Source organism: Anser cygnoides, chromosome 4 (assembly GCF_040182565.1).
Source record: "Anser cygnoides isolate HZ-2024a breed goose chromosome 4, Taihu_goose_T2T_genome, whole genome shotgun sequence".
Classification (NCBI taxonomy): Eukaryota; Metazoa; Chordata; class Aves; order Anseriformes; family Anatidae; genus Anser; species Anser cygnoides.
The window spans coordinates 56697521-56769609 of NC_089876.1; the positions used below are offsets into that span (position 1 = coordinate 56697521).

The 72089-nt window shown below is 35.5% G+C and overlaps 1 long non-coding RNA gene across 1 annotated transcript; it reads right to left on the bottom strand.

Annotated features, from left to right (window-relative positions):
* Nucleotides 1-20650: 20650 nt before the first annotated feature.
* Nucleotides 20651-27203, bottom strand: LOC106041741 (uncharacterized). The gene is made up of 3 exons (XR_001210657.3): nt 26479-27203; nt 22177-22349; nt 20651-21806 (listed from the first exon to the last, which is right to left on the bottom strand). It is a non-coding gene; the product is annotated as an uncharacterized lncRNA (long non-coding RNA).
* Between the last annotated feature and the right edge of the window lie 44886 nt (nt 27204-72089).

Consider the following 72089-nt stretch of genomic DNA (forward strand, 5'->3'; position numbering starts at 1 on the left):
CTTTGTGCTTGTAATACTGAATGAATACATGCTTTCTGCTCATCTTGGATTAGTAAGCGTGCTGTTCTTGCACCATCAAAAATTATGTGATAAAACTATAAAAGACACAGAGGGAGGTGATGAAGATGATGAAAGATATGGAGAGGTTTCTGTAGAGAAATTTTTAGGGATCTTCAGTCTGAAAAATAAATGACTGAAGGGAGGTATGGTTGATAGAAGTCTATAAAACTATAAGCAATATTGAGACAATGATTACAAATATTTGTTTAAATCACCTTCTAATTTGAGGAAGAAGTGTACAAAAATGAAACTATCAGACAGTAGAATCAAAATGAAGAAGTATTCTACACAAGACACAAGTAAGTGGCAGTCACAGCTTATGGCAAATTATCACAACTCTCTCAGGACACTATGGATACTAGAAAAATAAATGTATTTTAAAACAAAAAAAAATAAGCAAACAGGGAGGAGAGGTCATGGAAGGAAAATCATTTAAGACTCTTAAACAACAAGAAAACCACCTCTAGCTCAGGAGATGCAGAGTGCTGAAAGCTGAGAAGACGTGCTGGTGAAATATCCCTGAATGTGTGGCCAGTTTGTGTATTTTCTTAGGTGTCCCTATTGGCCAGCATGAGAGAAAGGATGTTTGATAACCTGAATCCTTCATCTAAATCCAAATATTTGGTTTGATGTTCTCATACTTGCATTAATGTCATTACACGCTGTTATGTGTGACTTTGAGGCTATTTATTATTCTTTCCTCCTTTAAAAATTAAGCAGTTCAAATGAAATACCACAACATTTATTTTTTTCTGAAAAAGAAAGTAATTTCCATTTGTTTTGTCTTGTGTGTTTTTCTTTTTAATATAAAAAAAAAATGTTTTTACTCTAAAATTGTATTTTTCTCTATTAGTATTTTTCAGATAGATGCTAGTTAGCCCTGGCAGAAAAAAAAAATATAATGCATTAAAATATCATCTATTTTGTCTAAAATCTACTAAATTAATTGAGAACTACCACCACTGAAGCAGAAATTAAAGTTGGATTTGAGTAATGAAAGATGCCTGGTTAATGATACTGTAGACCATTAGAACAAAAAAGACACCATTTTCTCCACATAGGCTGGTTGGGGAGGGGGTTAAACTTGGGAGGGGGTTAGACTTGGCAGAAGGCTGTGAGACTAGATGCTGAGTGAGAATAATATGTTATTCATTGCAGAGAGCAAAAAAAAAAAAATGTAAATTTGAGAAAGTAGTTTAAAACCATGAGAATCAAAGAAGGTCAAAGAAGTAGAAAACCATGAACAAGAACAAAACAAGGCAAAAAATGAGAAAGTGACACAAATCATCAGCATACTAAAAAAGGGAAAAGAATGATTATGCTTGCTGTTTTCTGCCTTTAAGTTTGCAGCAGAGTGTTTACAATATATGATCCTGGTTAGAATCCCAGTGTGTTTACAATATATGATCCTGGTTAGAATCCCACTCTTCATATTGGAGCAATATCTGAAAATCTATGCTGTCCTTTTTTTTTTTTCTTTCTTATCATTCACTGGTGGAAAAAAATGCATATAATTCCCATGGAAAATTTTGAAATAAATGGAAAATAAGACTAAATAAAATAAATAAAAAGTAAGGTAAATAACATGGTAACTAAAATAAAATAATAAGATCCATTTTCTTGTTTATCTATAGTAGTCCTTTAGGTTGGAGACAACTTCTCATTTCTCTTATGAGGCATAACCTTTTTTAACTGTCCTGTGGGGTATGACTGAGGTGACAAAAGAAGAGTACTGTAGCTTGATTAACTTCTATACACCTCCCTCTCAATTTTTACATTTTTATGTCACTCATTTCATTGCTTTTCTGAATCTAAAAGGGTGATGAAAAGATCAAGTGCATGTTTGACATTTTAACTCCCTTTGGAATTATTTTTTTTTTTCAATTTTAAGCCTGGACTGTCTAGGGTTTTTTTTTGTTTGTTTGTTTTCTGAAGAGTGTTATGTCTTTAAAAAAAAATCACATACAGAATGAAGTGGTGTGGAAGTCTACATGGAATAAAAAAAAAGGTCTGTCATCCTAATTAATATCAGAAAAATGACCCAATTTTTTAAAAGTCGTGTCAGTTACATATCACTCTATTCCCCCTGACCTTCTTCCTCCAAACAGGGATTGAAAACTGTGTGGGCTCTCAAAATGTAAGACCAATTTATTTTCAGTACTCCGTGCATAATGCAGGTTCATACCTCAGATGTCTTTCATTCCAGAGCTGATGTGATCACAGCAAATAAATCTGAGTATTTGCTCCTTCTTTGGCTTAAAATGATGCAGCTAGTTTTTAGTCTTATTTAGCTAAGCTTTACAGTGTCACAGCAATGCAAAATCCTCCTCAAGAGGCTGTAGCTGTGCTGATTTTGCCTTCAGTCTTGTAGCAGTGCAGCTTCTGGAGGCAGTAGGCAGAGCCTCACAACACCCTTTCCTAGTGAGGTGTCCATTAACTCATCTGTTCTTCTGAGTAGAAAACAGATTATGGGATGGGTTGGGAAACTGCAGATCTGTTATGCCAGGAGCTTATGACATGTTAATTTGAGTTTTAACTTCTTTACACTAATGGGACACATAGCTGTAGCACTATTATGTTAAATCTGGAGCTGTTGTATTTGTGTCAAGGATCTGACTTAACAATAATAATTTTTATTAGCTTTCAAGTATTCCTGCTTTTGGTTAGTTAATTTTAGATATTCAAAATATCCTCAAAGATGTAAAGCTCTTTAACATTAAAGATGTTTATTCTCACTTCTACTACTACTTCTAGTTCTATTTTTTTTTCCTGTATGAGGTTTAATTTTATAATGAACTTCCAACTTTTTTCCTTTCTCTTGCTAATCAATGCCACCAAATGATCAGTTATGCTTCTGTCTATAAATACCTTACTAATTTCATTCTGCACTGGAGGCTGAGAAAGTATCTTTGTGTGTTTCTGAGTATACCTAATCACATTTTATTGTGAACAAGATAGAATATGGTGAAAAACACTGGCTTGGCAACGGTTTATCATTAACAAGACTGTATTACTGGCTTGGGAAAGTAGTCTTGGATGACAGGGTGTCTGTTCTCTTTAAGTCTAAAATTACACTGCTGTTAAAAATGTAAAACAAACAAACAACAAAACAAAATAAAACAAGTATTTGAGATGCAGATTTTTTTATGCTTTCTGAAGTCCTCTTTATAGCAAATGCTTATTAAGCTAAAATGATAGTACCTGTAACTAGCTAAACTTAATTTACATTTTTTACTTAATACATTTCTTGTTTAGTTTGAGTTTTATCCTAATTTAAATGAGGGCCAGTATCTGTGAACATGGGCTAGAAGGCTAGTGATGCAGAGCAATGAGCAGGAGGCCACCGATGCATGGCATGAAGCTGGAGGCACTCGTGTGAGACATAAGGAAGCAGGTTTTATGGAGTAGCCTAAGAGGCTCCAGGGAGCGATGATATGCTTGAAAATGCTACCAAAGTACCATAGTCTGAAAATTACTAGGGGAAGACAGATGGATGGGATGACCGACAAAGGACAGAAATCTGTAAAATGGCTGATTTGACGGAACTGGTAGGCTGAGTCTATCAGAAGAAAAAGCCAAGCACGGAAGCCCATTGGAGCACAAGGCAAATGCTAGGAATCACTGAAGTATAGTACAGGTGAGTTTTCCAAAAGCTTGGTTAGCAGAGCACAGCTATTGCTTTGCCCAAGCGGGTCAGCCAAAGTAAACTTTGAAACCTAAATATCACTCAAGTTAGCCATGAAGTTAAAAATACGTATTCTGTGTCAGGTGAGAAATGACAGACCAGAGAGAAAAAAATTACATTCTATTTTCATAAGCAATTGTAGTGTGCTGAGTCACAGTGATGCTGATCATTCAAGTGGCAGACCTCTCTCAGTCACAGACAAGTCACAGTGAACTATGTGGATTGTGAAAACACTGGAAGACAGAGACTGAAGCTCCGTGCCAGAGTAGATTTGTGTGTTGTGCAGCACCCTACTATTTTGGAGGTCACTGTGATGCAGAGTGTATGGTGCCAAACACCCTTCTGCATTCAGCTCAGCACCCGTGCCAAGTATGGGATAAATTAGCCTGCAAAGAGCTGCCTCCTGCTGCAGCTATTCTGCAGTGAGGGTCTGAACCATCTCATTTACATATAGCCTCACTTATATGTAGTTCAGGTATGTCTACCTTGCACTGAAGGCTATGATGTAAATTTACTTCTGAAAGAGTAGTATTTGCATTTCACTCATATTCCGTATCTTTTCACCAGCCAATGGCTGTATTCAGAAACCAGACAATTGTGAAGTTTTTACTATTCATTGAAGAATATTCCTTCTCAACTAAGTAGCTGGATCAGCTTTTTCTGTTATCCTTCTAATTTTTCCCTGCTTGTCCCATTATTAGATTTTATGTTTGGAATTAGATTGTTATGTCTCAGGAAAATAGCCATTTGCATTTGCAAAGCATTTCTCATTCTTGTGAATGTTTTACTGACAATTTTTCAGTCTTGCAAAATCAGAAAATTGTTATATGAAAAAAGCAGATGACAAACTGGTGAAAATGCATATACTGTACTTACACTGTAATTTTATATTTGGCTTTCATTTCCTGACTTTGTTTTCATAACCACATCCAGGGAAAGATTTTAGAAAGTGTGCCTCATGACAAGTTTTAAATTTTGGGTTTGGATTCTGGTATATATATAAAATTTCTAGTTAGATGGCCAAAATTGCTAAAAGTGCTTTGAAAGTAGAAGGTTCCTTATCTCTAAGAGAATGAATGAAAGTTAGTGGGGGAGGTTAATATTTTTATTTTATATATGACTTCTCTCTCCCTCTAATGTGTGTATGCATGTCTTTTTTAATACTTGTATTTATGGTTATGTTGGGAGATAGACTTGGTCTAGAGAGTCTCCTTGATTAACAGTATTCTAGAAAGGAATTTGAAAGAAGCCAAAATTGAATTAGGATCCAAACTTATAATTCAATGGTATGATAATCTATAACATAAGAAACACTATTAAATCAATAGGAAATGAAAAAGATTGCAGTTAGCCAAGCAACCATCACTCACCACAGATGCTAAGTGATCCTTGAACTGGATGAATCAATCTAGGCTGCCAAGGTCATTGAGTTGCCATGCTGGAGGAAATATGAACATATGCAGTAGGAACCTAGCAATAAAATGAGCCATGCCTGCCATCTTTTGTTAATAGAAGTTTTATCTGATTAAGGGAGGCAGCCCATTTATCAGCAAATTTATACTAACTTTTGGAGCAAATTGGCTGACATGGTTCAAAGAAGAGTTATGAAGTAGCAATGTTGCAGCATAGTTGTACACCACTAAGCTGAGCAGAAAGGTACTGCAGACAACAGATTTTAGTATCTCTATACACCTGAAAGTGTTTTAAATAGGTATGTTTAGTATTAAAAGATCTTGTATGCTACTTTATTTTTGGTCAAGTTAGGCACAAAGCTGAGATTTTTTTTTATCTTTTATTTTTTAAAAAAAACATGAAGTTGGAATCTCAAACACTTTTCCAGAACGTGAATAGAAATATATATGTCTTCACCCTTGTACATTTTTTTCGTACATAACTTAGTGTCTCTTTTGCCTTTCAGTCTCAAATCACTTCTGGTACTCTCATATCTATTTCACAGAATAGGATTTGCATAATGAACAATTTTTAAGAGATTCAAAATATATTTATTTATTTATTTTTCTGACACTGCAATGAAAGAAATTTGAAAAAATGTGATCTTTATTGTTAGCACAGTCAGCAGGGGTGGAAGTTAAGTTGTGTAGAAAGCACAGCAATTATGCTTTTCATTAGAACTTACATTTTCTCACTGACTGTGCTCAGTGCATCATGCAGATGGAAGACCTATCTTAAATATGACCTATTATAGTATTTCCCACATATGAGCATAATAATTCACTGTGTTTTCAGTTACAGTATAAGACCTTAACGCTGGCTACACTCATTTCTGTAGTCAAATAAAGCTAGTTACTAAAACACCTAGTAGTGATAATAAGCACTGAAGGGAATTATATTAGTGCCTTTAACCATTAAGAACTCTTTCCTGCTCTGTTGAGATTCTGGATTAAAATGTGATTATTTGAAAGAGGATAGCAGAGAGACTGCTTTAAGGACAGTGATAAGAAATTGCAAGGCTTGCTGTTATGCGAGAAGCAGCTGAAATGGAAATTGTTCCATCCTGAATGCCAACACCTGTCATTGGTCAAAATAAAAGCACTTGCAGCATACTTCTGAATGCTTTTTCAGAGTGGTTTTCATATGGGAATATGCATTTCTGAATGCCTTAATGAAAAGGCAAGAGTTGCAAGAGATACCAGTGGGTTAAGGGAATCTGTAGTGTGACTCTGTGAGGAGAGAGAATTTTTGAGTTTGATGCTGGATAGAAGGAGTTGAAGCTTCAGAAGAAATATGCTCTTCTGTTGGATTCCTTTTACAATTAGGAAACTGTTTTTTTCAGGTTCTTTGCAAGTAAACAAGTATGTGTACCAGACACATTTAATATTTTTTCCTTCCCAAAGAAACAATTTGCAAGGTCAGAACTTTAGATAACTGCTTATGTAAAACAGGGATATGCTAACCTGTGATCTTTGTGTTGATGAGAAATTTCCCTAAATAGAACCAACAGCATGAAAAATAGTCATGTCTCTTTTGGAGGATTTTTGGTGACCCTAGCTATCATAAGTCCTACAGTCCAATGAATTTTGTATAATCTTTCAAAACTACTACTCTATAACATGCATTATTGAAGTTCTAAATTGATGTGGTCGAGAATTGGCACAGTAAACATCTTCATAGGATTCAGTTATCAAAAAGGACTCATACTTTTTCATATATTTTGGAAAGATGATTTGAAAATTGTAGCCTTTACATGCCATCTTAGTTTATAGTAAACATTACCTCTTCAGAGATAACCAAGGCAGTCTAGGAAAGTATCCCAGAAGAAACACTTGGCTTATCCAAATTCTTTTACCAGACTTAGAGAAGAAAAGGAGTTAATCTGTACATCAACCAGTGGTGTAACTGAAGTATAATTAGGGCTAGCCATTAATCTATCTTGTATGAGCAGTAACGTAAATGAAGATCCAATACATGAGCTCTGGAGCAGGCTGTCACTAGAAAAAAGTTTGTCACTCTGTCATTCATGGTGCCCTTCGCTGCTAGTAAATAAATGATACGTTTCACTTGTTTACATTGAGTGACCACATTGTGGACATTCCCAGGGAGGGTTTTCTCAAGTGTGCTTCAGGATGTGTTGAGACTGCGAGGTCTTGATGAAAAACAATTGTTTCACCCATTATGAAAACAGAAAGGTTCATGAGGTATCCTTCAAACTGCAGTTAGAGCTTTGACATAGGGTGTTTCTTGTTGATGGGACCGAACTTTTTCTAGCTGTGTACTGATTTCTAGGAGATATAATTTATTATGTGACCATTTAAATACACTGTCTCTTCATGTTTTAAGATCTTTCTCTAGATTACGGTCTTCAGTAAGGTACTTTAAAAAATATTGCTTCAGACTAACACTGGTGAGGTTATTTTGAAACTACACTACTTCCCAGTGGTTTGCAGATGGCTGTCAAGGTGATTAAAGTATGTGCTGCCTCTGTAGCTCAAGTACCAGACGGTAGCATTTACTGAGAATATGATAGCTCCAAAGGTTGGTGACAGGCTTCTGCTAGGGCAGCTTGCTTAGTAATGGCTAGGCAAAATGAACAAAATCAACCTCCTCTTTTCACATTTATTATTAAATATCTAATACTAATAGCAGTGATTTATTATTATTATTATTTTAATATTGTCAGAGACTCATCCGAAAATGTGTTTCTGAAAGTCCATGTCTCAGCTCCAACTAGCACTCAAGCATTTTTAAATGATAATAATTTATAGGTGTGGTTGAATGCCCTTCACCAGTGTTATTGGTGGGATTCTAAACACAATCTCAGCTCCAGTGCAAAGCTGAAGCATTACATTTAATCTATTTCAGCTACAATTAAAATAAATTACTTTTGGAAGATTCTTTGAAGCAAGAAATCTTCCCCAGTCAGGTACCTTTATACCTGTGATAGTCCTGGACTGTCTGCCACCTCAATATCAAGCCCCCAGTAGCCAGGAAATAGGACAAGTTAGACATGTTTTTTCAGAACATCTATACCTAGTGTTACTGAAGATAACATCGTTTCAATTGATGTATTGCATAAAATTACTAAGAAGACTCAGCAAAAGTGAGAGGCTGAATTAATCCACTGAAAAATGTTTACATGCAGAAAAGTGGAGTGTCTATGATGCTAGCCAAGTGCTTCCCCAGCCTTCTGCCAGTAGGTTATCTGGGTCTACTGCACTTTCATAATTCCTAAAGACATTGTGAAAGAAGAGGAATCATGTTTATATATGAAATATGTGGAATGTGCTTCTAAAATGATGATCTGTTCCAAATAGCTTTATCACAAGCATCTTTGAAAATGATCAAAACTGAGAGATTTTAGGGACAATGATTGCAAACTTTAGCAATGAAACAAACATAATGATTGAAAAACAATTGTGGAAAAACTGAAACTCACCGTAACCTAGACAAAAAAGCCACACTTGTAGGCAGTAAATCTTTCATGTGAAAGAAGACACAGCACTTCAAAATGAACTAATCATCCCTGTCCCTGGAATGAATTGAGCTAGACTACCAAATATTTTCTGTTATTGAAAGAAATATCAGATATACTGCATTCAAATAAAAAGATCTGTCCACAATCAGCAGAAATTTCCTTTTCACCCTGAAAAGATGGATATGCTCGATTATGAACGGGTATGGTTGATTAAGGTATCAACCAGATATCAACAAAACAGTCAAAAAGCAGTCCATATGATCAATATTTACTTTAATAAAATCTGAAATTGTAAGTACTATATAAAGTTGCTTGGAATAGGAATATCATTACATCAGTTTTAACAGCTGATGTTTAAGATAACCTTATTAAAATGGCATGTACATGATAATTATTTACAACAGACCAACATAACATATTGGAATTTCCTGTGCTCTCTAGAAAGCTAAATATATTAATTGTTGCTCTTTACATTAATAGAAGAAAAAAATAGAAAGGTACACCATTTAATGGTTTTGAACACAGGCCAAGAAAGTTTAAAATTACCCTAAAGAAAACAAGGCTTAACGCAAATTAAATAATTAAGTGTGCTCATTACTGATGTAAGGGCCCATAATTAAGCTTATTAATAACTGACTTAAGGCTTGTAGTTAAGCATACTCATAACTGGCTTTTATTCCAGTAGAAATTGGATCATATTCTTAGAAAACATTAATGGCTCTGTCACACTAGGGTGCTTAAGGACTGGGTCCTAATTAAAAATTACCTGTTTTTAAGAAGGGTTGAGCTATTTTCAACCCTGCTAACCTGCAAGGGGCTGTGATAAACCCTCTGTGATGGCTGAGATGAATCCTACCACAGGGCAGCTGAGGTGCAGGAGCTGCCATCCTGACTTCTCTCCATTTCCTCCTGTCTCATGATTTTCTCATGTCCCATTGGTGAAACCCCCCAAAAAACGGAGTAAGGTACTGCTTCAGGCATGAACTTTGCTATAAAAATAATCATTAGGATGAAAATTTTCAAAGCGGAGTGGCTAAAGGAGCTAACTAGATAGCCTAATCCTTCAAAGCACTGAAACCTCCAACGTATTCAGGTCTTTGACTGAATACCCGGAGTGCTTGCAAATGGGTACTTGCACTGTTTATCAGCATTACTGACATCTCAAGTTTCCCTGAGATTGTTTTTACCACCAGGTCTCTGACACTCTGATGCCCATAGCTGCCACGTTATTAAGTGTAGTGTAAGCATATGTATATAAAAAATTTTCAATTGTACTTCCAGTTGTAAGTCTTGTATTGGCAGTTCTTCCACTTTGCCTCCATGTGATGCTCCACTCTTTTTTTTTTCGTCCTATACATAGTGTAATTGTTATTTGTCTAGTAAAGAAGAACTGTCGTATTTTCAAGAATCTTCCTGAGCATATTTTTGCAAAATATTTATTTCTGAAAAATGTAAATGTATCATTTGTGCTGCTTAGTCCTGTAACTTTACTGCCTGTTTCAATTTGGATATATCCCCACTGATCACTCCTACTACATCTGTTTTAGTGAACTAAGACAATAATAAAAAATATTATCCTAACTATTCATCATCTGGTCTCCTTTTCTTTCCTGCTTTCCTCTTCCGCAGGATTGCTAACTTTAACCAGTAAATTCAAATGTACATTTTATAGCTTATTGCTCTGAGAATAGGGATGATGTTGATAACACTCCAAGGTGTTTAACGTGTCTTGGAATTAAGATTACAGTCGAGGGAGTGTACAAAGAGAAAGGATTTACAAAATGTTAGAGGCCTAATTAAATGAAGGGGTATTGCAAAACTTCTTTTTAGATGCATCAAAATATGAGATCTTCCCTGATGTTTGACAGAGTGGCTTTTATATCACATTTTCTGTGAAAAGTCAAATCCCACTTTCCATACTCAAGAACAGAATCTTCAAATACTAGACACTTTGTGATGAGAAATAAATGTAAATTCTACAGTGCAAGAATTAAGAGTTAAGATCATCCAGGATTGCACTAGGGAGGGCCTTTTCATCACTGCATAGCAAACTTACCTTCTGCTTTATATCCTCAGAAAAGATGTGAAATCCCACTCCTTTTTCCCTCCACCCTATTTCAGGGGGATGTTTCTTTGAAATCTCTGTATGAACAGTGAATTAAAAAAAATAAAAAAAAGAGACAGAGAGAGAGAGACAAGAAAGCTTTATCTTAAGGGGAAGAAAGTTTGTATTGACTTTGAAAATGGAGAAAAGTGTAGTCCACAGGAGTAACCAGCAGACTTGAGAAAATAACAAATGCTCTCAACCCTAATGTGTATACATACAGACATGAAGCAATCAAACAAAAATGAGATTGTGCAGCTAATAAAATAAAGCACACTGGGCTAGCTACAGCCATGTACAAATGGCCATTGAGAGTTCCACATCACTTCTGAATGGCTACTGGCAAATATGTACCAACACTTGATCTCTCTTGGGAAGCTATTTCATTTATCTCCAAATCAACTATCTAAGTCCTGGGTGGGTGTTTATTTTATATCACTATGTTTCTTTTATTGCTAAAGGATTCCTTTCATTTGACTAGTTTTTTCCTATATTCCCTCTTTATTTGCAGATTGTTTATCTTCAATTTTCTTACTCTAGGGAAGTATGTGCATAATTTGTTTGTCAATAATAAATAATGGTCACATTTTTATTATGTGTTGCTAATGGTTCTGTGTAAAAGGACAGAAGGAAAAAATCTTATAAAACTGCAAATGCACTGACTGTGCATAAAAAAATAGTGGTATTCAGCATATATGTTTCTATTTTTTTTCATTTTTTTCTTCCATATTTACATTTTTCTCTTTCTTTACAAGTATATATGCATATACATAACATTCACTTTATTAATGGCATGTTAGGTGATCTGAGCTTTTCCTTTGTAAAGACAAAAAGTTTCTGGTTACTTCAGAAAATAAATAAATGGCTAAAAGTTTTGATATAGTCATTTGATATACTTTATCATTTTTCTCTGTCTATGACTGTCAACCTGAAATTCCTTTCTTCCTAAGTACACTGACTACTGCGAGAAACAACCTGCACCCAAACTCAGGCAAGAATCTCAGTGAAGTTACCTTTTTATTCGCGATTGCAATGGTGAGAGTTCTGCAAGCAGGAGCGCACAGCAGAAGTGTATCGTAACCTTATATCCCGTATTACCTGATGCTTGATTCCTTCCCTGTTTCCTCATTGGCTGATTACTACACGTTCACAACTGATTCTGCAACTGCTTGTCTTGTTTTTCTTAGCCATCCTCCTTATTTTAGGACAGTGGGACCTTCCACTCTCCCTTTATCTGCTTAACATACCACCCACTGTTATGCCTGCACAATCACTTTTGAATATGCAAGGCTAGTGGCATTTTCCACTGCAAAAACATAATCTTAATTCTCATACTACCTTCTGATTTCTTCTTTTTAATGTCTTCAGCAATGACTTGAACTTGCCTGAACTGTCTGTATTAGGTAGTGTTACAGGATCAAATCTTGTTGCCTTTGCTCAGTTTTGGTAGCATCTTGCTTTTCAGTTATGGTTTCCTTGAAGAAAATAATCCCATGAGTTATTGGCTCTTCCTTAGCTGCCAAGGTCCTGTGACACAAACAGACTGGACAAGAGTATACAGGGCTTCAGGATGTTCAGATGGGCAGAATTTAAGACAGAAGCAAAGCTGATATAATGACAAACATAAATAAAGATACCATAGTGTTTAGTGTAATGGCTGTGATGCTGTAAAATACTACAGGCATAAATTATGTGATTCTGCATTTTGGGAAACAAAGCCTACATCTTTCCTCTGTGCGTCTTGCTCCATTCCAGTTCTGTGCTTTGACTGAAGGCATAAAACTTCCAGCCTAGGTGTAGTCCCTGCCAGCGGCAATGAGAATGAACTGCCTTTACAGAGCAGGTTCCTCTCCTCATGGCTTGGAGGGGTCTTTTGGATACTTCAGTCTAAGACACTGTAACGGTAACACCATCACAGGGATTTCTGAAAGCATACCAAGCACTGCTTTTAAATATATTAGCCTTTGATCCTCACAATTGCTTTGAAAATTGCAAACCTGTTCTGATTTATGACATATGTATTCACAGCAGTTTTATCTCCATTTGCTCTTCTTTCAGCACTGTCCTTGTCTTTAATATTTGTGCTTGATGTTCACTTCTTGATGCACTAGGACAAACCAGTCATGTTACTCTTGTTCTCCATTTTAGACTTCTGGGCAGGCTTGTCCATCTGTTCCCTTAATCATTCTTACATGTCTGAACTGATTCCAGACCAAACACGTCTTTTGTAGTGATGGCTCTACACACAGCTCCCCTGAACTCTTACCAGCTTCCTGCACAATAGATTGCCTGAAGATTTGCTAGGTTTACTGGAAAACACCTTGGTGGCTATATTTTAAGCTTCTATTGCCTTTTCACAGGCATAACATTGATGAATTATATATGTAATGAAATCAAAACAAGCACCAATTTATTTCATTCAGTCATCTCAATCTACCATCTCCAGAAATCAGCATTATTTTATTCACCCAGTATGAGGCCTTCTATTTTGTGCTATTTCTGTACCATTCTGTACATTTCTCTCCATTTTCTATTTCAACCCTTATTTCAAGGTGATGCTTATATTCTTTCTATAAGGTCTGTCCTTCATTCAATACCTCTCAGCTTCACTCTGTGAACAGATTTTATTAAGATACATCTATATTTCTCAGGAAAAAAATCTAACTTTGCTCCCATCCATATGATTCCAGTAGGGTCTTTCCAGATTATATCTGTGCATATTTTGACTAGTCTCTGAATTAAGAGCCACAGCCAGTCAATGGCTTTTATGGTAGAAAGCTGTTCTACCACAAAAAACTTTGTATTGATTTCACTGTATAAATACCCTGGGTCTTCTGGCTGGTATAAAATCCATGCCACAAGATTCTTGCATATACACATACAATTATTTATATATATAAAACTGATGCTGAATTTACTTTCAAAATCAGTGGTGAATATAAGGCATGACTGCCACAAAACCAAAACAAAATTCACTATTCAAGATAGATGTATTCCTCACACAACAACTGCAAGAACAGGTTCTGTGCCTTGATCTTTCCCTGGGAATAGAACCAACTCAGCTGTCTGTAACTAAGAAATGTACATCAGTCTCTCAGTGAGGAGCTGGAGTAAATTCAAGCACTGCCCACCAGTGAAAGAAGGGTTGTATTAATGATGCTCCACAGATAAGGGTGGCATAATGAGAAGGAGGAAAAATGATAACTAAGCTCTTCTATTTGTGTTTTGTTGCGACATTCCTGAAGGCAGACCAATATGACAGGTGTTTGTTTCATTCATGTGGCCTTACACTTAAACCTTCAGCTATGATTCAACTGTGTGAGTGGGGAATTATGATCCAATTCAGTCATTTCTTTCTCTCACATAGAGAGCTTTGGCTGGGATATTACCTCACCACGGCTTGTGTTTCTCTGAGTTCTTGCTTATAGTTCTCATATTTATAAAGACATCAATGACTGACAGTGGAACAAAATAGTTATTTTGTTTCCCCACAACTTTCTTGCAATCTTGAAAAATACATAAAGTGGAAATAAAATAATTTTACTTTAGTGTCAGGGATAATGCAACAATTATTGCACTCCCATGAATGTGAAGAGGTGGGAAAAATATAAATGTCACATATTATATAATTTTTAATCTTCAGTCTTTGTGCAATCATAGAGACTGGAAATATATTTTAAATGATTGTTCCCCAAAACAAGCCCAAATTCTGCAGGGCTTCAAGAACGGTGAGCTCTAGTCTTTAGTGGTTTTGTGTGGATATTCCCATGACTGATATCCAAGAGAGTAACATATAAGCAATTATAATAATAAAGACTACAAAGAGTCTGAGGTGAGACATTTTTAAAGCAGAACAGTATGTCAAAGCGATGTTCTTCTGTTTACTTTAGAGAAGGATTGTATGCAGTGAAAGATGCCATGGGTAGCATCTGCTTGTTTGTGACATTAAATAAAAAAAGCTATGTTGGTCCCATTAATACATTTTCCTGCTTGTGGCTATCAATAGAATGTGCAAAGGGTTTAGTTTCCTTTTACAGGCAGCTTGGTTTTGAACAAGTAATCTCTTATTTCTGAGATACTTTATGTTTCTGTCTCTCTTTTGTAGATTTTTTTTTCAAACCAAAGATAAAGTAAATACTCTTAAAAAGAAATCCAGATATTGGTGCAAACAAAATCATACCTCTAACAGTATCAGAAGTCAAACTAATAGCTTAAATATGTACACCAGAGGTGCTACTGTTTAACAAGGCTAGATGACTAATAAGAATTAAAATAATTAATCCACAGATAGGCAATAAAAGTAGCAGGGATTTGACAGATTTTCACAAATATAAAGATAGTTAATATTTAAGTGTTTTCCAAATGACTAGTTTAGAGATTCCTGTTTTCAGGTGCACAAAATTAAGTTCTAAGCTGATTCTCAATCATTAGTACTTTTCCATTCCCTCCTATAGGATATTCACTTGTTGGAGATAAGAGGTGAAATACAGTGTCACTGGACATCATGCATAATAACAAGCAGATCATAGACACAAGTTTTTGCATTTATTAAACTCTTGCATACCTAGATGCATAAATGAAAAAGCATCTTCAGGCATGAATTGTTCTTTGTTCAAAATCCAACACATTACAGTTTCTTCGTAGTGGTTTGTTTTCCTGCTCTGACAGTGTGAGCTCTATTAATAATCTGTGTTCATACAGCCACTGGCAAACCAGGAAAGTAAGTGATGTGGTGGCACAGCAGAAACAAGAGCTTTTAATCACACCAACATTGTTGTCTGGAGGGAAAAAGAGGAAGTCAGTGCTAGATGTGCAGAGGAAGTAGAGAGAGACCGGAGCAAGTCCGTGGAGGGTTTTATAATCAAGAAGTTCATTTTGCACAGGGTTCTGAAATTAATGATGAGCCGGTGGAGTTGTTTGACAATGGGGGTGATATGAGTTAGTGTCCAGGGATCACAGAAGTTATTCTGAGCCAAGACATATTGAATTGTGCATTGTTTTCTCCTAATAAACACTCTTATAATTCAAATACTTCATCATAAAGAATTACCAGGTTCTCTCTCTCTGATTTCAGCTTTCTCACCTTTCTCAGCTGGCTGATCATGCCTCAGATAACCAGACTCATCTCTCAGACATATATATACCTGATGCCTCCCCTGTCCCTCCGTGCCTGTCTTCTCCTTTGTACTGTTGCTCTAGTTACTACTTCATATTTCCTAGCTATTACCTCCAGTCTTCTTGCATCGTTTTGTTGGAGCAATGGCCTGACTTACAGAATTAAAAGCAGGAAGACCGTAACCTAAATTCCATGCCGCCCCTGCTATTTCTTTCTTATATTGTTCTGTCCTCATTCCTTTTTCACTCTGTGGTATGCCGTATCTCACTTGTTAGATAGAAATGCCCTTTTGAAGCTCATATATCAGGATATTACAGATTTCACTAATCACACTTTTGTTTATGACCTCTTGTCTTTTGCAGATTGCATTTCCCAGCCACATCCTTGGTCCTGGGCATCCTACTGACTTAAACAGAATTCTGCCTTATGCAATCAAAGCAGATTTTCCTGCAGGATAATAGCTCAGAGTTTTGAACTCCTTCACTTACTCTGAGTTTTAACATTAAAAAACAGAGTGTATAGTATGTACAGACATACTTATCAGCTGCGAGTGCTGCCTGATTGCAAGGTTCTCTTACGTAAAAGCATTTAGCACTGACTATGGAGAAGCGAGATGTAAGTGGGTAATAGCCACAATGGAGAATAACTGAAAATATCTTGGCAGAAGCAACTTCAAATTTTACTTCTCTGTGTCTAATTATTCTTCAAATAAAACAATCAAATTCAAGATGTTCAGGAATAATTTTTTGGATAATTGTTTGTATACTTTTCTTGAAGACAAAAGAAAAGTGAGATAATCACAGAATTTTCAGAGGACTTAGTAACACACAAGTCAAATGGATTTATCAATAGAAACAGAAGTGCACCTTTTTGGAGTTAAGAGAAAAAAAGTATCCTGGCCCCACTGGGCTTTAAAAATGATAAATCTTTGGCACAAGGAAGGGCTTTTTTAAATTAAATTTTCTTTGCAGCCTAAGGCTTTTTTGATTTATACCATCTAGCCCCAAGCAAGGGTCTTAATTATTTGTGATTTATTTCCTTCGTTCCTGAGAAAGGTCTTTCAGTTTTTCTTTATTATTATTATTATTATTATTTCAGGCTTTCTTCTCCTTCTCTAGGCATATCTATATATTTTTTAGCTCCTTTACTACTAGTTTTTCATGTTTTCTTTCCTTCTGAGGTGAAATAGGCTAAAGCCTTCAGGTCTGACTCAAGCAAGTCTGGGCTTGTTTTTAGAAATGTAATACTAGATTTGAGTCTCTTTTTTCTCTTAATTTCAATTTGTTTTTTTTTTTTTTTCTTTCCATAACTTCTGTTACTTTGCTATAAATGTAGTGTGTTGTGCCATCTTTTCAAGCAAAAAGTTTCCTTTGGTTAATAAGAACTCTTTTTCCTTTCAATTGCTATTTTTAGGTAAAATATGCTGTACAAGCTTTGCAACATTTTCACTTGGAGGTAAAATGGAGCTTTATCACTGTTTTCTATTCTTAATGAGATATAATTCTGCTTTCATTTTATATAAGGAAAGATATAAAAGGCAATATATAAAAAAGCATTTTACTTTTTTTGTATATAAATGGAAAGAGTGTCTCTCTTTTGCCCTAGACACTTTCATAAAAATGGGAGGAAAATACACGTGCACAGCAAGCTCAGAAATTAGAGCAATCTCTACAACTGCAAAACCTTCATTCAGGGAAGGGAATTGAACCTTTCTCTCTTCAGATTCAGCAAGCTGTGGATGTTATATAAAAGGAAGAGCTATTTTTGAGGAGTGTTGATGCTTTTCTAGCCCTGCCATTGCAGGCTGCTGTGAGATATCTTGCCTGAGATGGGTTTGTCCTCTTGGGTTGAGGTGTAAGCAGCACTTGGGGTTGCTCAGCTTGTACAAGACCAGGCAGTTCTGCCAAAATGCAGAACTGTGAAACTGAGTGCCTTGCAGGAAAAAATGAAAACATGGGAATTTAGGTAAACCTCTAGAGTTTACTGAGCGGGAGCTTTTAGTATCCTCATTTTGGACTTCAGTACCTATTTTCTCCCTAAGTCCCGCTGAAAGTGCCCAGGAGCTTTTTTGTATTACACTGCTGTTCCCATACCAGTAAGATAAAGAAAGTGAAACCTTCAAATGACTTTAAATAGGTGGCAAAAGCAAATTTATTAAAGAGTATTTAGACATTAAACAAGAGCTCTCTCTCTATATGTATATATTATATATTAATACCTGGAGATAATTTTTAGATGTGTGCTTTTTGATTTTTCATTTGTCTTTACATTCATATATTTCCTTTATGAGTAACATTTCTATAGAGGTATTTTTATTATGGTGTCAGTGCTACCACCTCATGCTGAAGGTTATTGCAGGTAGAAGGGGTTATACTGCAGCAGAGAAAATCTTGTCAACAAACCCTGTGGTTCTGTTGGAGTTTATGTTGGAAGGAGCACCCAGATAGTTACAAACACAAAAACATCCGTTTGTGCCTGTCATTAGACAGTTGTTAGATTGTATCCCATTCTGTTAAGCTCTGAATTGGTTAGAAGCTTGATTAGGGTCTCTATCCAGAAACGAAGCTACAGAATATCAAAAAAAAAAAAAAAAAAAAGTAATTATTTTGCAGATCTACATTAGAGAGCTGACTCCCTCAGTACACTGGTTTACACTTTGATAAAATGAATGAGTTTTGCTCCCCATCGCACCCCCTCACATTAGCTGCAGCTGAAGTTCAAACACTGAGGAAATACTGAGCAGCTACTTTCCATTTAATCATGAGTTTGTATACAAAAGAAGATGAGAAAGCCAGGTTCCACAGGACTTGGACTTCGAGTGTATAATGTCCTCAGGCCAAAACCAAACATAGAATTCAACATAGCAGTAATAGTAGGAACATACATGTCTAATGACATTTTATTGGTTTAAATAAAAAATATTTTCACTGCATCTATAAAAACCTGTGGCTATAGCCAGTTAAGTACTTTGTGTGTATTGAACACTGTAACCTGACTTTTCGTTTCATGAGAAATTCAATGGTAGCATTTGTCATGGCAACAAGTACAAGATGGAAAATATTGACATTGATATATGCCATAACAGGATCAAGAGAAGCTTTTTCTTTTATACAACTGAATATTTTGTTTCTATATTAACATTTTAAATACCCTAAAATGTATTTTTTTACATAAAAGATCAATTTTATATAAAAAACTAGTCAGAATGGAAAACATAAACCCTTTCTCTGGAAAGAAATATTATTCAGAACTATGACAAATACTAATTATAAATACTTTTTTTCCTATAAAAATGTAAAAAGTCTAAGTCTAAAATTATCTAAATCTGTGATATATTCTAGACAACTTTTTATAGTCATTGTATATTTAATGATTAATAGAAGGATTTTTGAAGCAGAAGACTTGTGAAGCACTGATACTCATTTCAATTCCCACTACATATCAAAGATATCAGTTAAGGCCTGATGCAGAAGGGCAAAACATCCATTGCCTTTGCTGAAAACAATTATAAGCTAAAAGAAGGATTTTGTGTGATCTTACTGAAGATTAGCCCAGCCCCAGACATAAAAAATAACATGATCAGCACCCAGTTACTTGACTTCACAAGAAATCAGAGGCAGCATTTTTGCAGCAGTGTAAGTACCTAAAAAGCAAACCAGCAAAAGCAAAATTAAATGCAGAAGAACAAAGGCGAAGAAACATAACTTTTTGCCATGTCTTCACAATGACTGAAAGTAGATTGACCATTTCAGGCCCAGGGCCTGAAGTTAACTTCGAGCCTTATGAAATTGTGTTTAAACATGTTTTGATGAATGTTGTTCAAGACAACATGTTGTTTTATTAAAAAATATTTAGTGATGTGGGCTTTGTAGTAAGGAAATTACAAGGAGACAAATATATTCTGATACAAAGCATGGAAAACCCAGAGTGGAGGATGGGATCTGCTGTGTAGGACATGTAGACCATGTAGACTGTTGAAGTATATACAAAGTAAAATTCAAGGCAAAGCCTCTGTGATTGCTCATTCATGCAAAGATGGGGTTAATTCAGGAAATTTAATTCAGGAAATACCTTTGCCAGTTATATAGATTTTATTTTGTTTTATTTTTCATTATGATAAATTAGGCTTTAGTGGTCCAAAGAGGAAGAGTAGAAATGTATTGCCAGGATGGCTTTACTTTCTTTTTAGCCTTCTGCGTGTATAGAACATAGCCCTTTGAATTTCCATACAGAGGAAGGGCTAAAACACAGAGATCAGTGATTCCAGGGTAAAAGCCCTCATGTCACTGCCTGTAAAAGAGAGTGTGGATAAGCTGAGAGTTTCAATGCATCTGCACATTAATAAATGTGAAATTGCTGTGAGCAAAAGCTCTGCAGTAAGGTAAAGAAAGACTCTACTTTATGTCAAATTATTTCTGTTCATGTGGGATGGACCTACAAATATTTTAGATATCCCACCAGCCTAGCTACTAGTGCAAAGCTATCTTAATCTGCTTTTAGGATTGAATGACACAAAGGGAACATGGAGTGCTGTTATTTGTCAAAATGTGACATAAATATGGAAGGTAATAAATCAGAGAAGGCAGCTTTGAGTGGTGTAAAAAATGTCCCGTTTTATTTGATGACACCACATAAACAATGCGAATGCAAGCTCCAGAACTATTCTGCAACTGGGGGGTAAAGGGTACAGAGCTCTTTCTAGATCTTAATAAAAATGACACAACGGCAAATAGTATAGTAAATTTGGTTTTAATAATAAAACAGAAATAGGAAGAGAAATATAGACAGTAAACGTTACATCCCTACAGGTGAGGAAATACCAGGTGGACAGTGACAGCATGCTGTGCACATCCCATCCATGGCGAGGTTCACCTTGTCCCCTATACTGTACCTCTTCATATCTAGCGTAACAAACAAAACTATATATCTTGTCTGAAGAGGTAGGAATTTTCTCTCTTTCTTAATGCCCACCAGAGTATATCCATCTATACATCTCTTGGATCTGTATCTAGGAACAACATGTATCCAGGGTATTCCAGCACATTCCCTTACATTGCTATATATATATATGGGGTTATACTGTCATCACTCAGGCTAACATATGGGCTTTTCAAGCCCTGAGTACAGGACCCTGCAGAGCAGACATGGCTTGCTCAGGATCACTGACTCTTTGAATACAACTCCTTCCACAAGACTCCCAATACACAGGATCAGATCTACAAAACAGAAAAAAATCATAGGCAAATAAAATACAGTTGACGGGTATGTAAGTTCACATTATGACTACAGGGTATTGATCTAAATAGAATGGCAATAGCTGGACAGAAATCAAGAAAAAAATAAACAGGATAATCAAAAAAGTAGATGTTTAGAGGATATTCACCCTTAGGTTATGCTGCTAAACATACATGATTCATCCCATGTGGAATGACTTAAAGTAAATAAAGTATCAGAGTAAGATATTAAGGCTAGTGGCTAAAGAAGATAACTAACTATAGCTGAGTAAGCTCATGTTTTATAAGCAAATACATAGACAGAGCCTCTGCTACCTTTCTGCGCTTAAGGTCATTTGCACTACAACCAAAGTTACAGTCCTATTGAACCTGTAGAGTTATCTGTGGTTTATCTTTGGCCTCATCTGATTACAATCCAAAATGTTAAATCTTGCTTTGAAATAACTGGGAGTTGGAATAGGACTCTAAATTTACCTTAGACCAAGACTGCAATATTGGTTCCTGAGGATGTAGTGAAAAGCTTGAACAGTGTTAATAAGATGATTCTTTCTTAATTCAGAAGAACTAAATGGATCCAGAAAATGCAAAAGTATTATCACTACCCTCTCACTATGTAATATCAAGCAGTTAAACATGGATCAACGTTCTTATTGGAGGCATCTCACTGCTTACTCCTGTAGAATACAAAATAAGGGAAAAAATGAGAAATGTAATGCATAACATGAACAAAAGAAGTATATATATATGTATTAAAGAAAAAAAAGAAATTGAAGATTTACAGAAGACAAATGCAATCAAAACCTGTTGGCTATAGAAAGGCTACTAGCTAAAGCTCTAGCTTTGCTAACAAAGCCATGTGAGCAGGGAAGAAGTGGTTAGTGTCAGCCATGAAATTCAGCCTCGGAACACAGTGGTGCCTTTTCTAATTTTGGCGAAATAGATAACCAGAAAGAGATGTGTAGGCAGGATAATAAATTCTGAGTAAAAAGTGTGCTTTTTGTTATGTTCTTTGAATTCAAGATAGTTTATCAGTCACATACTTACACCTAGTGGATACTTCCACCTGACAGGCAGACTCTTGCAGCTATTCTTTCAGGTCATGATGCACTTTTGTCTTATATGTATTCTGATGAGTCTTGTCGGTCCTTCTTCTTCAGCTGGTCTTCTTCATTGTAAAAGTAGATGGTCTATCTATCTGCTCACATGCAGGATTAATTCTGAAGTAAAAAATGGCAGAAAAACGAAAATAGGTACAGAGAGGAGTTACAGGAAAGGAGATGAGGCAGAAAGGGATCTTTGCTAGTAATGGGGAAAAGCACTCTGTTGCTCTATGCATTGTAACAATGAAAGATCACCAGCACGGACAGGTTTTGCAAAACAGCAAAACCATGATGGCTTTTTCCATGAGATTGTCCAGGAGCCCACTTCAATTATTCTGGACAGTGTATCAGAAGAACATAACAACAGGTAGAATAGACTGTTTTCTCATTATCTGCTCACATTAAGTTAGCTTAATGTTTAAAACAACATGTCTGGTCTATTAAAATCACGTCTTACCACTCTTTACTGTACCTGAGATGAATACAGTCTATATGGTAACAGTAAGTTACTCAATTTGCATCTGGTTGTGTTCTACTTTTGGTGTTTCTGACATTATTCATTTTTTACAAGCTACAGTAGCATTTCTGAAAGTTTCATCTGCTTCCTACATTCATGTTCAACATTAGTAACTTAAACCTGATTACTATTTGAGTAGTAAGACGTTGTAGAATCAGTATAGTTACTTGAATTTTATAGTATAAGTACTTGAAATATTTGACCGTGTAGGTTCTGATCTGACTGTGCTGAAGCTTCTTGTGTAAGAACTGGATTAAATGAGGTTGTATTTGCCTTGACAACTTGCATTCTGAATACTGAATTTCATATCCTCAGGTACAGAAGGAGGAAAAAGGGGGAAAACAATTCTGCCAATTCAGTTTCTCCCAACTAACTGTCTTTCCTTATACCCACATTGAGAATCAAACTAAGAATCTCTAGAGAGCCAAGGAAAATGTTATTCATCCTCTTGCTCAAACTGAGCAATTGCTTGTCCTAGTGATTGACATATTATTAGACTTCCCATTAGCATAATGTATAGGTGAGTAGATTTTTCTCCTTTAGTTATTGTATTTTCTGGAAAACAATTGGGGAGCTGCTTCAAGTGTTTCAGTGTATATTTGTCCTTTCTGAAGTCATTTTGCTGGGCTAGCAGACTATTTTTTCCCCTAAAACCTAAGTTCCATTAAATTAGGTTAAATTTATATGCTTTTCAGTGAAAAGTGATTTTAAACTTACAAATGATTTATGCATTAAAAAAATATATATTTTTTTCATATCGTAGAATCATAGAATCATTAAGGTTTGAAAAGACCTCCAAGATCATCTGGTCCAACTATCACCCTGGTACCAATGTCACCCACTAAACCGTGTCCCTGAGCACCACGTCCAATCTTTCCTTGAACACCCCCAGGGTGTTCAAGGGTGTACCACCTCCCTGGGCTACCCATTCCAATGCCTGACTACTGTTTCTGAGAAGAAATGTGAAGGGATGCACGACACGGACTCCTGATGGCTCTTGAACAGGAGAACCTTTATTGCCATTTTTCAGCACTACGTATACTTTCCCCGTAGCCCCCCACTCCTCACAGGACTTGTGTTCCAGGCCCTTCACCAGCTTCATAGCCCATCTCTGGACACGTTCCAGGGCCTTGTTGTCCTTCTTGTACTCAGGGGCCCAAAACTGAACACAGTACTGGAGGTGTGGCCTCACCAGAGCTGAGTACAGGGGAACGATCACCTCCCTGTTCCTGCTGGCTACACTATTCTTGATAGAAGCCAGGATACCTTTGGCCTTCTTGGCCAACTGGGCACACTGTCGGCTCATGTAGCACTGTTGTTGCAGCCAAAGTGCAGGACCTGGCACTTAGCCATGTTGAACCTCATCCCATTGGCCTCCGCCCATTGACCCATCCTCTACAGGTCCCTCTGCAGGGCCTTCCTACCCTCCAGCAGAGTATCGTGGGACAAAATCTTGATTTTTCTTCTGTTGAAGGTTTGTATTCTCCCTTATTTGGAGGGAATGCAAAAGGTTTATATTTTATTATTTTTCCTTTAGCCTTTAGATTTGATATGATTCTTGTCAATATTTATCTTATTTTCCCAAGAGCAGATGAAAAATCTAATTTCTTTATCTACCTTTCTTTTTTTTTTTGTCTTTTTTTCTTTTTTTTCCCTTTTCTTCTTCAGTCATGAGAATTATTCTGCTATTGGGTAGCAGTAGCACAAGTTCTTTTGTTATGGTTATAATTAGCTTTGTAATTATTAACCTTATTTTTGACCTATTTATTCTGCTTAAATTCTGTAAGATGAAACCTGTCTGCCCATGGCTCTTACCAAAGGGGAATTCTGCAGGAGATAGAAGTTAATTGGGCTAAACTATTTGAAGGCAAAAAGAAGAAAGGGAAAAAAGAAAGAAAAAGCAACAATCTTACACTGAAAAGTCTTCTTTATATTGTATTGTATTCTTTGACATTTGTATGGGAGTGTGAGGGCAGATTTCTCATTGCTGTAAAATCCCTACACTTGAAATTTAAAACAGAGAAAGTTGAGAAGACTATCTTCTCAAGTCCCAGACAGGGAGCTAAGAGGATATCAGGAACATGATCCTATGATACATTGTAATATAACATAAATACTTGATTGAGAATAAATATCTCTATGTAAAAAGAGAACTATATTTTCTTTGGATTAAAAATAAATTTTACCAATACCGAAGACAAAATAATTCTTTAGCTCACATATATTATTAATTTCATTTATTACTTGAAAAATTTTATCAGAATTAAACACCGCTTTATATAAAACAATATAGAATTTATTAAGAAAAATATAGGAAGTCACAGAACTGAGAATTCATCATTTCCCAAATAACTTAATCTTAACCTCAATTCAACATGTTTCTTTTAATTATTGATCAACTTGCCTTTTGCACCAAGCTGACATAATGCCTCTCACTGTATGTGATAACTAGAAACTCTCAGTTTACCAAAAATCCATGTACATGATCTGCTAGGCACTAATTTGATAGGCAATAGCAGTAGACACTCTCTGTCAACAACTCCACATCAATCTGTCAAATATTAATCACTAGAAAAATACTGACACCTCATTTTTCTCTTCCCTCCCATCTTCCAAATGCAGCCCCTTCTCTGTTCCACCGTTCAGCTCATTTTTTTCATTCATTCTTCAGTGTTAACAGTGTTTATAATACCTGGCAATACTTACCTGATTCATCTGAACCATTTGACATGGATCAGATAACTTACCAAAGAATTCTGACTGTGACTGGATGAACTCTTGAAGGAATCAGAAACTACACTATACAGATGAGCATTGTATACAAGTACTTGTTGTCATGGTTATACTGATAGGCTCACTTCTGACTTTTCCCTGGTCTTTCTGAATAAGTGATAGAAATCCAGAAAGACTTTCAAGCCTCACTCAATGTACATTGCACATTCCTACAATTTTAAATGTGCACGTATTTGGGGGGGGGGGGGGGGGGGGGGGGGGGGGAAGAAAAAAAAAAGAAAAAAAAAAGAGTAGGTGGTCTCTAATCCACCTACTTCATCTTCTAAAATATTTATAGATAGCAGAGTGTAAGTCAACATAAATAAAAGAAACCTCTACAGGCTGCACTACATTTTTCAGAGCCAAAATACTGTTTTGCTGTCAGAGAAATCAAAATAAAGTAGTTAAACAAAGTACTGTAAAGAGAAAACAGAACTGAGTGCCTGTCAATGCTTTATTTCACCAGACATTTTAAGGAACCTGATCTTTTCAAGAAATCCATCAGAAGAATTGTATGTGCAGCTGTATGCAGCAAATAATAATGAATCAACAAAAGGTGTGTTGCCTGTCCTTGAGAAGACTGTGCTGTGTAAAAAACAAAAACAAACAAACAAAACATAGTCCTAGCTTTTCTGTGTTTTAAGTTTAAGATATGGCACAGAAGTTTAAAAACAAAGTATGTAATTTCGAGTAAGATGTTACACTCTAGAGACGGAGAAGTTAAGCAGATATTTAATGCATGGTTATCTCCTCACCAGACCACCAAGCTCTTTTTTTGTTTGTTTGTTTGTTTGTTTGCTTAGTTTCCTATATAGTTGCTGACCTAAATATTTAACTGATTTTGCTGTTTATGTATTTGCAGGTTATTGATCTTAGGTGGCCTCTAAACTGACCTGCATATCTGGTCCAAGAACTTTTCTAATTCTCCTATCTAGCCAGCATACAATTGTGACTTACTATTTATGGGGTGGATTCCTGCAGTTCTCTTTCAACAGACTGTAGTTACAGCATTCCATTTGTTGATTAGATGTGCACAATCAAGGACACATTGTTTGACATATTTCTTTCCAGGACAGGTAGCTAGAGATGAAAATAATAACCTTCAACTTCATAAACATAGCACTGAAAGTTAAGAAATAAATTGCAAAATCAAACAAATAGAAAGTTAAAAGAATAAGCCTATATGCACAGCTATTTACCTTACAGCACACTAAACACTGCATTTGGAAAGACAGGTTAGTTCAGTTGCTGTAGACCATGCAGGAGAGTGTCTGTTTATTCACTGTTCCTGAAAGAAACTGCCTGATAATGCCCACGTATAGAAAGAGACCTTTGAATATTGGTAATCCTTATGATCTGACTCCCAGTCTTGGCAAACATCTCTTAAAACCTGGAAGTTGCAAACTAATCCCTTCAACATTGTGTCTTTAAAACCTACTGCTACAAAGTTCGTTTCTGGAGCCAAGCTTGGTAGTAGTTTCCCAACCACATTCCTGTAGCCTTGTATAAACTACACAGAAGCTTCTTAAGACATGATTCCTTACAACATTTATTTTTTATTACAGATTAACTCAACAATATTTCTTTGTGACATCACATAAAAACAGTCACAAAACTTTGTTCCCATTAAAGTCAGTGTAGGAACAGCACAGTTTTTGAAGAAGTCCCCAACTTTTTTTTTTTCCCCCCCCCATCAAAATGCTGAGAAATCTAGACGTGCTCCAGGAAACAAGTATGGAATGAAATGTAAGTAAATAAGAAGTCTGCTTAAATCACAAGGCTGCTGTTATGAAGCAATATAGGATCAAAGTTAAAAATATCTGATCAACTATAACATTAATTTACATACATATGGCCTCGTATTTTATAAAGCATACTAATAATTTTTATTTCCTTGTTGCCTAGCAATCTTATAGATTTGCATGCTGTTCAATGACACCATTATGCAAAATATATTTCTTATTAGTATGAATAAAAAGTGCATTTACTCACTGTGTTTCTGAAGTAGTTGCCTGGGACTATATCCCACAATTTTGCAATTTTAAATAATTATTTTTCTTGTCCCTTATTTGTGAAAGACCTTGTTATTTTAATTTATATTTATTCAGCGGAAAAGGTTTTTTCCCAATTTTATGTATATCTATAGTTGCCCACTTTCCTCTCCTTAACAAGATGTTCATTTATTTATTTATGTTAGTGTTCATAGTGTGCAAAGGACTTTACTATTTATTTTATTTTGACTTATTGTCTTTTCTGGATTGTGATGAGTTAGCCTATTCTTTCTGGTCTCTGTTCCTTTGGGTGTGTGTAAAGTAAGCCTATCAAGTACTGAGATATCTTTTGTTATTACAGTAAGGTCTCCTAAACACTTTGAAAAGTGCAAAACCAAAAGAAAACACCTGCACTGAAAAACCCAAGCAGCTAACCAAACAGAATTTTTTAGAGTGAAACATGAATGATTACTTAGCTACCCACGTCAGCATAGATTAAGTAATAATGTGGTATAATTTAAACACTATAATTTCTCTGCAAGACTGAAGAGTATGCTCTGGGTTAAAATATTAGTAGGAATATGATGTTATCTGGTGAACTGAAGTGAGAATATTTTACTTTCACTCCTCTCCTTCAGGCTTTGGGCAACAGATTATTATGGGGATGATATCTGAGTAAAAAATGTAATGCTGGACAATAGAAGGTCACAGTAGTACAGGAAACTTCAGAGCCTGTGCTTTCAAATTCAACTGCTTTTTGGGAGATATGTCTTTTAGTTTACTTTGGATGTTTATAGCAGCTTTTATGCACTGTCTGCAGGCTATTTTAAACTATGTTATTGTGACCTGGCTGACCCTTCAGATGATTATTCTCCTTTGGGTTGTACATTTTTTCCTATGTCTTTTTGAACTCTTCCCTTGTTTGTTTGTTTGTTTGTTTGTTTATTGAAATATTTATGTCATTTTGTCAGTAAAGGGTTTCCAAAGGGTTTCCATCTGATGTGCATTCAAACTGTTCACTGGTGATCTGGTGCCTATAGTCTGGTAGATGATATTTCATCTAAAATTGGTTAGAAATATCATTTATTTTTTTCTCTTATTGAAGATTCTGCATTCTCTGAAACTGAAAATAAATAAATAAATAAATAAATAAATAAATAAATAAAACAGTCTAAATCCTCAGTTAGACATATTCCAAAATTATGCTTATATTCTTTAAGGGATTTATCTTATTTTCTTGATTAGCGTTAGATGACCAAAAAAGGCTGCAGAAGTAGGAGCTGGGATATTCATTTTGGATGGCACTGCTTGGCATTTATTTAAATGATGTGGTGGTTTTACTCAGGTGGACAGCTGAGCTCCACCACAACCACTCTCTCATTCCTCCCCCCCCCCCCAAAGGGAAAGAGGGAGAAAATATGATGAAAAGGGCTGAACGGTTGAGGTAAGGACAGGGAGATCACTCAACAATTATCGTCATGTGCAAAACAGACTCAGTGTAGGGAGATTAGAGAAATTTATTGCCTATTACTAACAAGCTAGAGAAGTGAGAAAAAAGAAAGGAAATTAAAAACGCTTTCTTTCCATCCACCCTCTTCCACCTCCTCACCCCAAGTGGCACAGGTTTGCAGTCAGTCTATAGTGTGTCACCTCTGCCACTCCCTCACCGTCACTCTCTGTCTCTGCTCCACGTGGGGTCCCTCCCACTGGATGCTGTCCTTCCTGAACTGATCCTGCGGGGGCTGCCCACAGGCAGCAGCTCTTCAAGAACTGCTCCCACACGGCTCCGTACCATGGGATCCATCCCGCTGGAGCAAACTGCTCCAGAACGGGTCCCCCACGGGCAGCAGCTCCCCCCCAGTTCCCCTGTGCCTGAGTGGGCTCCTCTCCATGGGCTGCAGCACTGGCCTGGGGCCTGCTCCTGTGGGGGCTCTCCATGGGCCGCAGCCTCTTCCAGGCCACATCCACCTGCTCCACCGGGGGCTTCTCCACGGACTGCAGCATGGAGATCTGCTCCATGTGGGACCCATGAGCTACAGGGGGACAGCCTGCTCCACCAAGGGCCTCTCCACAGGCCTCAGGGGAACTTCTGCACCATGCCTGGAGCACCTCCTGCCCTCCAGCTGCAGTAACCTGGGTGTCTGCAAGGCTGTTTCTCACTCCTCATTCTCCCAGCTGCTGTTGAGCAGCATTTTTTTTTTCCCCCTTTCTTAAATATACTCTCACAAAGGTGGAAACACATCACTTCTTGGCTCGGCTCTGGCCAGCGGTGGGTCCCTTTGGAGCCGGCTGAAACTGGCCCTTACCTAACATGGGGCAGCTTCTGGACTCTTCTCCCAGAGGCCACCTCTGCAGGCCCCTGCTACCAAAACCTTGCCTTGTAAAACCAATATAAATGAAAGCAAAACAATTTAAACAAGAAAAAGTGGGAAACATTTCTTAGTTTCTCTTCAAGAATGATGGTGTAGCAGTTTCCTGGGATATAAGATAGATTCAGATCTTTTGAATATAGATCTTATATCTTGATCATCCATACCCAGTGAATATGGTAACCACAAAAAATTAAAAGTGGTTATCAAGGTTATGATCTTTTCTAGTTCCTTTTGATAAAGAAAGTTTACAAGCTGTTTGGTTCTAAATTAATGGTTAACCAAAATCCAGGAACATTTCTTTGGGACCCTGAATGAGCATGCAGTGTCCATGTAAATTGTTCTTTGTCCTTATTATTTATAATAATACAAAATGAACATACTGGTTTATTAGAATCTGATTTTTGTGTTTGTGTCATCTCTCTGTGTGTGAAAGCATAGCTCTTTAACTTGAGGTTTTATTTTCTGTGAAATTAAAACACCTAAAAATTAGGTACTTAGAAAGTGTGTGGGGTTGTCTTCATGTTTCTTGGGAATCTAGCCTAACTGCTTACCTCCTAGCCTCTAGAACACGTGAATGCAGCATGGTGCTCTGCCCAACCGGCCTATCCAAAACACTAGATTTTTAGCACCAAGTTTCTCTCAGACTGATAGACAACACTTCTGAAAATGGTTAGAAATTAATGAAGTTCTATTTTAAGATAGCTAGCAGTACTCATCCGAAGCCCGCTTTGGCTGCCCTGTAATGGGTGTAGGCATGTCATTATGTTATGCCCAGAACGCTGGGTTCATTTCTGGATATCATTTTACCACCAAAAAGCTGTTGACAAATTAGAGAAAAGAACAATGACATTAACTGAGGTTACAAAACTTGTCAGAACACAATTATTTATACTAGTAAATGGTGCCCTAATTATGAAAAATTGAATGAAATTAAGATACAAAATATTTAAAAAGAATATTAGGAAGTGCTTTCTGACAGTGAGATGTAAGGAGCTGCAGAACAGTTTCCAAAGAGAGGTGGTGGGACTCTCATCACCTGAAGCAATTGAAATACACAGATAAAGAAATGTTAAAAAATCTTGAGAAGTTATATTACATGGATCTAAATGTTGTTTATTTGGATTTAGACCTGCACCTGATTCTTTCTAAAACTTTTCAAAGTTTCTGGTCATTCTCTTGTTCCATTCTTTTTTCCCCAAGACCAAAGTATGGCCTATGTAGACCTCTATACCCTAATTAATGTATAAAAATTGATTAGTTTTTCTTCACTATATTTTTGATGCTTATCACAATTCAAGTAATAAGCTATAGAAACAGCATTTCCGGTACAAACTTGGAAAATGACTACAAATAAGTTCTGTTTTTCTCAGTCCTGATAAAACATCCAGCTCAGCAAATGTATTAGCATTAAACACTCTACTAGAAAGAGATCTATGTTGTAAGTACTCAGTTCAATCACTTGGATCTGCAGATACAGATTTCCTATGCTTCCACCTCCTTCCATCCTACCTCTGGGCTTTTCAATGAGCAGAAAATATCCCTTCTAATTCCTCCAATGACTCGCTCAAGGCTGAGGCACATTAAGGTTCTCTTCAGCCTCTGCAGGTTGGAAGGTTATTCTAGGACTTGTCCAATGGCTGGAAAACAATTTCAGCTCTTTTCTAAACCAGAGTTTCCTTTGCTTGTGAAGCCAACCTCTATTTTTCCTTCACTTTTATTTTTTATTTTTTAATGTTTTTTGACCAGTTTTTCAAAAGCCCAGTGATTCAACACCTTTTTTAGCAGAAAAAAAATATTTTCTTCCTTGCACTGCTCTAAGTTGTATCCTTTCTAACTGTGTTTGTCTACATATTTGTATTTAGCTGACATACTCCACATAAGAGGCTAAGCTGACCTTCACAAGACTACAGTTTCATTTTAGACACTTGCCTTTGCCTTGTTTAGTACTGACAGTATTCTCAGGTCTGTCCTGTGTGAATCTTAAAAAGGTGTGCATCATGTTAAAAAAAAAAAAAAAAAAAAGTTCCCTTTGGAACCCACCTGACGGTCTTGTGAACATTGTTTTTTGAAGTTTTTCCCCGAGCGAGTGGTGCTGGCTGTTTTGTCCTTCTGGCTCTCACAAGTGATTTCATTCAGTACAGTCCTTTCTTTTGCACTCTTCCTCCCATATTCTGGGTCATAACATGGTTTGCCATAAAATGTATAGGTGTTTTTTTTGTTGTTCTTCAATTCAACTCTGAACTCTGCGTGCTTTTCTCACACAAGTGTTCTTTTTGTGTTGGTCATGGCAAGTATCTGTGCATATCATGTTGTCTTCATGGCAACTCACACTAGACTTCTAAAGACTTGTTCTGAGTCTTCCATTAACACCATTCCTCTGGGCTTTTTCCTTATTGGACAAGCACCATCCAATTTCCTAATGAAATATCTGTAACTCCATCATTTATCCTTTGTGCAACTTCAAACTTCATCATCATTAATGTTTTTCTGCAGTAATTTTTTTTTTTTTCAAAATACCACTGACTAAGAAAGCAAATCACCTTTATCACCTTTATACTTCATTTTCACAGGGAGTGAAGCACTTGTCAGACCATTAACACAGAAGTTCATTGTTAATTTCTTCTGCCTGATTTAACTGAAAACTACTAAAACATCAAGTCATTTCAGAAGCATCCTGTCAGAAATATCTTCCTACCTTACTTGTTCTTGGCAATCCATTCACCATAATTGCAGAATAAAGCACAGTTAAACCCCTTTTCCAGTTCTGCATATTTTTGGCTTTTATAGGTGTTTAATGTCAATGAGATTGCTGAGCTGGATATTTAATCAGTTTTCTGCTCATGTACTCCTGATACATGACTTACTGAGAAATCACAAAGTGCTAAGGACTAAGGCAGGAGCCTGCTCCATCAGGGTGCTAAGTTATGTCTGACAGGTCCAAAGCCACATGAACCTTTGCTGAGTGCAGCATCAAGTCCCATATGCATCCTGTGAGGGTACCTTCACATGCACATTCCTCACAGACAGGATTTGCCTCTCTTTTCATGCTGCTCAAGCAGAAATGCAACCAATCAGCCTTTTCTTCCTCACCCTTTCTTGAACTCATCCTCTGCATGGGAATGTGATCCCCATTTTTCCTTATCTGCCTTCATTCCCTTTGGACTTTGTATTTTCTAACACATATCAAGGTTGGATTGACAGATGTGCTATTGATGAGGGGACGCAGTTCTTCTGACATTACAGCCAAATTGATAATGATCTAATGAAAATTTTCACATGCTTATACGCTGAAATTAAAGAGAAGCTGGTCATAGGAATGTGTATGTTACCACTTCAAATTGTTATGAAGTTTGAAAGAAGATCAAAGAGGTTGTTTGTGGGAATAAATGTGATAAAGAATTTCCCAGATGATGGTGATGAATGTTAATGAGAGAAAGAAGTTAAGGCAGTTTGATCCAGGAGTCATGGAAAAGGGACAAGATGGCAGTAGTTGCAGATGTAACTGAACCCCATGGGTAGGTAGACTGAGCGTATGCAATCCAAAGCCCACCCCATGATATGGCTTAGTGTCTACTGCTTTTCCAGTGTTGCATTTTTGCAATTAAATCCTGCTTCTGTTTCACTTCTTCATTTATGTTCATATGTATCTACTGGAAAGAAAATTTACTCTAATGCTTAAGCAGAATACAATTTGAGTCCTGACATAACATTTCATATTTTATTTCTGCAAAGAATTTCATGTTCGACAACAACAATTATATCCTGATCCTGAAAGAAAAACGTTTCAGACTTTTGAGGAGGGAGAGTTCTATATCTTGTGAAACTCAACAAAATTTCACTTGGCTGACTTAGGCGTAAAAATATATCTTTAAGGTAAAGGAAAATGTTTCCTAATTTCACTTCATTTTTCCTTATCTTTCTGGAACAAAGGTTTAACCAATACATGTTTAGCCAAACATACATTAGCATGTATTTAGCATACATTGGTCAGGGACCTATGCATTACATAGAACATTTATTCTTAAATAAGGTAAATATCACACATTATCTTTGGTGGCAGCATTCATTATACGTATAAGACACAAAAGATTAAGCAACAAAAGGAGGTCAGAGTTGTTCTAACTTTTTATTTTATTTTGGTCTTGTCTTACACTAGCTGCAATCATTTCCTAGGAAAAATGGAGGCAGATTCTAAAATTCTCCTAGGCAGCTACAGTATGTATTGTCAGGCAGCATACCAGAAGAAAATGTTGTGGTACTTAAGACGTAACTTTTCCAAATGACCTGTTTAACCTGGAATTCATGCTACACCCCACAAGACAAAGTAAAAACTCTGCGCTGACTCTGGATTGCAAAGTACAAATGAATTTGCCTCTATCAGTTTGGGCTCACCCATGACATATCCACTTCTCTAGGCAAATAAACCTCTTTAAAACATATAGAAATCTAGTGCTGGAGAGTTTTTTTAAGCCTTCAGAGAGGATGTGCATGAACTGAAAATATTATTATTTTTTAACTGAATGCAAAGAAAGATTTGTTATGTATGCTACAAAGCATTTACCTTGTATGCAATTGAAAACCCATAAGGAATCAGTATCGGCAAAACATGTTTTTCAGAAATTAATGGTCTTGTTTTCAAGCACTTGAATTCTGGAAGAACTCTAATTTCAGAAGCATAATCCTGTACGACCTAGGAAAATGATCTGAAAATTCTCAGAGTATAGCAGGGATAAGAGAAGAGTTATTTTTCAGTGAAAAGTTGAGAAAAACACAGAGGAAAGGTTGAAAAGGGCAACAAGATCTGAAGCAGGCACCACTTATCCATTCTGTAGAATAGTAAATAGTATGTTGTCCCTTTTGTCTTTCATATTCTTTGTTATATTCTTGGAGTTTAAGAAGCGTTTGGACTGTGCACTTAGTCACATAGTCTAAAATTTTGGGTAGACCTGTGTGGTGGCAGGAGTTGGACTGGATGATCCTTATGGGTCCCTTCCAACTCAGGATATTCTATGAATCTATGATTCTATGATTCTGACACTATATTTCCTAGAACAGCATTAACTCTTTTTTTTTTTTTTTTCCATGACATAGTAATCTTTTTATCAGTCAGCTACATTATGTTTATGTGATCTATGATGTAGCATACTTTCAACCTGGAGAGATAGATTTACTTTCCTCCTTTGACAAAAAAGCTGGTATGAAGTGTATTTAATATGGTGCTTAAGAAGTATGATCAGTAATGGTCAATTAAAAAGAGTACAGTAAGAAATCTGTATTACAAATGGTGCAACTAATGAAAAAATATTTAAATATTGAACAGAAGTACGGAAAAAGTACTGGAACAGTTTTCTAGAACTTCATTGATCAGCTATTAAATCAGTACTTCTTTCGTGATTAGCCAAGTTATCCAATGAACAGTCAAAAATAAAGTAAATAAAATAAAAACTCTTTTTTTTTAAAAAAAGATTTTTTAAAATGATGTATCACTCAAAAAAAAAAAAAAACACAAATAAGCAAACAAAAGCCAAGAAAAAAACTGTTACTGCTGTTGTACGTAGACCAGTCATGTTCCACCCTGCTCTGATGCTTGCAAATGTTTCAGCAGGGGAAAAAAAATAGCTCACTACCTCTGTCTTTGTCACACTTAACAGTAGTCAGTCAAGAATACAAGCAAGTACACTTAAATATATTGTTTACCAGGCTATCTGTGGGGGGGAAAAAAAAAAGGAATCGGGGGCATTTGAATGCAACTGTATTCTTAAAAAATAAAGGAACAAACAACCAAAAAACTTATCCAACTAGAGAAATGCCTGGTGTTTTAGAAACCAAAAATAGTTAAATCATCACCCCAGAAAAAAAGTCCTTTAAAATGTTCAGCATATGAGCACGATCTACCTCAAATGTGCTGCTAAGAACTGTATCTCTAGAGATACAAAGCTGAAAACAACGATGTTGTATATCAGAGAGAGAAAAGATCACTGTGCCTAAAGTAAACATCAAACTATAACATTTAAAGCCTGAAACTGCATTTTGTTTATAAAGTTTTTACTCTTCCTTCATTTTTTTCCATATATTTTATAAAATAATACCATTTCCTTAGAAGCAATCAAAAGAATCTAAAGAATATAAGGAATATAAGTTTTAAAGAGAACTAAACTCCACTTCCAAGGTTTGTTCATTTAAGGTTAAATTCTCTAAACATATTTTCCTCTCTCTGAAAGATAAAAAGAAAATGTTTTTAATATGCTGACTGTATGAAAAGGCATGCTGGCATTTTAAAGACTGCAGAACACTTTCCCAGACATGCAGTTAGTCCAAATGGAAATGCTAGCTGCTATCTTGATATAAATAAAAGAAAGATACGGTTAATTTGTTGTTCAAATTACTGAAAATGGCCCTGACAGGGGCAGTTTGAATAATTCCAGATTTGACTGGCAAGCCACTAGTGACACTCAGTTATTTAAATCAAAGGATTGTTACTCTTTATTACAGTCTTCCTGAATGGACCTTACTTCCACATCCACTTCTAACCAAGATTTGCTTTTTATTGGCCAACTTTCTACTGATAAAATGTGTTTATCATAACCGTAACTTATAGACTTAAATGATTTATGTAGTAGTGTATCTTGAAGAAGAGCAGCAGAAGAGGAAGTACTTCTAAAAATAATTGTACTGTGATCTGTTTCTGTATATAATATAATATATTTTCTGTAAAGTAAAATAATGATCAGTAGGACTTGGTTTTCACTATGGAATCTAGTAAGAAACATTTCAATGTATTAGCTAACTCTCATGGGTTACTATTGTAGCACGATCTGCTTTAAAAGATTTTTTTGTCTCTAAACCAGCCTTTTCTTGTCCCCATAGTATGCAGTGATTGTAAGGAAATACACCCTCTGCTTGTTTTGTGCTGTGTGGACTTCTCAGCCCCCAGCAATATTTCATATGGGAGAGAACTCTACCAGCAAGCACCTCAATAAATAAAGCCTATCAGTATGGTTCTGTTAGATCAATATGGCTAGCGACTGTGTAGACACAAAATGGGTGCACAAGCATCTTGGCCTATAATGGACTCATCAGTGGTGGATCTTGAACTTTTGGAATCTGAAACCCTTAAAACACAGCTTTGAATCTTTTCCCCATCTTTCATGCCAAATTCTATTTTGTTTTCCATGGGGATGTATAATACAACCAGTGAAAACAGACAGTAAGGCACTCAATCTGAATTTACCGTAGAGGATAGAAGTAATATAAGCCATCGTTACCTTGAGTAACACAGTGACTGCCTTCTGCAAATTATTTTTGCAGAAATAGAACTTTCTGCATGGAAGACTGAAATATGATAGCAGCAATAGAATCAAGAAGTTATACGATTTATTTTTAAAGGTTTTATGATGGCATTATACCATAGTGATTGTTTTCTTAGCACAGGCTGCATTGTGATTCTGTACTGTTTTTCTGAGAACCAGTTGCATTCCTTTTCTTTCTGTTTAGCTCAGCAGCTTAGTAATGTGAGCAATAAGAGAAAAGGATTTCTGAAGAAACTGCATTCCTGTTTTCTATTTATACTTGGTAGAAACACTTATTCCATATTTCTCACAAACTCATTCCTAGCACATCACTGAAGCATGACAGCAACACTTAAGTTTACAACAAACCATTTACCTGGTAGGAGGGAACAAAATTCTCTTCCAAGACTTACAGCACATCCTGGAATATTGCACTGGTTCTTAATACAAAATCAAACTAGGCATTTCCCTAGCATTGATAGTGTATTGACAAGAATCTCTTCATCCGTGCAACCAAGGCTGGGAAAACCATCTAAACATAGTACACAGTTCTTGGATTCTCTGTACAATTAATGACTTTGAAAAATGCTGAGACTGCTGAGGAGAAACAAGGACTCTTGATGTTAGATAGGGCTACTTAAATAATATATTGGGAGGTGGTAAATTTCAGCCTTTCCCCTTTTTACAAATATTCTGTGAATGAATGCAGATTTTTGAGTTAGGCTGCTCTGAAGTTTAAGAGAACATTTTATTTTTTATTTTTTTCCTACAGATTCTTTCAATCAAGAGCTGAGATACCACAATGAAAAGTATATTATGGAATCAGGGAGAAGTTAAATTGTTGCTTGCCTGACTGTTTTCTGTAGCTAGTAGAGCCTAGAATTCATTATTTATGTTGTGTAATTAGTCACACAATATTGGTTCTGCATCTAACCATTTTGTAAATAAATGCAAGGACTGTGTGAAAGAAACCTTGATACTTATACAGCCTAATTGCTAGGAGCATTTTGCTGCTTCAAAGAGAGCAAAAAAGGATTGTTGCTGTCCCCTTTTTACCTTTTCCTCTTTTGCTTTTCACAAGAAAAAAGTAGTACTTGTCTATATATGATGACTCAGGATATAAAGTCCTAATTCCCTTCCCGTTCTGGAGAGAAAGATATATAAACTATCTTGTCTCAGCTGGCTGTTTAAAAAATATATACTCCATTTTGTCTTGTCACAACCAAATACAATAATTGCATTTATATGAATACAACACTAATTGCCAATGGTTTGGTCACTCATCTTTGTCTCTCTTATTGGACTAATTACTTGACTGCCAGGGTTCCTGCTCGAGGGTTTACAGTGCTGCTCTGTCTATATGCTGCGTATTGTTTTATCTGTTTACCAGACATACAAACTGAGTCTGTTGCTCCCTTTTAATGTCACTCTGTTGTAGGTTACTTTTCCCTTCATTATCATGATACTTATTGTAGAGGCACTAATACCATATAGTACAATGCAGCATTCAAAGTTACTTTTACTTTGCCTTACTACTGTATTTTATGTATAAAAGTATGAGAAGTATTTGTATGAACACTCTGCAACTTTTGGACCTTCCTCAAATTTATTGCAGAAAATCAATAGGCATGGGGAAGTCTAAATTCTTCTTGGTTAAAGATTTTGAGATCTGGGAGAAAAAATCAACAACTTAAACTCTCTGAGAGAGAAAAAAAAATAGAATTAGAAAACAGAAGTCTGGTTCATCTGGTTCAACTTTGAGCAGAGCTGCAAATCAATAAAGGTAGAAAAATATGCCTAGATGCTCTTACTGGGACAGAACTCCATCTTCACATGGCTTCATCTATATTTACATTACATGAACATGGTGAGAGCCTTTCCTTAGCCTATGTCAGTAACAACTATTTCAAATATAGCTGAAATAGGAAATTCTGGACATATCATTCCTTCTTAAAAAGAGACAAGAGAAACTAGTACCAAATAGTTTGCATAACTGAAATTAGGCTATGAGCTCTTCGGTTTTGAAATAATAGTAGCTCAGATGACAGCATTCCCAAAAATCAGCAACTCAGTGCAATTTGTCAGAATGTTTTCTGTGCCTTTTACATTGGAGGGTTTATCTGGATTTGGAGTCTACAGGTAGTTTCTGATAGGAGAATAACCCAGTTGTGAAATAGAGTATCTCTAATACCATCCGGATTACTGCCCAGGGATGTACTGTATCCTATTTTCTTGAACACTAAAGATAACCATCAACAAGGAAAACTTAATTTGCCTAAAGTTCCAGACCTCTCTTTCCTCAGTGCTACATACAAAATAAATATTTACCAGTACTCCTGTTATTACTACTACCATTAAGAATTAGATAAATTGAAATTTATGCCACCTTCTGGTTTGATTTTCAAAAATACTGAATAGTCATAGCTTTTTTTGACTTAAGATAAGTGTCTAAACATTTTGGAAAACTAAGATTTATAACCTCACAAGAGTGCAAAAAGCTCATTTTTATTTCCTAAAATTCATAATCATGTCCTTCCAACTCAGTTCTCAAAAATATTATCAACCATTTATTGTGAGTGCAACAAGATGATGTATTACTCCTACAGATATTCAGTCCTACAGACTATGAGTGTCACACAATCTCTTCTTTCAAAATACCATATACATCATGATCCTTGAATTTATCACTGTATGGTATAGTCTGCAATGTTTTTACTAATTTTAAGTCTCTTCTTTGAATATTTAGATTTTTCAACTTTCTCTGGGAAGTACAAATATCAGAAATGGGCATGCTATTCCAAGTATTGTCACAACAAACTAAAAAATCTGTAACTATTTTACTGCTACTCAGAATACATCTTGGTAGACATTAGTCTTTATCATGTAGAATTTACATTCAAGTAATAATTTAGTAATTCTTAAGAACAGTCATCAGCATGGGCCTAGAAGCCCTTTCTATTTTCTTTCTTTCTTTCTTAATTCATGAACAACTGTACCACTGGTGATACTAAATTGTAAGATATTGTCTTTGGTTTTGGGTTATAAGTATGTCGTTATCAGCATATAATACAGATGTTTTATGTGTATTGAGCCTTTTTCCCAAATGCAGAACAGAAATATTTAGTGAATATTTCTTTTATTTTTCATTGTCACTGATATAACCAACATGTTTATCTAGCTCCTGAGCAATATCATTGCTAGGATTCTTTTTTCCATAATTTGCTTGAAAAAGCAAAAACAAAAACAAACAAACAAACAAACAAAAAAAACCACTTTATTTTCAGTCTTAGATGTGCTAATCAGAGATTTTTCCATAGGTATTTTCTTCTTTTTATTCATTATGGATGTTTCCTAGCATTTTGTGTTTATCCATTGTCATTAGCTATTGATTAATAACTTTATTTTTCTTATATTTTGATATTTATTTTAAAAAATCAATTCAAAATTCCTGTTTGCATATAAAAACCATAATCAAATCATAAGCGCATGGTCCTCTGTGGAAATGGAAACTAGCTAGTTACTGCATTTAGTTCAGTAAGTAAAATATATGTATGTTAATAGCATGAGATTTCTGTGATATGTTGTGCATTAAATTGCATTTCTGGCTGTGATAGAGCTTTTTTCTCTACCTCTACTCATATTTTATCTGTATTCACTAATATATACAGACAAGAGACAACCTTTTGGTCTATAGACCTAAATCTGGGAGTAAATGATGACAACTACTGCTATAACCAGAAGAGGCACAAGATAGAACATTGATCCATAAGGATTCAAAGTTAATGGCATCCAACCTATCAGTGATTTAGAAGAAAAAAAGGACTGCATTGGACAAAGAAGGCCTCTTTGTTCTTTGTTATACTACCTTCTGCAATAGTTTATAACCACCAATTTTAATAATCCAGTCATTAATTTTCTTGGTTTCTCTAATGCTAATTAAGACAAATGGTTACTTATAAATGAGCAATTCTGAGTCTTATTTGCTACTTATTCCCAACACTGACATATAAATAGTTAATAAGTATCATTCCCTTTTCTTCCCTTAGCGCCTTGGCTAATTTTGTAATCAATATCTCACATCTGAGCTAATTGCAAGTTTCTTATTCCTCCTTGTGCCCATCCAGTCTGGGAGGTTAGCACTCTGGCACTCTGCTGACTGCCTTCACCACCCCACCCCCCCAACCCCTGTACAATGGCTCCTTTTTTAATCACGTAAAGGCAACCCAAACAATTGTTCTCTCTCCTCAACAAAGATCCCACAAATTTCCAAACTACTACATCACCATCAGTAATTCATTGCCTTTTTTTGTTTTGCTTTGTTTTGTTTTACCATGTTTCCTTCATTTATCCTGATTAAGGGTTTTAGAGAAACATAGCACATAAGCCTTGGAGTAATAGCATATGTACAGAAGACAGTGAATTTCTTATTCATAAACATTCCCTTTACAGGAGTTTGACTCGTGATCAGGTTAAAGAAAATGTATTGCAGCAGAAAAGAAAGGACTGCATATTCCGTGATTGTGTTAGTTAAGTTTAAACATTTTCTTCCTGTTCTCCTAAAGTCATTTCATGGTCTAAATTTTGTTCTGTTTATAAATACAGTGAGCTTCAGGTTTATTCCTTTTTTTTTTTTGGTACTTTTTATATGGAATGTCACAGTGCACAGCTAGAAAATTCAAAAAAAATAAAAGCAAGGGACAAAAAAAAAATAAATCAAAGAACTTTAAGGATGCTTACTCTTTGTTCTATGCATGATGCACTGGTCTCCCTTTCACTACCTTGTGGTTGTATCATTTTCATATATCATTTTCAAAGGTTTGTCTTCTGGGAGTGTCATATTCTCTGTGGTAAAGGAACATGAACATGTAATTTGGGATAAAGCATTTTGTTTACAAATAAATACAATCTTATTTACAAAGGTATACTGCAGACTTATTCAGAATTGGATTAAGAATTTGAGCTTCTAATACTCACTTCCTATGAGCTAATATAATGTATGTTTTCTGCTGATACAATTAATCCGAATGGTAAGCTCTAGAATGAGTGGAGAAGTCTATAAAATGATTCATGTCTCATCAGGTACCGGTGTATTTCTCCTTATTTCAGACTACAGAAACATACACACCAGCATTTCACAGGTGGCTTGCTCTTTTACCTCATCCAGGAGTTATGTGTCAGATTATATTTGCTGTTTATTAATTTACTACTTAATGTGTAATGCTGTTCAATCTTTCTCCAGCCTGAATGTAAAGCCAGCCACTGTTACACTCTCCTACACGATATATATACTCGGTCCTACAGTGCCTTATATTTGACTGTTGTTGAATGGCTTCTGTGGCCTGTAGTAAGATTATGGTAGGTTACAGACCCAAAAATTGCTTTCCCTTCAAGGGTTAAACTATATAATGTAATTGTGCCTTATTCTAAGAAAGCTGCTCTCCCTGGGGTCAGGCAGAGCACTGAGCTGCAATCATTAATAAGCCATTTTGTGTTTGCCTCTGTGATCAAAGAAATCTTGTCCAGAGTGCAGTAGCTTGTTTCCTTTGCATTTCAGCTTCAAATTTAGTTTCCAGAGAGAATAGAGAATAAATCCTGACAATAACAATGGTGAATCTTTAATGGCACTCATTAAAGTCAATGTTTGATTTTTCAACTGTGCTACCTGAAATTCAATTTTCAGACCAAAAATGCATTTAAAAGCTTTGGGGCCTTTTGTAATAAACACCCTTTCACAAGTTATACTGATCTGCTATGTTGGATGGAAGACTACTTTATGTTATTTGTTCCATTAGTTCCTTTAATTTCTTTTATAATAGTTGAACCTTTACAGCAGTTAAAAAAAAATCTAATAGCAGCTTTGATCTTCAGATATCAGCTAGAGGGTACTCCACACTTGGATTTTAAATAATGTACTGTAGAAAGCTACCATCCAATGAAAAATCCTCAATTACTTTAAAAGCTATCCTTCACCATGCTTTTACATTTACAGGCCTTTCTCCTTTTTTGAAATTTCAACCTTCATAATACCGAGGTGCTTTAAGCAATTATTTATGATAGCATTACCTCATACTAATTTTCTACTCAGTGCATATACCAGAGTTGCATCTGCTTTGTTAGAGCAAGGAACATGACCTAGCTGATACTTGTTCTCCCTCTTCTCTGACATAATTGATGAAAAATACTCCCCAGAGGAAGCAGTGCCTTTCTCTCTTTGCATGGGATGCAGTAATCCTTTAACTATAGTTCAGTAAACACATTAATTGCAACAAAAATCCAAAGCAGAACCCTGCATTATAAGATGTTGCAGTACAGTTATTTTTGTGCCTTTAGGTCTAAAAATCTCATAGATAAAACCCCAGGTTTCATATGCTGTATGAGTTAACATGCCTTTCTCTATGTAACTAATACCAATGCTATTAAGACTTGTATGTTTGACTATGTCTACGCATGCTGCACTTATTGCTTGTGTGACTGGATAATGAGTGCTGCACACAGTATACTGTGTATAAACAAATATGCATTTTCTCTTTAGAGCATAACTGATTAAGATAAAAAATATATTTTTAAAATAAAAATTCAGTTATGTTGGAAACAAGGGTGATTGACTTCCAAAAATAACCAGTAGGAAGGCTCTCTAGCTGCAAGGCCTGCCAGTTTCACCTGATTGCATATTATTGAAGATCAGAGGCACTGGAATGGGCATCTCCACGTGATGTGAGTGCAGCCACATGTTGTGCATAAAGTGCATGGGAAACTGTATTAGATTTAGAATGGGAGCCTCAAAAGACAGATCAATGTCTGTGAAATGCAAAGTAAAACAGAGGGTTCTCCATGCTGATTAAATGCCAGCTATTCCTTAGAACTATGAACTTCCTTCTATCATTCAGTATCTGTGCCTACGTATAACCAGATAAATAGGCTTTGTATTAAATGTTGAGTGATGTTAAAGCCCTAGTGTAAGAGACACAAAATCATGTTCCTGCTTGGATGGGAAATGTGGCTTGTCTCATTTGAAACCACCAAACTGCTGGGTAGTTTCACACCATCTCTCTCACAAACATCTTTCTGCCTTGTGTTAATAATGGACCATGTTTGAAACTTGTGCCACAGTCTTGCTATAGACAATGTCAACTAAGTCTGTTCTTCATTCTTCCATTCCTCAAAATATTTATTTTCTGGCACACAGTACTGCAGTCTCCCTCCTCCAAGGTGACTGCTCAAACTTCTTTGCTCTGGGATACACTCACACGTAACTTGCGCTGTCGTCAGAATCCTAAGCCACCTCCCTGCACATTTTAACTCTGCTACTTGTGTGCTAGAGTACTTCTTATCCTGATTCCTGAGATCAGAGTACTTCTGAACCTGCCAGTCCTGTTGAACTCTGTTAGGCAATTAAATTAGAGACATGTCACAGCTGAGAGATGTGTTAAAAGGCATTTTTTGACACTACTTATCAGATCCTGAAACCTGCTTCCAAGAAATGGGAGACAGACAATCCTAGTGAGCTCTGAAGTTTTCCTTCTCAACTCTGTTGCTTACGTTCAGCTGAATTGCGAACCAGGTGAATGGTGACAGGACTGTCACTGTTTTGTTTTGTTTTGAATTATAGTGTTCCTAGTTTTCCAGAAAGAATATGATTTTATTTTTTTTTCATACCCAGGATTAAAAAATATAAGAATACTTAGATAGTTAATAAGAATTATAAGAAGATGAAGAAAAAAAAATCATTTTTTCAGCCAGCTTTATCTATGAGTGTAAAGCTTTTTAAATCTGGGTCTCAAATCTGCAAATGTTTTTTTTTTTTAAAAAAAATTACTTCCAAGGACTACTCAAATGTATCTGTAATTAAAGTTAGAGACACGCATAACTTTCATGTTAGAATCATAATTTACTGAACATAGGGTTATCCTTGAAGATTGCCTGGAAGACAGAATTGGTGCAGACACAGTGTCCATCTGTTTTCTGTCCTAAATCAAAATATCTGTAAAGAAATAGCTTCATACTTTCAAAAGTGATATGGGCTGTAAAGCTCATATATCCTGAAGTCGGTAGTAGAGGAAATCAGATAACTTAGTCTTTCTTCATGGGAATATTATAAAATCCTTAAAGATCTCCAAAGCTCAGACTCACAATAAATCTAATGAAACACATAACAAGCATAGAATGCATCCAAGGAGTCCTTCCCTCAGGTCATTAAAGTACTTTCTGCAAAGTGCTCCTCAAATCCTTGGACTGAAGAAAACAGAGATTTGTACAGTGAGATTTACGATGTGGTCATATGAGATTTGCAATTCCTTCATCAAGCTCCATGGCACTGACACAATGCTCAACAGATTTGCCTTTTTTTTTTTCTTCTTTTTCATTTTCAACTGAACAGTAAATAAAATTACCAAAGTAAATCAACACAATACATTTCCATTTCTCCTCAAGGGATTTATATTGCTTTATATTTGATATTTCTTCCCATCCAGAGAACTAGATTTTACTCCTCCTTGTTTCCTCTGAAACATAGTGAGTAATGGATGCCCAACACTAGGAAAAAAAAAAAAAAAAAAAGAGAGAGAAAGAGAGAGAAAATAGTGTGCTCTTGGCATTGCAATTGTTCACATTACAATAGTATCTTGGGACTTAGTTTGAGATCAAGATCCCATTTTGCTATGTTTCTGAGTATAATAGAAGATAATCTTCACTTCAGAGCAGTTTTAATCTCAGTAGAAATGATAAATAGAAGGTAGTAGAAAGGAAGACTGCTATGTCTCTGTTTTATAGACAGGTTTAAAGCACAGAATTTACTCTTACACTAATTTGTCATGCTGAAGGAAGCCCCAGTGAAGGAGCTGTACCACAGTGTGTCAAAGGCAGACTCCTCATGGACGTGTCAAATATCCCCAAACCACTGTGGCACACACAGAGTAGAGCCTTTCTATGTTTGGCTTGTGCTCCATTTGTTTGCTCTAAAGGCTCACCTATAACCACTCTCATAACCTTAGGAGTGGCTCCCACATGCTACCAGCCTTCTTAACTGCATTCACAGCATCTAAATGCTCTGAAAATTTGCAAGTCCTGTGACTCAGGCAGAGTGAAAGAGTAATTTGCCTACTCCATTGACAGAGAAAGAGGGGGAAAATCATGACTTCCAATAATGCCTAATACATCTCTAGCTTGGAAAAAAAATGCTTTTCACTACGCAGAGAGGAATGAGTCACTGAAAGTGCCATCCTTGAGCTTTAATTCACTGCATTTGTGTTGTCAGCACTCACTTAACAACATGTAGTCCTAAGTGTGTTGGATGATAAACAGTAGGCTTTCAGTATCAGGAAATAAATTGGTATACATATTAGTCAGTCATTACTATGTCACGCAAACATTGTAAAACAGTAAGAAATATACTGGATAGGCTTTTCCAGGTTAAATTTCCATGATACAGGACAGTTTCGCAGCATTCTAGAGTCATGTCATGTCCAGCTGTTCCTCTAGCAAGAGGCATGGGCACACATTTCAAAAAAAAAAAAAAGTGATTATAAGTTGTTTTTTTTTTTTTAAATGATCCTAAGAAGAGTGGCTGTAGGCTTGCTTTTTATGGTCCTAAGGAGAGTCATTCCATTACTTCACGGGTCACCATGGCCATGGCCAAACTAATGTTAAAACACTAGCCGTGTCTTGAAATTCTGAAAAATAACTTGCACACTCTATTCATAACATAACCACAGATGAGTGGCATGAAAGGATCATACCACATCATCTGTACCCTTCTCTACCTTCTCTCAGCAGTGGTGGTTAGCTGCAGTTTCAGCAAGCACCCAGAATTAAGCTTGTTACTGTTTCTGTTGGGTGACCACTGAATTCATCTTTGGGTGATTCTTGTTCCCCTGCAAGTAGGTGCAGGATTGATTTGATGCAAGGAAGGAAAATGTCATGAGTACCCAGGCAAAGTTTTAATGTACAGATGTGATTTGTTGTCCTAGCTCTTCTAAGACAAAATTTGAGGCTGCCCCAAAATGTTCAGAGATATTTCCTATCTAAAAGGCGTGAGAATTTTGGTACTGGCACTCTATGAAGGTTAGCAGTACAGAGAAGAAAGCTAAAATAAAGAAATCAAGTCTAGACTAGTGATGTATGGTATTGTAAAGTGCAAGAATATTATTGAGTACATAGGTGATCTATTCCTTCCTAAATGCTGCCTGACATTTTTTGGCCTTGTATACAAAAATAGGATAATACATTTGCAGGAATTGCTGCCCATTCAAAAATCATGTTAGGGCAAAACGGTCAACTCAGTGTCTCTTGCCTCTTCCTATCATTCAGTTCTGCACACTTATTCTTCTGTAATTTGTGTTCATCTGGAATGATAACTTCACATAACAACATGTTGATGTCTTGAAATGAAAACATTTTTAGGGACGTGTTGTAGGAATGTTGTTTTCATGAGGTGATGGCAGTTCCTGAGAACGCAAATGTTATTAGATATATTTTGACACATCTGTCTCCTTATACACCTGTAAATACCCAGTCAGCTGTTAAAGGAGAAGGATTTTTTGTTTTCAGTGTTCTTTTGAGGAAAATATTGAAGTAATTACAGTTGTTTCAATGTTATTTTTCTACAACTGAATAGTACTAAATACCTGTTTGATATCCTCTTTTAAAAGTTGCTTTATATTTTGTTATTTCCAGCAAAATACAGGGCTGGGATTGGTTGGGCCAAGTGGAAATGTGTCCAAACCTATATTTAGGTGACAAATCATTCCTTTTCCAATTTGAAACATTTTTTTCAAGAGCAGATTTGGTATGTGCAATCACCCATCTAGCCATGGCATTTCTTTACTACAGGAAATAACAACAGTCTATGACAGATAAATATGTGTTGTTTTTTTTCTGAATTTTTGTTTATTTTATTTTATTTTTTTTTCAGGCAACATAAACAAATCTATACATAAGGAAATGATTAATTTATTCTACATTGATAAAAATTACATCCAAACAGCTGTGATTTCTAATTGAATGCATATCCTGTTTTAATCCCTGCTTAAAATAGTCAGTTTGAAAAATTTCCCATGAACTGAGAATCAGCAGCGTTCTTTTATTTCATATTAGATTGGGATCTTCCCTATACCTTCCATTTTTTTTTACTTAATTTCTCCCTCAGTGTTTTCAATTTCCTGCCACTCCATTGAATAGCGTTCTTAAGGGAACTCAAAACAGTTACATTCCAGACAGTCACAGATATAATTTTCCCTGATGTTATTTGAAACTGTACATTCATTAAAAAAATAAAAAATCTTGATCTATACAGTTCCTTAGTAGAGTTCCTCAGAAGTAAGGAGCACATTTCATCCATCTACCTTTGTGTTTGTGTGTTCTTTAAGTATCACTGGCTTGAGTATCTTGGTAACTGATGTAGCAATTTGACATTAATTAATGGTTTGTTTTGTTTTGTTTTTTCCCCCATCGTTTCCCCTTGAATGACATGGTAGTTCCGAAGTGCTGTCCAGTGTTAATATGAAGAATTCCAATGAGCAGATGATGTGTTTTTTTCATCCTATATGTACATCATCTTTTGTTTTTAGCAGCACAGTCCATTTCAGTTCTTGCACCTTTTTCAGAATGCAGACAGTTGTCTTTAGTCAGTTTGTTTGTTACAGGGCCCTTTTCACATTAACCAAGAAAATAACCATGGTGCCCAATTCTTAATGGAATTTTCCATTTTCCTGGCAGATTTTGGAGAAATTATTGTGCTCCTGGACCCTATGTGCTCCAGTTCTTACTCTGATTTCTTAGCATGGACCTTTTTTGTTAACACCTGTTTCATTCTACTCACCATATGTCAAGGTTAGGGGCTTCTGGCCTCCACACATCAGTTTGTAAGCTAGCTGTGAGAGCCTCTGTTGCCTGCAGCTTTGTCCATCCTCCAATTTTGGAAGAAATCTTCCGGCAGAAGACTCACTATTCCTTTCTGCAGAGGACGTGGTTACACATCTCTCTTCTGGGAATGTTCTGAATTCTCTAATACCTCTCTGGGTACAAAACTAGTCACTCTCTTCAGCTTCTTCTAGTGACTTCTGTGCTCAGTCAGTAGTAATTACTCTTATGCAAACTACATTGGCAGCAGTTTCATGCTGTTTTCAAATTGTTGTATTCCAGTTCTTAATCATGGAGACGTGACTTAAAAGGGAAGCACTTCAACATAGGCTTAGGAAGATTTGCAAACTCCCTGAGTTTTCTTTTGTTTTTCAAATCCTCTGATATATATAAACTGCATATATATATATATATAAAGTTTAATTTTTATTTGGAGTAGTGCTTTTCAAATTTCTGCAATACAATTTCATAGTTAACCTCCTGTGCCCTGAGTTAACTGAAAACTGTTGAAACATCAAAGCTTTGAAGCCACCTATTGTTAGAAAGAGTTCCCTGTCTTCCTTTTTGTTAGCACCTATGGCCAAATTGCCTTCCTTTCGTTATCTTTTCAGCTGTTGTGAGGTTTTTAACTGCTTCATTCTTCAAGGTCTCTGCTTAATTTGCAGCAGTTGTGATTTGATTCTCACTCCGAACCAAAAGGTCTGTTTCTCAGTGTGCAAATTTTTGCTAACACATCTGCAGCCTGGGCCCCTGCCCAGAACCCAGGTCCTGCTGCTGCTGGAGTCAGATGTGGATCAGAAGAACATCTCTACACAAAACATTGCAGGGGTAGGCAGTGGATTTGCAAAGGATGAATTTCTAAGATTAAACATTATCTTCGCTATTTGGAAGACATTTAATTACAGTCTTAATCCTGAGAGATCCCAGAGATCCCTTTGATTTTTGAAGTGAGGATCAAGTAACTAATTACACATAACAGAGAAATATTGTACATTTTCATTAATGAGAAAATATTGTTAGATGGTCAATTTTGTCTAATGACTGTATATAACATACATAAAAGAATTCAGGGACTGATGATGGTATGGAACCAGTGCAGGGGAGAGATGTATTAAAGACAGGGAAAGATCTGAAGTGGGAAATACAGGGCAATACTTGTGTTCCCTTATTTGTGTGTGGGGGGGTGTTAAATTACAGTTTTAGCCATTCCTGTAGATTGATTTCAATTATAGTTAGTTCCAATATAAAAAGTATTTCACCAGTTCTTCCTATTGAAAGCCCAATTTCACATGCATTTACACTGAGATTTATTCAACTTAAGCTGGTACTCTTAGTATTCATTGTATTAATCTTGTGTTTTAAAATCAAATTCACTATTCCAGTATCGCCAAAGCAAAAAATCGTAGCAGTCACATTATAGGCAAACACAGGGGGAAAAAAAAAAAAAAAAAAGGAAAAAAAAAAAAGAAATATCAAGAAATAAAGTTCTTTGAATTCCAAGGGGGAAATAAAAATGATTTGTATTAAAGGTTAAATATTCCCTAAACTATAATGTTACCAGTTTTATAGTAATGATGTCTTTATATCCTTGTGCAATGCATCATCAATCCAAAGCCAAATACCACTGACACTGTACATTTTTTATCTCTACAGAACGATATTTGGATACCACTTAGCTCTGAGACAGTTCTTCTGGAAATTATAAATATATTTCTTTCTTGGGATCTAAAGAAACCACATCAAAATGAATGATGGGGCCTACAAACTGAATTTGCAGCTGTTTTATGTAAACTGTGAGAAAGTATAAAATTTCTTGTTTTAATTCACTCTACCCAGAGTCTTAAAGATAGTAATCTGAAAATGTTACTTTTGTAATATTACTTTATAGTTCTTATCTAGTTGTGTGAAAGATCACAAAAAATCACTCTTTCTTATGCATGGTAGGACCATGAGACTATAAGCTTGAAGTAACCCCCATGCAAAATCCTAGAGCTAATTCTAGCTGGACTGGTCAAACACAACCATTTAAAAAAAAAGCATTACTGAAGCAAGAGATCATTCTTAGTTACAAATTTGCACCAGATACTTTTAATAAACCTTTTTTTTTTTTTTTAATTCTTTCTTTTGGTGATCCAGAACACCAATGCTGTCTAAAAAACCCAAAGTTATCACAAGCTTACTTTACTACCACTCTCTACAGAAGTCCTAGGACTTTGGTAAGGAAGAGATCTAAGACAAAGACATCTCCCTTTCACCTACTAAGTGTTGGAGAACTGTAGAAATCAGTGGTCAAAAACAACTGAAAATATTTTAAAAGCTATATATATGCAATGATTCTATGATTCTAATTTTATTCAATTGCAAACTGAATCCAGCAAACATTGGGAGTATATAACATCTCTTGAATCTTCTTCTAAGATTTGTAGATTCAATGTGCAATTTTATCAATAAACCTACTGTAAAATAATCATATTCATTTTATTTTTAAAAGATGCGGCTTTTTTTCCTGTATTCTATTATGTGCATTATTCTTTCATAGTACCACTAGCACAGTATTGTAGAAATGTTGCCGTTGTGGATACAGTCTACTTGGAAGTGAAGACCTAGACAATGGTCTCATATGGCTAATTTGTAGTACTTCTGTCATTGTACTATTGTGTGCACATGATGACTGTCAGTTCATTAGAATTTTAATCCGCTTATAAATATTTGATATGATTTGTTTTTTGTTAAACTTTAAGCCTTGTCTAGTCTAGTGATATGTTTATTGTCTAAATTAAGCCTTAATATTTCACTTGCTCTAATGTTTTATGTGGCAATAGATTTTTACAAGGGTTTAATAAGAATGGGTTAAGCTTGTTCTATTGTCCATTATTTCCATGTTTATTTTTCCATGTTTATTATTTCCATGTGTGTTGGTTTTTTGTTGTTGTTGTTTTCTTTTCTTTTCTTTTTCTTTTTCCTGTGCACTTTCTACTCTCATTCCAGTCCCTTTAATTGATTCTAAGAGTGAATGGCTCAAGTGTTCTCTTAGACATAGTCATCTACTATATTATGGTACTTTGACTATTTCATTTTTTCTTGACTTCATGCCCAAGTCATCAATTCAGCTATTGGTTATTCAGCTTGTTAATGAAGGAAAAGTGCAATTGTCATTCGGTCAAATCACAGAATATAGAAAAGGTCAGGGTTCTATAGTACATTATTCTAATTCATAGAATATTGTACATAAGACAATATATTTTCCATTCTCTGTTACTTCATTTCATAACAAAATTATTACAAGAACATAATATGGAATAAAATTAATCCACACTAAAAACAAAGCCTGCAATTAAAATGCTGAATGGAACAACACGAATATTTTCTTTTGACAATTACTGAAGTAATAAGGTTTTAATATTGCACTACATGAATTGATAATCTTATAATTTGCCACAGGATGCCACATATAATTTAAATCTCCAGCAAGACAGAGATGTTAAAGTGTTGCCTAACCTCTCTCCTGAGAAGGATCCTAGTGAAAATTAAAATCCTATCTAGATTCGTCTAAACCTAGAAAAACGTGAAAACCCACATAATAAAAAAAAAAATGATCAAGGAAAAGACAATGATGAAGAATGCACCCCAGATTTTTTAACCTGCTGGTTTCTCATAGTTTCTCATAGTTTCAATCACCCATGATGGTTGGGATCATGTTGGCAGTCCTTGCCCAGCAACTAAGCAAATATTCACTGCAATAACTGCTTTGAAACTGAAATTCTCTTATTGGAGCAGAAACTAAAATCCCATCCCTAGTATCAGATAGTAGTCATAGGACTACTGATTAATTTTTTACTTACAGGAAGTGTAAGACAGCTATAGTCTTTTAGGCAGAGGAGAAGTTAATTCCATCTCTTAACTCTTCCCTACAATGACTATTTAACCACTACAGCTTGAGACAAAAATAAGAGAAAGGACTAGATTTTTAGTGAAATAACACTTTTTTCTCTCTCTCTTTCTTTCTCTCTTTCTCTCTTCCTTTTTCTTCCTTTTTAGTTCCTCATCCTCCCTTTCCTGGCTAGTTTCTTTCTGTCAGAAAAAGCTTAGTTATGTAATTCAAGAGCCTACATCAATGAAGACAAGAACACTAATCATGAAGACACACAGAGTTTAAAATATATTTTCAAATTTCCTAGTAGATGGCATGTTACCTATATTTTACTTGTTATAGAGAAGATTGTGAGACATTTTGTAACTCCCTAACTTTATATTTAATTCTACCCTTGTATAGCTTCAAATTTATATCTGTGTGGAATTTCTTATTGCCATTTTCTCCATAATTTTGCTCAACTAAATCCTGCATGTCTACCTAGTTTTGTATTCCTCCCATCATACAAACCTGTTATTATTTTTATTCATACAAATATGGAGTTGTTCATGATGGTCATATAAATTTGCCTATTTCTGAAGCCTGTAATTTCACTTCTATTGTCCTTCATTAAATGAAGTTACTGATACTGTAATGACTTGAGTTATCGGACTGTGTCCCTTTCAGTTCTTTCTTGCCATTAATTACACTCAGTTCATTAATATGGTGAATTGAAAAGTTTTCAATTCTGTTAGTCTTTTCTTCAGTATTCTGGAAAATTGGTTTAGTGTCAGTCAATGACAATTAGAACCCAGTAGCAGATAGAAAGTGAGAAATTGAAAGTCAAATGACAGATTGGGTCAGGCCCTAGTCTGCATCTGTTCTGTGTTCACAATAACTCTGAATTATGAATCAGGTTGTTTTTAACCAGCTAAGGGCCTGTTTTACATTCAGTGCCCAATGTCACAGGTAGAATAGGGCTGTTAAAGTGACCCATTAGTCTCTCTAAAATTCCATTTTACAAGCAAAGAGCAATTGGGGGGGGGGGGGGGGGGGGGGGGGGGGGGGGGGGGGAGGCTTTTAGTAGCTGTTTCAAACAGTTTTCTTTTTTCAGTCGCTTGAGGAAGTGGGTATGTTTGGGTAAAAATATGAATTTTTCTCATCATTTATTTCAGATGATACTATTGGAACTGAATAACATTTGGGAACCGACTATTTGGTTTATATTTGAAGTTGTGCATTAAGAAGAAAATAAAGGAGCATGTACTTCTACTTACAGTAGCTGGAATGATGGCACACATGATCCTGAAGAAATAACCTCACCTGAAAAACATCACCTTTTATAGCCAAATACACTATCACAGAGTTGATATAATTCAGATAAACTTTGAAAGTTGTCGAAACACCGATGTATCCATTGACAAATTTGCCTGTATTTTTTTTTTTTTAACTAAGGGATCTAATCGTGTTGAACTACAAAAAAAAAATAGGGAAAAGGTTATGGACATCTTTACGTGGAAAACAAATATAAATGAAAGTAAGGACCATTATTTCAATACTGGGAGGTATCGGACTAAGGGCTTTCAATATTTCTAGGAGTTTTTCCCTTCTCCCTCCTACAACTTTACTGTATCCTCTCAACTTGTCTTCACAGTGTTTTAAATCACACTGTTTTGTTCCTTCCCAGCCTCCCCCAAATGAACTATGAACCCTATAGTGGTCTAAGCGCTTTGGAAGAAAGGTATGATTTATATGCATAAATTAAAGTATAACCCAAATACATTAATCAAAGGGATGAAGAAATGTAGAAGACATGATCTCCAATAAACCAGACATTTTAGAGCTGAAAACGCCGCTCCCCTTACCTTTCTTGCTGTGGAAGAAAAGGTTGATGATTCTCTGGAGAGACTGTGATAGCTTAAGACATGCCAATGACTCATCTGTAAATATCTATTCCCTGAAGCTAGCAAGGAAAACTTCACAGAATGTGCCTGATAATATAAATCTCATCATGAAGTGATATACATCCTATAATTGCCACTTTATGGGTGAAGGCCAGATTCCCTGGCAGGTGTGAATTGGCATATCTCTGCTGAAATCACAGAACTGCTGTGTTACATCAGTTTGAGAGTCTGGACCTATTTCCTGAGCTATTTTTGTCTTGCCCCTAAAATCAATTCCTTGAAGGCTAAGACAACTGAAGAAAGGAAATGACTCCCTACTACTGGGATATCAGCTATCACATAGGATCTTGTCCAGTCTAAGACATTTAGGTTCTACTCTATTGTAAATTATAAAACATAAGTATATAATGTGAAAAATGTAGGAAATGAAACAAATAAAAAAAATATTACATGACTTCAAAACTACAGTTCAGTGACTTTTCTTCAGTTTGGACTATTTCAAATAATCTGGAGGTGAGTATGTTGAGTGTTACATTATGTAAGATAAATATATATATATATATGTATATATATGAAGCCAGTGTTTCCTTATTGTTTCTTATAGTTTTCACAGTTTTGTCATAATTAGAGCTGTAGGGTACCATACCAAACAACATTTATATGCTAGACATTGCTAACTGACCAAATATTGCTGGCTGATCAAAGTTTATTTGTGGATTTATTTTATTTTGGTGATATCTTATGGATATCTCCTTATTGATAACCATTTTATATTTAATAGCAGAAATGGCTTCATATTTTCCATCATCTCTAATAAGCTACATCAACCAGTTTCATTTTCCATCTTTCTTGTCAAATTCCTTGTTCCATCTCTCATCCAGATTTCCTTTCTGAAGATTTACAAAAGCATATCAGGTTTATTTTAGAAATGACCAATGGTCACATACAAAACAAGCAATTTTGTGGTTAGAACTGATTATGATAAAAACAGATCACTTGTTGAGTCAAAGCAAAGAACTAGGAATCTGTAAGCATGAGATTTTCAGTCTCACAGAGGGTGTATTTGCCCACATTTTTGAATTTTTTTTGAAGGAGTCAATAACTCTAGACTTGGTCAGAAATGTAAAGTAGGTACAGTTGCTTAAAGGAGGCACAACTCAGAAATCCTGGGACAGATTAGATAAAATGGTTTGGAGGAGGAGAAGTGCTTCTTCAGGTGCTGGAACAGATATCCACACTGCAGCCTGTGGATGCCCCTAAACAGATGAGCAGAAGAGTATTTTCCGAAGGATCTGTGGCCTTGAAGAACCCACAGTGGAGCAGTCTTGAGAGACAGCAGCTCATGGAAGAGCCTATTCTGGAACATGGGAAAGCGTCAGTGGCTGCAGAGAGAAACTGCAGCTACCATATGCTCCCTCCCCTCTGTGCTGCTCAGGGCAAGGGTGGTAGATGACTTGGAAATGAAGGTGTGAAGTTGCGCACAAGAAAAGAGAGAGGTAAGTTGTTGTTTTAGTCTGTTTGTTTCTCAGTACCCAAATCTATTTTAATTGACAATGAATTAAAATATTTTTCCCAAAATTGACTTGTTTTTGTTTGTGATAGTCATTGGTAAGCAATCTCCCTATTTTATCATGACCCCTGAGCTTTCTCATCCTATTCTCTCACCCTACCCCCGTAAGGAGGGAGAATGAGTGAGCAGCTGGGTGGGCATTTGGCTGTTAGTCAAGGCAAACATATCATGTGTTCTTAGATGTAGATTAATTGTGAGTCTATAATACTTTGTCTGGGCTTAATTATGATCTATTCACCTGTGATGAGTACTATACTACTATAAAAATTTTGCTTTCAGTATCTGTTGCAAGTTTTCTGGGGGAATGCCTGCACAGCGCTTCCATAGGTGTAGCTTAAGTTTCCATTTCCTCATGTATATCTTTGAGGTGCAGGGGTCTGTTTTCAATAAAATCCTTTGAGATCTACATATGGAAACCAGTATATTTGAGCTGAGTTATTAGTTTTTGCTGAATGAGCATAGATCGTAATAAAAGATGTCAGAAACTGACGTAATGTTTGGAAATTTAGTGGGATATATTTTCTTCTTGATAGGCACGTATATTTCCTATTAATGCTAATAGGAATTATATGTGTGCATCAAGAGAACATACCACTTTGCATGTAAATTTCACATTTTATTTTACAAAGGATATGTAACCCTATTATCACCAGGATCTTAGTGTTGGCACAAAAATTTGTCCCAGCTCAGTTGGTTATAATCAAACATTAAAATGATCTAGCTGAGCCTAATTGTATTTTACCTTCCCACCACTTTTGTAATGAAAGTACTTTAATCCAAAGCATTTTCTGTGTCATGTGGATGAATAAATAGCGTCTTTCTTGAAGTTAAGTTGCTTCTAAACTCAAGCTAATAAAACTACTTACTTCCATTTCCATCAGAGTTACAAGTACAGTTAAAAGGGTTACAAAATTTAGATTTGAAACATTATTCTTCAGCAAAAGAGATTGGTAAAATACTATATCCTTGATTTTGAAGGTATATTCTAAAGCTGATACAAAATGGCATCTTTTATGAATTTTGTATTTGATCTAGAAAGCACGTTTGTTTGTTTTTATTTTGTTTTGCATTACACTGATTTTTATTTATTTATTTATTTATTTACACAAGGTATGTTAAGTCCATGGTTGCAAATTTTAAATAACACAAAGTCTTGTGCAAAGGATGTAATTTAGGGTAACTGTGACTGTAGCTCACAAGCTGCATGAGAATTAGTGATAAGATTAAGATATTACTTCTCCCTTAATGATTTTCTTATTTGTAAGAAATTTCTTCCTATTTTGTTTACTAACCTGGCCAGTTACACCAGAAGCAGCTCCCTCTTCCCTGGTACATTCAAAAAGTGAGCTTCACATAAAGGAAAATTCAAATTCTGGACTTATGTCTGATTCAGTAGTCATTTATATTTTCATTGAAAATAAACTTGCAAATGTACATGGAATTGCAAACACCCTTTTATTGATATTCTGACAGAGAAAAGAATCCTAAAAAAAAGAAAATTAGATTTTCAGATTTTCCCATAGATAAAGCTGGAAAATCTGATTTGAATATGTCTGAAGTGTTTTGCCTTGCTAAATACACATCAGTTTGAGAAAACAGGCTTTTATATCTAGTATCAGCAGACCCAGGATGACTCAGCAGACCTCATGGCAAGGAGCTAGCCCAAGAGATCTGGCATGAGTCAGGACTTTCACTATTATCAGCCTCATTTCAGAACAGAATATCTCTGAAAAACATTTACATCTCAGTGTCTCAGTGAAAAAAAAAAAAAAAAAAGGTTAAAAATGATAAACTATGTCAGCAGCTGGCAAGACCCAATTGCTTTACTTGCTAATCAAGCCAGAAGCATTGTAAAGGTAAGATAGGAGAGTACAGCATTTGGACAATACCTGGAGAAGATCTAAGATCTTCTACCATATAGAAGTGAGAACTGATGTTTCAGCATTTTTTTACAGGTGGAAAAATAAATAAATGTTCATTAGTTCATTTAAAATCACTGGACCTGTTTAGGATTTCATTCCTAATTCTGTAACTTGAAGACAAAGGAAAATTTACAATTGACAGCCTAGGTGCAGGGTAGCTTTTACGTCTAGCTAGAGGTAAATACTACTTTGTGATTTTGACTTCCAGTTATTTCTTCTGCTGGCTGACATTTTTTGTCTTGCTTCTCCATGAATTTATTTATTTATTTATTTATTACCATCTGTCTTGTACTGATTCTACTTCTGAGTGCTGGGTCAGATCCTAAGAAATGCATGCGGCTGAGATTACTCCAGCAGACCTGCTGTCTTCATTATCCCATCAGTGGAAAATTTTAATTCTTTTTTAATAAGGTCTACACCCTAACTGTCCTGTGAAAGTGTTTGTGTACACAAGAGTCTTAATGCACTACAAAGGTTTCTACCAATATTAATAAGGCAAAAAAAAACACACAAAAATATTTATGATAATATAACAATATTAGCACGATCTTTTATTTAAATAGATACCTTTTTTTTTTTCTTTTTAATATTCATATTCCTTTATTCTGAGTTTGGAAAACAGGATATATAAAATTACTGCCTTGGTTCAAGAATCACTATCACTGTTCCCTCAAAAGTATTTGATTTTTAAAAAAATAAAAAAATTATTCTGCATATCCATTTTGCTGAAGTATAAGGGTAATAAATCTGATCATTCAGAAAAGCCACAACCTGTCAGACTCTAAGTCCTCTCTTCTCATAATGGCATAAAAATAAAAAGAAATGATAACCTTTCAGCAAAAAAACATTAAAACAAACTGTAAAATTTTGTAGTGGGTACTCAACATTTTAAAAGATAATGGAATTATTATTTATTAGTAAAAAAAATGCAGAAAGTATGAAATTCCATATTAAATTCTGTAAGTTTTCAAATAAAATTCTATAGACCTCTGTGCAAATACTGGTCACATGAAAAATCTCATTAGGCAAAACTTGTGTTATTTGCAGCTAAACTTGTGCACAAATTTTGGAATAATCTTGAATTAAATTTTTATAAAGTGCTATTATATTCCTCCCTAGGAAATCCTTTAGAAACTTCACTCTAATTGCTGATCCCAGTGTAAATTCAGGCATTGAACAAATTTTCTAGGGACTCTATATCCTGGATATTCTGTCTTCTCTCAAAGGTCTACTGTACACCAAATTTCATGAAATTTCCAATGTGAAATTTGGATAGAGACTATGTGGTCTTCTCTTTGCAAGAGCCAGCCAGAGCTAGTGTAGGGAATGCTTTCTCAGTTATCTGAATACACCAAGGTTGTAAGCTACAAGCAGTTGCCCATTGGAAAAAAAAAAAGTTGTCAAGAAGATCCTCATAGAAAGATATACAGAATGTCCCATAAGGCTCAGTGAATGTATGGTTTCGGAGGGAAAAGTTATATATAAAGAAGTAATGAAAAATGACAATATATATTTACATTCTATTTTTCTTTTTTTCTGTCAGAAACGTCAAGCATTTTTCTGCATAAAGCCAGTCTTTCATATCTAATAGAAGACTTAATAGTTATGCAAAATAATAAGATTTTCAACCTTATGACTATTCTTATTACGTAAGTTTCTTTTAAAGTTGGATTGGAAAGTTTTGGTCATTCTATTAACTCTCATTTACTCCATGGCTATCAGTGCTTTCCTCTTAGGAGAGACAGAGCTAAAACACTGGAATAATTACTGGTCCTAATCAGTCCAGAAGTTGAGCCAGAACGTACTGTGAAATAAGAGCATCTGTAGTGTAAAACAAATCATAAAAGACTTCAAAAAATGAAAGTTAAATTCAAACCAAGATGGCCAAAACATATTCTTCCTGTTCTTCCACTCTTAAAAGTGGGTTAGATTATTTGGGTATATGAGACAATGTCTATATTGTAAAACAAAGATTAGCTAAAAAGGTGTCAGCCAAATCCTCTACCTAGTTCTGGATTGGAACCAAATCTGAACTTTCATGAGGGTCTGAGGTTCTATAAACTTAATTCTTCATTTCATTCCATGTGAAATGCTCTGAAAATTCATGCCTTTATCATCTTCTTGCTCCAGTTAACAGCCATATTTTTCAGCTGTGGTCTAGACCTGCAGCTGGGATCAGAATTTGTAGATATGAATTGATTAATGCAAACCTTTGTGTGCATAATTTTCTAGCACTGCTTCCATTAAAGCAATTTGAAATAATCTGCCCAGTTCTCTGCTTGTTAATACTAACACTCCTCGGATTCTGTAAAATAAACAGATTATTCTACAATTGCTAATGGGAAACAAAACCATGAATTTCTTTTTAAAATGAAGCCTTAAATATTTTTTGTGGATGTCCGCTTGCATTTCTGTGTTAGCTATTCAATCAAATCTCTTGGTATCATGCTGTTTTACTGAAGAATTTCTGTTAAAGGGGCTATGGTTTCTGTGTGGACATTTAGGAGGTCAGATAGCTGTTGCCTCAGGAAGTAGGGCAATTTTATCCATATTAATGCTCTTTAACATTAGCTGATATAAAGCCCTTTGTTTTGCAATATTTTTGTCTCCTGTATTGGAGACCATTTCTTCTAGTTACTGCTATTAGCTATTTTCTACAAGCTACACCAATCTCCAGTTGGTGCCCAAGCCTAATTCTTCTCTCTGATAAGCATCACTACAGAAAATGATTAAAATGACCAGTCACAGGAGAAAGGCTCCTCTAAAGCTCTCACTGATTTAGGCTGAGAATGTATCTCTGTATTCCAGTCCTTCTCCACAATGAACTTTTCAGCTGTTTGAGATTCTTCCAAAATATCCTTTTTCTTTTTAATAATTACATTGAAAATAATCCTAGCACATTTACTGTGACACTAATATACCTCAGGGCCACCTTCTTACTGCACAATTTACCTACAGCATTCATTAATGGCTGAGAAAAACACACCCTGTCATGGCTTACTACAACCTAACAGACTTAAATTGCATCCAGGAAGCTGACAGGCCAGTGCATTATTAACTGAGCCGTTGAGACCCTTTAAACTGTATTGTATGTAAGTTTATAGCACAGGGAGTATAGAATTTTAAGCTTGCACATTTTAATGTATTTAATTTGCCTCAGTCTGCAGTTTGCTTTGTGAACTGTTAATCTTTTCAACCGATACAGCAAAATGTCACTGTATTCATTTGTGGAATATAATAGGCTTACATCCTGAAACAATAAAGTTATAATAGCCTGCCTGCTGCCTAGTGAAGTTATACAAATTCAGCATGTACAAGGTGTTGTGTGTCCTACTTACCCTCCAGGTTTTTAAAACTTATCTTCTCATACAAATGCCTTGAAAATCAGTGGCACACATTATTTCGCTGAGAAAAAGCCAAGTAAATGTCATGGATCAAGCTCTGCTGAATTCTGTCTCTCTCTGGAATTACTTTTGGTACCTTTGATACTAATTCCTCCTTGCCACCTCCACCCATGACAAACGTAAGCTGAAATCAGGGACATCAAGATCTGTTCTGCACCCTCAATACATGCAGTGGTCTCTAACTGACGGGTGATTCCCCCTCTTATGGTGGTGGCAGGAACCAGCAGCCAGGTAATTACAGATCTTAGGGAAGAAAAACTGCTGCGAAGCTGTTTGGCCTCCAAAAAAGACGTTCTGCACACTCTCTTAAGCTTTACCTGTATTATATTTGCCCTATATACTTTCTCCTGACCAGTTCTGCAAAAATGGTAATCTTTCATTTCCTACAAGTATTATGAAAAGGACAATGTGATCTTTGTATTCATGGTGGGATCACAGCGTTTTGAATAGTAATGAATCATTGCCTGCAACAGAGAATCCTGCGTGTGAAGATTAAGATGGTAACACTAGTAAAGAACATACTGACAGTACCCATGCTATCATATGGAAAGAAGATTATGTTTCATAAGACTTTTCTATTTATTTTTCTAATAAGTCTTGTTGGAGAACTATTGTATTGGTTGTTTCTATTGTACAATTTCCATCCTGAGGAGTGAAAATGTGTCATCTCACAGTGAATTTCTGTCAGTTTGCTGACTGACACTGCAGTTGTACTTGGGCAACTTTATGTTCAGTCTATGAAGCGTTTAGTTGACCTGCAGGGCATATTGCAAAGCCTGTCTTTTTTAAAAAAGGTTATCTTTCTGCCAGAGTGGAAGGTTCATGAGGGTTCTTTGTCCATAGCAGGAATGATGTGTGGGTTACCTGAGCTTTCACACTTAGATACTGTTAAAGATTCTTTAGAAAAAGGATCTGGTAATGAACCAAAATGCAAGGAAAGAAAAAGAAACAAACAACAACAACAACAAAAACTCACACTTTCCAAATGAAGTCTATGTTTTCTGGATCTTTTCTACTCATAGTGATTAATTAAAATGTAGCCCGAAGCAGAAGAAGGTCATGCATCTCCGTCCACAACTAAACAAAATCTTTAGGGAAGAATCAATAAAATAAGCCCTGGCTGATTTTATTAAAAATGTAATGTAAACAAAAAGAAGATCCTCTAAACTAAACTTAATACATTATTTTAAAAAAAATAGATGTGGTGATAGAATGGAAATTTCTGGGTATCTTGACCTAAAGTGGTTCTAAAGAGGAGAGGGGATCCAAAAGGGAAAGATGACAATTATGGGAAGGAGGTAAGAGATCTACACTGATTTTTCTGACAACATAATTGTCCAAAGCCTGTACAAACCTATTTCTTGTGTCTTGTTGGACATAATTTCAAATAACCTGTGAAAGCACAAATTTGCTTATTTAACAGCACTGATTATGTAATCTTTTAAGTTTCTTTACTTGCATATTGAGTTCAGAGATTTCTGTGGCCAAGTACGATTAATCTGAAACATTCAAGTATGTATCTGCTAGCTGCTAATGAATTAATTAATTGAATATTATCTGGCACTGGATTGTACATGTTCCTTTTTAGCCTAGTGGACTTTGGGCACACTGGGTAACAAAACTTCCCAAGATACTAATTTTGATTCATAGGAACATGATTATAACTTTTAAGGTCTTAGACAGTGCAATCTTAGAAACATTAATTATTAGGAACTGATTGCTACATTTTGTATTTTTATGTCTACTATAACCTCTTGATTTATTCCTTTGATATTATTTCAGGTTCAGCAATCAATGCTGCTTTTGAGGTTCTTATCAGCTGAATGAATTTAGTAAAGTACAAGACAAAATTATTGTAAGTAAAATCATTTCACATTTTTTGCTGAAGTTGGGGTCAAAAAGAGTTCTTAAATAAAATATTTAAGAACTGTTTGAATGAGGACCCAGTGAGGATGTGGGAAAATTACATTTTTTCTTAGACTGTTTTAACATCAAAGGTAGCATTGGAGTGAGGGATAGTCATTAAAAGCTGAATTTCTGAAAGTGTCTGTCTTGTGCACTTAAACACATTTCAGTCGAGTGAAATAATTTAAAATCTGAAGTGTGATCCAGAATCACGTATGTCAATTACCATGTTGTCTGTGATATTAAAAATGTATGCAGCTGGAGGCTTAATTATATGAGATATCTCAGAGTTAGAAACACTTCATCATTTCCCCCCTTTTTTTAAAGTGTGGTCTTTTTACATATTGAATGCAAATAATCCTCAAAATGAAGGGAAAGGTTCTTCTCTCATTTGATGCTATTGAAAGCCAGGATAGCACTAGAGATTTGCAAAAACTATAAAATATTGTTTTGCTGGTGGAATTCCATTACCTGATGGTGATGTTAATTGACTGAATTTAATACTTTCTCAAGTGGAACAAAGACTTTTTCATGAAGAATTAGTTAAGACAGTGTCTACTGCATTTGTATGTCTACATCACTATAAAAAGTAATTTTTACATCAAAATGATCAGTGCAAAGTCTTGAACCATCTTCATGTTTGTTTAAAACTGATGCATCTGTTTCCTTTTCCTAACTTAAATCACATTTAAAAAGTAAACCTAATGCTACTGAAGTTAAAATGTTGTTCACTGTTCTGTTGTCTCAATAGCCCAGTACTGTATTGACCTTATTAAGTGTAGGAATGGTAACTATGATCTATCACTATTCATAATGACAAGTCACTGTGTCTTTCCTTACATCATGACGTGAGCTGAGGTCAGAAGAGATGTTTTAGCTGGTGGCCTAGGGAGGAGTAGAAGAATAGGAGAACTGTCTTCTGGGCTTTTTGAGTCTGAGAGGCACCTCTCGCTTGATTCTGGAAGAATAAAACTCAACCCCAAAGCTTAGCTGTTTTGGCAGTGAATGCCAGTACAAAGAAATAAATTTTCTCTTCTAATGGTCTTGGTGAATATCTATGTAAGAAATTCTATATTAATATTATTATTATTATTATTATTATTATTATTATTATTATTAATTTGCAATGGGCAATATCTTATATAATATCTTATATATTACAGAGGAAACAATGCAGAGATACAGATTTTCTGAGGTCACAGGGACAACAGTAGAATAAAGAGAGCTGAAGTATGATGCACTCCTACCAAGAAGACTGGAATTTTTTTTTACTTGGATTTGATTAGTTAGCTTAAGGGACCAAGAGCTGGACTGCTTGAACTGTGATAGTATGAAGCGTTAGCATCAATTTTAAAGTAACTTTTATTAATATTATTTAACAGTATTTCAGTATTCAACACCTGAAATTCAGTCTTCAGGATTCCATTCATATCATCCACACAGATGATCCAAAGATTTTTTTTTAATCAGTTGATTTTGTTCATGTGAATTATGATGAAATATAAAGTGTTGTGGTTTGTTTGTTTGTTTGTTTGTTTTAGAAATTAAAGGAAAAGACTTGTGAATCTGCAGACTTCATTTCATACAAGTTCAATATTGCTTATTCTCTTTTTTTTGTTTCCACTCTTTTGTTAACTGTGATTATTCTCTAAGAGAAAAAAAAAAAAGAAAAAAAAGAATACTTTAAATAATACCCAACCTGTTGATAGACATAGCCAAGAACATTGTTTTCCAGCTGCTTTTGGAAGTACAGTTTCCAGAAGGTTTCAATTCAAGTTAAAAGAAGGCCAGGAGTTCTTGATTTCCTTTAAGTTAAAAACAGTATTTGAACTAACCAGTCATCCCATGCACCCTTATTTCTGAGTACCTCGTTTCGATTTACAGGATTGCGTTGCTTCAGAAGCTACTGGAAACCTGGTCAGAGGCTTGAATGTCACCTGAAAATGAAACTTGGCTTTTATAATCTGATTTAGGGCTTGAAATATTTTAGTTTGTGTGTCTTGCATTTAATCCACCTTATTGATTTAATAATACCTTAAAACGTTTACTCATTTCCTTTAGTCTCTGTAGTTTTAGACAAAAACTGGAAGAAAACCTGTCTGTGGTTGAAACTATAAAGCACACTGGTTCAAAGCGAAACTGTAGTTCATACATCAACATGGAATTGGAATGTGCTTGTTAAGACTCTCACAATAGCTGACATTGGCCTTTATTATTAATTATTATTGTTGTTGTTGTTGCTGTTTTTATTATTATTTTCCTAGAAAGAAAAAAAAAAAAAGATGTTACCAAAGTTTAACAGTCAAGCATATCTCTGGCCCATTTTCCAACAGAACTGCATGGAAAATATAGTCCTATGGTCTTCCTTTCAACTTTTAAGGAAACAATGTATTCAGGCTTAACTAAGAACATGTTTTATTCAAAACCATAAGCAGTTCTCTATCCTACACAAAAACTGAACTTTAACAGCATCTCTGCTAGGTCATAAATCTGTGTAAGAAGAGTTCATATGGACAATGTGTGCTGACTTTTAGCTTCTTACTGCAAGCCCGCATATGTTGTATTTATGTTTAGCTCAGGTAGGGGTTAGCTGAGATAGATGATGGTTATTTTATTTAAAATTGATATTCTAGGAGGACCAAGAGGCAAACTACCATGAGGCACTTTACAAATAGAAAGCCAATGACAGCTTCTGTCCCACAAAATTTAAAATTTGCCTGTGATTTGTGACAATTAGAGGAACTGCCTGTAAAACAGCGAAATGAAAGACCAATTAATAATGACAGCACATTTCCAGCAGAATTCAAAAGCAATTCAACAAAATCCTGCAACAACTTTGACCATAAATAACAATTTTTGAGCTCCAGATTGTCAGAACATATACGTCTACAAAATATTAGTCTCTGACCACCTTATTTTTCTGTCCACTGAATTGCATGGTCATCAACACTTGGCAAAATATTTCTGTGTTACTGATCCAAACTTATTTTGGAACAGACAAGGGCTTTGACACTGTGCAGCTGAAGACAATTGCTGAATCCACAGAGGGCTCTCTTAAAATACATTCATGTTTCTCTTAGAGCCAGCAGTCATGGTTATGATGACAGGTGACCTAAGAAACCTGAATTTCTGCCAGCACATTCTTCCGTCCTATTATAGGTATTTTTCACCTGATGTAGGTTCTCTGGTATGAACTTCTCTGAAATTTACTAACTTTATTGTAAGTGGTATCTTTCTAATACTGGCAACACCTTCATACATTTTAATGAGCTGCCCTGAAAATAATAGACTTTTGTCAACTGGTTCAAAATATCTCAGCTCTGAAAGGAATATTTTGCATCAGCATCAATTCATAGACTCATATTCGCAGCCTCTCCTCTTTTACATCCTAGAGGAAAAAATAGCTCATTCTCATCTAATGTGGCAAGAGACATGGTTTTGTTGTTTTGTTTACCCTCAACTTATGGTTTATTTGTGTATCAAACTAACTCATTCTATTTTTAGTTATTTATTTTGTGCTACAACTATATTCTAGATTACTACGTTCCTCCCTATGGCTCCTTTCCAAGTAAGTCTGTTGAGCCAATGTAGCCACATGATAGCCTAATGAAATGCTGGCACGCACTTAGCAGTAGTTTTCCAGATGTCAGTGGGTTATTTCAAAGAATACAAGTTTTTAAAAAAATATTACAATAATAAAAACATTGGTCCCAACAGCTACTCATATGAGCTGATCTCTACTTCCACATTTGTATGTACGAAAATGGGACATCTGGTACACAAAACAATGGCAAGGAGCTCTATACTAATGCTTGATTAGAACAATGCCTTATTCAATTCTTTTTTTCTCTTTCTGTTTTGAAATGTATAGTACATAAGTAATACACTACATATTAAAATATGACAGGCAATAAAAAATCAGGTTGTATGATATTTTTGTTATTCTTATCTAAGTTCTGCTCAGATAGATAGGCCTAGTACAATGTACCTTACTATCCTGATTGTCAATGAAATGAATACTACAATTATTAAATAAATATATGCTGAACCAGAACAGCTAACCAAAGAAGCCTTGAAAGACTGGAATTATTATTCTTCTCCAACACAAGATCCATCAATACAGCAACTAATTTCCTTAAACACTCTTAATGCACTATTAGAACTATATATTTAACTATATTAGAAATATAGTCGTTAGAAAAATTTTATGGATTGCATACGTGCACTGACCATAATTCAGCAAAGTTCTTAGCATTTATTTATATCTAACCATGTGGTAAAGCACTCTCGGTAACTTCAAATATACCACCCTTATTCATAAAGTTAAGCATTTATTCAGATGGCCTAGTGAACTAAGAAATTAATCATTTGTGAATTTTGAGATCATACGTTAAAAGTTATTGACTTTAGTGGAGAACAAATTGTTACCAAAAAGAACATTAAAACATGATCTAGAATACTGCAGTAGGAATATATTTTTTATTACATTGCCTGGATGAAAACTTGAGTTCATATAATCCCATCCGGGAAAAAAATAATCTAATAAAGGAGCAAGTCCTTAGCTAGGGGTTGCAAAAGTCGATAGCAATGACATTTTGTGAAACTTCACACATACTGGAGACACACATCTATATGGGTTTTTAATACAACACTCAATATTACAAGCATTAGACAAAGTGTCTAACATAGTATTATCAGCACTAGAAAATACCCCATGCACATATGTTGGCATAACTACATCTTTGTGAGGTTTACTGTGCCTTTTGTTTTGAAAATATTTCTCCACTCTTTTACAGACTTTCTCTGAAATATATCAGCAATGTTAAGTTTTGCAAGAAAATCTTGAGAAAAACATTTGGAACTTTTCACCAGAATATTGTAGCACCTCATGTTTTGTTTTGTTTTGTTTTGTTTTGTTTTGTTTTATTTTATTTTATTTTATTTTTTTATTTTATTTATTTTTAATAGCAGGGAAAGTAGAAGCTTATTTTTAGGTAATGCCTAATGTCTTGTTTTTCAGCAAGACACTTGCATTGCCTAAATTACATTCCAGCTGAACTGATATATACTAAGAGGATCACAAACAGTTGCTTTAGTCTTCACAGTGGTCAGCTGAACCAAAAAATCATGGAAGTAGATTGGACAGAGAAAAATTGAAAAGTATCACGATCTGAAATTAAATGGCCATTACTTCTCCTGTTTTTCCTGTTGTCTTGTCATGCTGTGGAGTTGTGATGCAGAAGGCAGGCTGCAAAACTCAGTCAGAAATTCTGTCCTGGTGCAGACCTGTTCTCTGGTTTCTTTTGCAGTGCAATGACCCGAACTTTCTGTTCTGGGTGTCCAAAATAAAATTAAGATTTTATTTCAGGTTCTCTGCTGGTATAAACTAATGCAGCATCATCAAAGTCAGTAAAGCTTTGCCTATTTACAAGAGTGGAAAAATTAGTACTCTCTCTGTAGAGATCTCGTAGTTCAACTATCATGGAAGACTGATTTCCTGTCAATAATAAATGTCCTCAGTATCCTACACAAGTCTTCGGTTTATCGCCTCTGGACATTTTTTAATAGCTGCAAGTCTCAAGACGGAAGCAGATTTTTATGCTTTATTTTGAAGGGTGAGGATTGTTCAGAAAACATACTTCCTGAGCTGCCCAGGGAAAAGACTATTATAACACTAGCGTGGTTCAACCTATCAGCCTAACTTGCGTAAGAAAAGAAACTTACTTCTTTGTAACTTGTCTTTCATTTTCACATCCATTTGTTCAAAGACATCTGAAAGTCCCTGAGCACTGACCTGAATAAAATGAAGAAGGAGGCTAATAGAGTGTTCACCTACAGTATTGTTTCCTCTCTTGTTATTAGATGGATATGACCCTGTCTTTGATCTTCCTGCAGATGGTACAGCCAAGGGTGCCTGGAATAAAGAGTGGCACACTCCTCCTAGGAGGAAAGAAAGAAAGAGGAGTAGAGTGGGAATATGCAGAAGCAAGAAAATGTTCACTGTGGTAATTACAAATGACAAAGATAAATGAGTAAGAATGTATAAACACGTTCCTCAGTGGGTCCTTAAATAGGTAGAAAATGTAAATATGCAGCATGGGAATCTCTGAAAGTAAGGTGAAATTACACTGAAATAAGTCCAGGAATTTCACTTTGATTCAGTAACTTTGTAAGTGAAATGATTAAAGAAATGCAATGTTTTTACTTTGTTTCTATCTCATGGTGGTTTTTTATGTACCAGGACACTGCCTATTTTTCAAGGGTGTATCTACTTATTTCTGACTGCTTGTCAAACACTGAACCTATGTCTATTGTCCATAAACAGTGAAACACTTGCTGAGAGACATAAGGGAGAAATAAGATAACTGCGTTGCTGTGTAAGACAGTATTTCAGAGAGGACATGCTACTTACTTGATTGAACAGACTACATATGTTAACTTCCTTACTGTATTTATCCAAGTGTCTTTATTTATTTCTCAGCTAGTTATTTTTTTAACTATGCAGTCAAAAATTTGAAGGAGCACTATTATCCCTTTGACATGAGAGCAGAAAATTCAAAGAGCTGTTGTTGATCCTTTATTTATTTATTTTTAAGTTAAAGAAAAACTCTATATATTTTTAAATAAAAATGGACAATTCTTTCTAGGTTATAAAACATGTACAACTGGAGCAGGATTTGGCCATGTGTTTGCAAGGAAAAGTAACATTTGTTCAGGTTAACTCCTGGTTTTCTGTCATGCAGCACCATCCATGTGAGATTATTGTAACTGCCTGTTCAAAGACTTTCTTTCTAACTATTGGAGCTGTTGATTCAGGCCACTGTCTGAAACGCTGTATCATTATCAATATGGTTTTAGCAACATGAATCTTGACCCAGAAAACACTTACATATAAGTTCCATGTTATGGTTGGAGTCACCCTGTGAAGTTGCTGGGATGACTCATGGGTGAGTTCATACTGTAGTGGTACTGCAAACTCTGTCCATCTATCTCCAAGCATAGATCTTGCAAATCTGTATGGGTGGGGAGAGGAAAAAAAAAAAAAAAAGTTATGCTTGCAAATTTGTATAGATGGGAGTCAAAGGTAATAGAGAAAAACCAACGGCTGAAATGTCCCTTTTGAAATCCTTCTGTGTCTAAGTACCTTGTATAAGCAGTGAAGCAGTACATTATCACTTTATGCTGACAGCTTCAGCATAGTTCGTACCATGGCTCACATACCTGCTGCCAATGCCCTACTGCTGTATGCAAAATGCTCTCTTGGTTAATTTTGTACCCACATACCTGGGACTCCAGACTGTGACAGCATTTCAAATTTGACTGTCTCTTGAAGGACACATACACATATCGTCTGGATTAAATATTATGGATAAGTGTTCACTCAGTGTGAACACACTGAAAGCAAATAAATTACATGAAACATTGGAATAAGAGAGAATAATAAAGGTTTCAAGTCTTGTCTACTGATCTTGTCTAAAATACAACTGTTACTCGATACTGGATCCAGGTATTGTCCCTGGCTCCACTATAGACACATTTGGTGACACTGATTGGGTCACTTAATCTCTTTGTATTTGTTTCAAGAGTCACTTACACTCTCTGCATTTGTTCTGAGAATAAATTTTGACACTTCTGTCCCTCACAGCAGCTTTGTTATATTCAAAGTTTGCAAAATGCTTTGAGGTCTTCAGGTAAAAATAGCTTGCCACACAATTCAGGAAAAAACATTTCTAAACATATTAAACTGCACATATTTAGGCTGGCATTTGTTTTTTTGCCATTAAATTTTATTTTATGCCCATATTGTTTTAAAGACAAATATATCAAACATCATAGGGACCCAAATAAGAACTCTGGCATTGACTGTGATTAAAAACTGAAATATGAGCCCATTCTCTCATACCATCTGTTTTGTTAACCCACCAGAAGGGAACAACATTTCTACATAGTGATTAAAGACTATGACAGATAATTTCATCCTGTACGTTTCCTGATTGATTGAAAAAATGGGAAATAGAGAATAAAATAGACAGAATTGTATTGGCTTCTAAAAATAAACTGTCAGGGATGTTAGAATTATTTTGGAATGGCACAGCAGAAGGTTTTGGAGCCTGAAATATCTTGATTATCCCTCAACATGTTGATTCTTGCACTTGGAGAACATAAAAGTACATATTATAAGTGCGTACCTCTCATAAGAGAATCTTAAAAGCCTGTCTTCCATATGGCAGGGACTAAGGGGGAAATGTCAGTGCTTTTTCTTTAAGCAACAAATAATTACGGCAAGAAATGAAACAAAGGTAACTTAGCAACATGGTATTCATTTTCTCATCTAGCATTTTCTAAAGAATTCCTACTGAGGCCAGCCCATGAGCTGTGTGCTATTTATCTGCTTACCTGCATTTTGAAGCATTCCACTTCTTTTTAGCAGTGCTGTCTATGAAAATACAACAAAATAAGAACAGTGATTATAAACTTGAAGTGCAAAGGAAAGACCTTGAAATA